The sequence below is a fragment of the Phaseolus vulgaris genome, chromosome 7 (assembly GCF_000499845.2).
Source record: "Phaseolus vulgaris cultivar G19833 chromosome 7, P. vulgaris v2.0, whole genome shotgun sequence".
NCBI classification, from domain to species: Eukaryota; Viridiplantae; Streptophyta; class Magnoliopsida; order Fabales; family Fabaceae; genus Phaseolus; species Phaseolus vulgaris.
The window spans coordinates 24,517,672-24,588,966 of NC_023753.2; the positions used below are offsets into that span (position 1 = coordinate 24,517,672).

At 37.4% G+C, this 71,295-nt stretch overlaps 7 protein-coding genes and 3 non-coding genes across 18 annotated transcripts; 4 read left to right on the forward strand and 6 right to left on the reverse strand.

Annotated features, from left to right (window-relative positions):
* Positions 1-28,125: 28,125 nt before the first annotated feature.
* Positions 28,126-29,427, reverse strand: LOC137829292 (uncharacterized). The gene is made up of 2 exons (XM_068636096.1): positions 28,807-29,427; positions 28,126-28,458 (listed from the first exon to the last, which is right to left on the reverse strand). Exons 1-2 carry the CDS (start codon positions 29,425-29,427, stop codon positions 28,126-28,128), a joined length of 954 nt encoding a protein of 317 aa, XP_068492197.1.
* Positions 29,428-29,703: 276 nt separating this feature from the next.
* LOC137829293 (uncharacterized) lies at positions 29,704-30,384 on the reverse strand. The gene has a single exon (XM_068636097.1). The coding sequence runs from the start codon at positions 30,382-30,384 to the stop codon at positions 29,704-29,706; it is 681 nt and encodes a 226-aa protein (XP_068492198.1).
* Positions 30,385-35,777: 5,393 nt separating this feature from the next.
* On the forward strand, positions 35,778-37,881 carry LOC137828988 (S-adenosylmethionine synthase 1). Its single transcript, XM_068635788.1, has 2 exons — positions 35,778-35,959; positions 36,385-37,881. The coding sequence occupies exon 2, from the start codon at positions 36,387-36,389 to the stop codon at positions 37,557-37,559; it is 1,173 nt and encodes a 390-aa protein (XP_068491889.1). The 5' UTR covers positions 35,778-35,959; positions 36,385-36,386; the 3' UTR covers positions 37,560-37,881.
* Positions 37,882-40,398: 2,517 nt separating this feature from the next.
* TRNAS-AGA (transfer RNA serine (anticodon AGA)) lies at positions 40,399-40,480 on the forward strand. The gene has a single exon. It is a non-coding gene; the product is annotated as a tRNA-Ser (tRNA).
* A 797-nt stretch (positions 40,481-41,277) lies between these two features.
* LOC137828791 (transcription termination factor MTERF6, chloroplastic/mitochondrial) lies at positions 41,278-42,889 on the reverse strand. The gene is made up of 2 exons (XM_068635482.1): positions 42,731-42,889; positions 41,278-42,419 (listed from the first exon to the last, which is right to left on the reverse strand). The coding sequence occupies exon 2, from the start codon at positions 42,411-42,413 to the stop codon at positions 41,403-41,405; it is 1,011 nt and encodes a 336-aa protein (XP_068491583.1). The 5' UTR covers positions 42,414-42,419; positions 42,731-42,889; the 3' UTR covers positions 41,278-41,402.
* A 360-nt stretch (positions 42,890-43,249) lies between these two features.
* On the reverse strand, positions 43,250-45,656 carry LOC137828790 (pentatricopeptide repeat-containing protein At2g22410, mitochondrial-like). The gene has a single exon (XM_068635481.1). The coding sequence runs from the start codon at positions 45,214-45,216 to the stop codon at positions 43,339-43,341; it is 1,878 nt and encodes a 625-aa protein (XP_068491582.1). The 5' UTR covers positions 45,217-45,656; the 3' UTR covers positions 43,250-43,338.
* Positions 45,657-45,808: 152 nt separating this feature from the next.
* LOC137830796 (small nucleolar RNA R41) lies at positions 45,809-45,906 on the reverse strand. Its single transcript, XR_011084269.1, has one exon. It is a non-coding gene; the product is annotated as a small nucleolar RNA R41 (small nucleolar RNA).
* Positions 45,907-48,016: 2,110 nt separating this feature from the next.
* LOC137828792 (uncharacterized) lies at positions 48,017-51,308 on the reverse strand. 9 transcript variants are annotated; one of them, XM_068635490.1, is made up of 5 exons: positions 51,275-51,308; positions 50,121-50,260; positions 49,400-49,487; positions 48,332-48,398; positions 48,017-48,242 (listed from the first exon to the last, which is right to left on the reverse strand). In XM_068635490.1, the coding sequence occupies exons 2-5, from the start codon at positions 50,224-50,226 to the stop codon at positions 48,189-48,191; spliced, it is 315 nt and encodes a 104-aa protein (XP_068491591.1). In that variant the 5' UTR covers positions 50,227-50,260; positions 51,275-51,308; the 3' UTR covers positions 48,017-48,188. The 9 variants fall into 9 exon arrangements, with proteins under 9 accessions (XP_068491591.1, XP_068491586.1, XP_068491589.1 ...); XM_068635485.1 differs by having other exon boundaries at positions 48,332-48,431; XM_068635488.1 differs by having other exon boundaries at positions 51,191-51,303.
* A 15,634-nt stretch (positions 51,309-66,942) lies between these two features.
* Positions 66,943-69,450, forward strand: LOC137828794 (probable xyloglucan endotransglucosylase/hydrolase protein 32). The gene is made up of 4 exons (XM_068635495.1): positions 66,943-67,257; positions 67,347-67,447; positions 67,559-67,776; positions 68,448-69,450. Exons 1-4 carry the CDS (start codon positions 66,945-66,947, stop codon positions 68,812-68,814), a joined length of 999 nt encoding a protein of 332 aa, XP_068491596.1. The 5' UTR covers positions 66,943-66,944; the 3' UTR covers positions 68,815-69,450.
* Positions 69,451-70,764: 1,314 nt separating this feature from the next.
* On the forward strand, positions 70,765-70,855 carry TRNAY-GUA (transfer RNA tyrosine (anticodon GUA)). Its single transcript is given in 2 exon segments — positions 70,765-70,801; positions 70,820-70,855. It is a non-coding gene; the product is annotated as a tRNA-Tyr (tRNA).
* Positions 70,856-71,295: the final 440 nt, after the last annotated feature.

Consider the following 71,295-nt stretch of genomic DNA (forward strand, 5'->3'; position numbering starts at 1 on the left):
CTCTTGGAGGATTGAGAAATGATTAGTCTTTAGAAAACCTATGAAGAATTCAATGGTGGAAGAACTTGGGGATCAACTGCTTTTTATTTGTTTTAATCTTTTTTATATTTTCTGCACAACTATCTCAACCCCCTTTTATCTTTATTATTATCATTGCTAACTTTTATTGCTTGTAGATAGATTCTAAACATTGATTTACTAATTTCATTATTGGATTCGTTGCAAGACGACTTGGGGTCATCTGACCACAATTATACTATCATCTCTCTAGATTTAGAGATATGTACGTTGGAATCATTTTAATTTGACAACAAAACGACAATTATCAAATTTGGTGCCTTTGTTGGGAAATCCAATTTGAATTTGTTGATCAATTTTTTTATCTGCATTTTTTATATTATTTGCGTATTTCATTTTTTGCATATTTAACTTTGTTTTGTTCTTATTAGTGTTTATTTTAATCTTATTTCAATTTTCTTTTATTTTATTTCCTTATATCTTTTATTTTAATATGCCTTTATTTTATATATTTTTTTTTAAACTTTTTTTTTCTACCATTTTTTTTATTTATGTTTTCGGTTTTATTTTTATTGTTACTACTTTTATTTTCTATATTTTATTTATTTCTTTATTTACTTTTGCATAATTTTTTCTCTAAGTATATTTTTAAGCATTAAATGTAACATTTGCATTAGTTTATATATATATATATATATATATATATATATATAGGATTTGGCATTTAGGGTAGACGGTTTAGCTGTTACTATTTGATTTTTTTTTAATTTTATTTAAATGGAAAGCAATTCAGGAAACACTCTGACTAGGAAAGACTTGGTTTCTAAGTTTGTCCACTTGTGACTCACCTCTCTTTCCTGGGAGTTGACTTGGTTTTATTCTTAATTAAAAAAAATTAGGGATTTCATTGGTGCAAGGCGAGGTCAAATTCATCACATTCGTACTTTTGTTGAAATACATGTCTAGTGATATAGAGTCTTCTAGTTCATCATCAACTGTAAATCCTAACTCCGAAACTATGGACGAACGAACCTTCAAAGAACTTGTTGTTCCAGATGTTTCCATCCAAATTATATGTATCCAATACCCAAATGTGGATGTGCAATGTGAGCTTAAATCTGGTTTGATACACTTGCTGCCTAAATTTCATGGCCTTGTAGGTGAGGACCCACATAAGCATCTTAAGGAGTTCCATACAGTGTGCACCACCATGAGGCCAGTTGGGATCTCAGAGGAGCACATCAAGCTTAAAGCGTTTCCTTTTTCAGTCCAAGATGCAACTAAAGATTGGCTATACTATTTGTCAACAAGGTCAATGACTAGTTGGGAAGGGTTGGATAGAGTGTTCCTTGAAAAATTCTTCCCGACATATAGAGTCACATCAATAAGAAAGGAAATATGTGAGATCAGGCAATAAGACAGAGAAAGTCTCTATGAATACTGGGAAAGATTCAAGAGATTATGTACAAGTTGTCCATACCATTAGATTAACAAACAACTTCTAATACAATACTTTTACAAAGGTCTGATGGTTGTTGATAGGCAGATGATAGATGCTGCCAGTGGAGGAGCCTTGGTTGATAAGACACTAGTTGTTGTAAGGCAATTGATTGAAATCATGGCTTTTAACAATCAACAATTCCACACACATAACAACTTTGTTGTACTTGAGTTCATGATATGAAAACCAATTATGTAGCAGTTAACCTTATATCAATGATGAAGCAGTTAACTATGCCTCAGACAGTTGCAAAGGTATGTGGAATTTGTACCGCTAACCATGCCACTGATCTTGCCCCACACTTCAAGAAGTTGAATGAGGAAACAATGTTGAATGTCGTCAAGCTTATGCTACAAACATCTTTAATAGTGGTAGACAATCTACTGATTTCCCCTTCATTAATAGACTGTCTAACTGATGAAGACTTGAGAGATAAAGCATTCCCTGAACTAGCCCAACCTTCTCGAAGGATGATCTAAAGCATGACATAGGATCCATAGCTAGGTCAGGACCATCCACTAGCCTGTGCCTCAAAGCCCTTCAATCCTCAAAGGATCACTAGGAGCAGAGCCCATGGGATGGGAGCTGAGCACCAACTAGTTTCTTTTTTTTTTAAATTTCAGTAGATTAGATTTCATATAGCATAAATAGGTGTGTACTTAGTAAATAGGGTTGTGTCAAGCCCAACTTTCATTACATGTGCACCTAGGTTTAGGGTTTCTTTGACTACCTTCTAGAAGGTTTCTCATAAATGAAACCCCTACCCCTCTCACTCTTTGATGGAGATCAAGATCAAGAAGAGGTTGAGGCCGAAGATCAAGATCAAGAGGAGGTAGAGGCCGAAGTTGAAGAGGCTCAAGAAGACATTAGCTTACCTCAAAGGCTTACAAGAAGCAAGTTTAAAGAATTAGGAAGTAGTGGTAGAATGTTTTCTCTTTTTATAGTGTCTTTTGTATAAAAAGTAGAATGTTTAAATATATAGTTTTTAGGAAGGTGCTTAGAGGGGAACATTAAATACCTCTTTTGTAAAGCATCTTTAGGCTTTAGTTTAGAATTTTCTAGAAGGTGACTCTTCATGTTTCACTATAGGCGTTAGAAGTGAGTAACATGAAAGGGGACTTTTGGTTAGCTTGTGGTGCAAGCTTTGTAAGCCTCATGACCGGCCCTTGCTCCTATAAAAGGAGGGCTTAGGTCCTTCAAATAATAGAATTGGAAATTTGATATAGAGAAACTCTACTCATTTGGAGAGAGATTTGTGTGAGATTTGAATCTCCTTGCTTGGTCTCATCTTGTGAGCTATTGGAGAGCTTCAAGTGGCGGCTTCCTTCACTTATCTTGGAACAATACCTCCAAGTGGTGTGATGCAGTTCCAATTCCCCATTCCAGCCGAGCTTCATTCCATAAGTTTTCATTCCTTTCATCTCCAATTTCAATTTCAATCGGTAGTTTAGTTTTCCTTTAGTGTTCTTCATCTTTCCACCGATTGATTTTGTGTTCTTGTGCTTGTTCTTCAATTTCTACCGTTTATTCTTGTTCTAGGTGTTGTTTTAAGTTTCTATTCGGTGCATCTTGTTCCTTTGATGATTTCAATCAGTAGATTCATTTCTTGATTCAATTCTGTCCAGTTTTTCAGTTTACACATTTCAATTGTGCTTCTATTTGTGTTCTTGTTTTATTCTTGCTTTCCTTTCAATTCCGCCAAGTGTTTGTGATAAGGACATGGCACTCATGATGTATATGAGTTTGGCTCTTCATTTGGATGGCATTGTCCTCCATTGATTTGTCCTTAAGCCTCCTTAAAGTGTTGTTTCTTGTTAAGTGTCTATCCAACTCATATCATGTGGTATCTAGAGTTTAGGTTTATTCTTGTTTGTGTTTTGAGTTGTTTGTAGGCTCTTTAATTCAAGAACTTCTATTCTTGTTGTTTTCATTTTTGTTTTTAGGTTATTTTTGAGTTTTGTTGCTGTTTTCTTCTTGATATTACATTGTGTTTGTGTCATTTTAATTTTTGAATCCTTATAAGTTTTGTCATAGTCATGTTTTTCCAAGAATGTTATCAATTCCTTGTGGTCCTTTTGTTGTAATTTTTGTTTCTTGATTTTGTGTAATGCAGTTTTCTGAGTTTGTTTCTTGATCCTTTGATGCATTTTCTTTTTAGTATTGAGTTCATACCTGTATTTTAGACCTATACAAGTTCTTATACATCATTTCTTTTATGTCTTTGCTAGTTCTTAATTCTGTTTTTCATTCCTGTTAGGATTCTTTTGTTTTCCTGAAAACGTGCTAACTGTTTCGATTTATTGCAATTGATTTGCTTACTGGAAATTGTTGAAATTCTGGATTTGAGTTCGTCAAAGTGTTATCAAAAAGTAGAAAAAAGAAGTACTTCAAAATTCAAAGTACAAAAAAAATGATAAATGAAATACAAACAGTGTGTAATTCTGCCGAAAAAAATACGGTAATCTGGCAGTGATTTTATAAAATTTATCGCAATTAATTGGCCTACTGTTTTTGAGTAATTCCAGTGCCATTGTTGAGCTAAGATCTTCAATTTTCTGTGATTACAATTTCATATTCCAGTTTGCTTTATATCATTCCAGATAAATCTGTAAACATCACGCACAGTTTGCACAAAAATATTTTCCAGTAGTTCTGTTTTTGTTTTCTTCATCTTCTCTAGTGCTTTTCTTTAGGTCTCTTTTGTGTGCCTTCTTTTTCATTGAGTTCCTTATTTTCTTGCTTGTCTTTTATTCACTAATCTTTGAGTTTGTCATATATCTTGTATTCCTTTTGTTATAGCCTTTTCTTGTTTATACCTTTTCTAGATTGTCTTTCATTGATTCTTTGATTTTGTGGTGTTTAGCTTTGAGATTGTGTGCTATTGCTTTGACATCTTTCATTTGAGGTTACTAAATGCCTCAAGATCAGATTGGTAAAGGGGAGTATTCTTTCTTTGGAGTGCTTTGAGTGACTCCTACCTTCGGCATTTTGTTCTCTCCAACTCGGGCAGTATGATGGAGATCAAGATCAAGAAGAGGTTGAGGCCGAAGATCAAGATCAAGAGGAGGTAGAGGCCGAAGTTGAAGAGGCTCAAGAAGACATTAGCTTACCTCAAAGGCTTACAAGAAGCTAGTTTAAAGAATTAGGAAGTAGTGGTAGAATGTTTTCTCTTTTTATAGTGTCTTTTGTATAAAAAGTAGAATGTTTAAATATATAGTTTTTAGGAAGGTGCTTAAAGGGGAACATTAGATACCTCTTTTGTAAAGCTTCTTTAGGCTTTAGTTTAGAATTTTCTAGAAGGTGACTCTTCATGTCTCACTATAGGCGTTAAAAGTGAGTAACATGAAATGGGACTTTTGGTTAGCTTGTGGTGCAAGCTTTGTAAGCCTCATGACTGGCCCTTGCTCCTATAAAAGGAGGGCTTAGGTCCTTCAAATAATAGAATTGATTTTTTAAGTAATGAAACTCTCCCAAATTGGTGATTGAGTGAGTGAGAACTTGCCTTCTCCTCTTACTAGTGTCATCTTCAGTGCCTTAGTTCCTCAAGTGGCGGCAATTCACACTTATCTTGGAGCATTCACACTTCAAGTGGCGTGTTCATCAACCAAGTTCTTCAACCGCATAAGTCTTCTCTCTTTTTTCGTCTATTTCTTTCATCTCCATGTCCATATGATATCTTAAAACATGTCTTAGGTTCTTTCTTGCAATTCTATTCGGTGCTTTAGCTTTATTTCATGTTTTGTTCGGTTCATCTTCTTCTTTGCTGAATATAATCGGTTCATCTTCTTATTTGCTGAATTTAATCGGTTCATCTTCTTTCTTCTTGCTTTTGTTCGGTGCAATTTATTTGTTAGGCATTTTAAACGGTTCATTTGAATTTTTATGCCTTTTAACCGATTCAATTGACAAGAAATGGACTTCCATATGAGTTTTGGCTTGGTTACTTAAGTTTTGGTGAGTTCTTGAATGATAGAACATTGATCCAATTCTAGAAAAGTGCCTAATCATATTCCAGCTCAAGTTGATTCCATAAAATGTCAAAGAATCACCTATATCTTGCTATTGGAATCATATCACTCTTGCTCCCCAAGTCACTCTCTCCTATATAAAGGGTGCCTTGCTTCGTGTATTTACACAATTGAAATTTTGAATAGAAAAGAAAGTTTGTCAGAGTGTTTAGTGAGCTGAGTTTCCTAAAGGTTCTTGGGTCTTATCTTGTGAGTGTAGTGCACTTCAAGTGGCGATTCTTCATCACTCATCTTGGAAGCTCCCATCCTTCCAAGTGGCGTGATCCATCTTCCATTCCATAAGCTTTCTCTCATCTTTCTCTTTTTCTTTCTTCCATTACACCTTCCATGATTCCATTTTCATTTGCTTGTTTGTTCTTTATTTTTTATTCGGTCATTATCTTGCTTCCTTCCATCGTATGTTATTTTAATTTTTGCACCTCATCATCATCATCGCCTTATATTTTTTTTTTCTCTTTGTCCTCTAGAAGTGAACCTTTACACTTACTTAACCAGTTGGTTAAGTTTGTGTCCAGTGGGAATCTTCTTTGGGTTTCTTACCATATTCTATTTAAAACAAAATCTCATAAACAAAGTGCCACCATAAAATGTGCAATCCTAAAATCAACTCACATCCCTAACCCACCTTAGCAACCATTCAACCATGATTTGTCCACCAATAAGTATAATCCAGGTTGGAGGAATCATCCGAATCTTAGATGAGGTAACTCACAACAACAACCATCTCCACTACCAGCTGTTGTATCAACAAAAGGTGGATCTTCTTTGGAGGATATAATGAAGCAATTGGCTGAATTTAACATGAAGTTCCATCAGAGAACAAATGAAATAGTACAGAGAATAGATGAAAGAGTATAGAGAACAAAGGCAAGCATTCATAACTTGGAAAATCATATTAGTCAGTTAGTCACTAGCGTGAATGAGATGAAATCAAAAGGGTCTAATTAGCTTCCCTACCAGACGACCATCAATCCACAAAATGTCAGTTCTATTACTTTGAGAAGTGGTACTCAATTGCAAGCATCTGTGCAAAAAACCACCAAAGTAGACGATAAGCTGAAATTGTCTAACAACTCCAACATAACTACTCCAACGAATGATGATCGAAAAGGGCCAACACAAGCAATAATGACATGGACACTCCTACTACACCGTCTCATGAAGTTGATGTACAAGGAAAAATTTTCAGTTTCGATAGAACATCTATACCTCTTCCTTTTCCACAAAGGGTTGTACAGACGAGTAGAAAAATTGAAGATGTTGACAAGGAGATTCTCGAGACATTCAGAAAGGTTGAGGTGAACATTTCTTTAGACGTATTAAACAGATTCCTAGATATGCCAAATTTTTTAAGGATCTGTGCACATATAAAGGCGTCTTAAAGGAAACGAAAAGGTAAACATGAGAAGGAATGTTTCTGCTCTCATTAAAAAGCTTGTGGCAATAATACCTGAGAAATGCAAAGACTCAGACACTTTCACCATTTCTTGCATAATAGGTCGTAACCGAATTGAAAATGCGAGGCTTGACTTGGGAGCATCTATAAATATTATGCCTTTATTATGTTTACTTCTTTGTCTCATGGTTCTCTGAAACCCATAGGCGTAGTCATTCAACTCGCTAATAGGAGCACAATCCAACCTGCAGGACTTCTTGAAGACGTCCTTATTCAAGTAAATAAACTTATTTTTTCTGCAAATTTCTACATATTGGACATGGGTGGAGAAGATTTAAATTATGGTGCAACAACCATCATCTTGGGCAAACCTTTCCTGAAGATAGCCCGCACCAAGATTGATGTTCACGCAGGCACACCGACTATGGAATTTGGAGACAATTTAGTCCAGTTCAATATTCTAGACGCTATGAAACACCCGGTTGAAGATCACTCTGTGTATCATCTTGATATTTTGGGTGATAATGTGGATGATGATGTGTTGGGTTTCCTAGGGGTCTGTAATATTTTGGATTCAATTGATTGGACAGATGTTGAGATAAATAAGTTTATATCTTCTGATGTTCTAAACTATTCTAACTTTTGTGATGCTGGTTTTGCAACTGAAACTTATATTGTTGATGCACACTTAGCAACATTAGACTATTCTAACCCTAATGAATTGCAAGTTGTTGAAGTCTCTCTAGGCACTAGCCGCTCTCCTATGCAGCCACCACCACCTCCTGACATACCTCTCATTTCATCACATACCCTAAGACCATAGACAATTTAGTCGATCCTTTAACCACCATCTCACCCAACCTGAACCATCTTCACTACCACCTGAGTATAACCTTAAATGATCCAACTCCATCAACACCAATCCGCTAGTTCACCTTTTAGGGCACCTTGCAACACCGCCACCCCTAGATGATCCCATATAAGAAAAATCCATTAGATTGTCTACATTCTATAAGTCTCTTTCTTCCATCTATTCATCACCCACCACCACCCATTCATGGAACCATCTCTACCCTTACATTCTCCCCCTGAACCTTTCCAGTCATACCTTACTGCACAGAGGTTCTTAACAACAGATGTCCTTCATGTTTCACTAGCGACACTTAGGTTCTATATGCCTGGGAAAGATTTTCCATTAGACATCGTCTTTATGCTAATTATACGAAGGCCCTTGGCTTATATTGTAGAGGAGATGGTTGAGGAGATTTTTTACAGCTCTTCCTTTCCCTCAAACTTGACGAGGGAGTAATTCTTTTCTTACTTTTATCATACATATGTATTTGTTGATTTTACATTGAGGACAATGTATGATTTAAGTATGGGGGGAGAATTATAGTTTTGGATTTGTTTTGTGTCTTTTGATTTTGATTTTATTTTATTTGTTTGAATTCCTTTTTTCTTATGTTAAAATAAATAAGCTTTTAGGATAGTCTAATGGCTGGTATGTTTCATAATTCTTGCAAATCTTGGTTTCTTGAGCTTTGTTGTTTGAATTTTCTTAAAAGTTGAAAAATAATCCATTTGTTATATTAGCCTACCTTCATGATAATCCATTTGTTAGCCTTTTGAGCCTATAGTCTTTTTCTTATTTTTAACCCTAATTACAAGCCCCAAAACAGAAAAACCATATTTGTCCCTACCTTAGAAGATAAGGTAGTTTTGAATTTTAAATAGGTTCTTGAATAAGTCTGGGGTGTATCTCATTTTCATAGTTTACCTCTTCAAATACAAAAAAAAAGATAGGAAAAAAAGGAATATAACGAGAAAAAGAAAAGCAAATTAGGAAAATAAGAATGAATCCTCTAATACATTGGATTGATTGTCTACTATATGAGAAAAATGATATCTTGAAATAAAAAAAGGAGTTGAATTGTCATGATACTTACACTTGTTTTTAGACCTATCCTTCATTGCTCTTTTGTTTTTCTATGGTTTTTAAGCCTATTTTCCCACTTTTACCCACCTTTACCTTTACTCCATTACATCCCTTATAAAGTTATCTTGATCTTTTATTGCATGTTTTTTCTATTGTTGTGAATATTAAAGTCTTGCTAAACATATGGTAATGTTTGTCTACATGAGTGCTGAGTGTAAATACAAACCCTAAACACATGAGAATTGGAGAGTTTCTAGTGAAGTTCTGTCAATTTTGAGTCAACCTTTGATTTCAATTACTTGCTTGTATATTAAAATATAGGAATTTCCATTCACATTTTTCTTGATTCCTTGATTTCTAGAAATCATATCATGTCTATCATTATGCGTTCTTAGAATTTGTTATTTGTTATTTGCACTTTTTTTTTAATTTTCTTTTTGAGTCCTTAGAAATCATATCATGTTTTTCCTAGGAGTGCAAAAAGATAAGTGTGAGGGTATTGGATGAACATGGTTTTATTCACACTTATTAACTTTAATCACAAATTATTGGAATGTAATAAGAAATAAATCCATTGTTTTAATTAATATTTTTTAACTTGGTTTCTTTGAGACTTAATTATTATTTCTATTAATTTTGTATTTTTAACCTAAGTTGCTTCTTTTGGATCAAAACATGAAACAAAATTTGTAATAAAGAATTAGATTTGCAAATATCCTAGAAAAGGAATTGAATGCAAATTTCTCCAATATCTATCACAACAATCTGGGAATCAATTACAATCAATGCACAAATTTGAAGGAAATTGGAAACAATATATTTGGAAGAGGATCAAGAAGAAAAATTGAGACTATTTGTGAATGAAGATATATGTTTAATAATTTGAAACAGGAAAGGAAACATCTGATAATTGTAAAACAATATCATAAGGAAGATTTTTAATCTGATTTTCTGCAAGGAAAATAAGATTATAAAAGAGACTTCAGAGGAAGGAAGAAATAACTTTTTGGATCGCGTTTCATAGGAGTAAAACACATTCTAGACCTACTTTTCTTTTCTTCTTTGTAATTCTTTTGTTTTTCCTCCGATGGAAGGATAAAGCTTTTTGGTTGATTCCTTTGTAATTTCCCATTGAGTTTTGAGGTTTTGGTCAATAAAAGTTTCAATTTTTAATTCTTTATAGCATTTGTTTTAATATACTAATCTATTGGAAAACTGGTTTTTGTGAGAGGTTGTACTTGAACGCATGATTGAGAGTCTTCCTTATCTTAAACTTTGGTTTCTTAGTTAGTTTGCACTGTTCTAATTAATTTATTAGGCACATGATTCAAGGGAGAGCAAATAAACATTCTCATGGAGTATACGCATGGAACAAAGTGGGTATTGATTAAACCAATAGACACATACTTTACTGGTGAGGTTCAGTTGAATGAGATTGGCGCATGTTCAATCTGGCTTAGCTCTCTTGGAGGATTGAGAAAGGATTAGTCTTTAGAGAACCTGTGAAGAATTCAATGGTGGAAGAACTTGGGGATCAACAACTTTTTATTTGTTGTTTTAATCATTTTTATATTTTTTACACAACTATCTCAACCCCCTTTTATCTTTATTATTATTATTGCTAGCTTTTATTGCTTTAGATATATTCTAAACACTTATTTACTAATTTTAGTATTGGACTCGTTGCGAGAGGACTTAGGGTCATATGACCACAATTATACTATCATCTCTCTAGGTTAGACAAATGTACATTGGAATCATTTTAATTTGACAGCAAAACGACAACTATCAAGAACCTTCAAACTTACTTAACCCTTTGTTAAGTTTGTGCCCAATGACATTCTTCTTTGAGCTTCTCACCATATTCTCCTAATTCAAAAAGCTTTAAAACAAGTGCAACCTCTAAAATTTGCCAATCTAAAATCAACTCACATCATATGGTAATCAGAACATGGTTTTAATTGTGCTTAATTTGTCTGAGCTGATTTTCTGCTTTAAAATTCCAGCACATTTCAATTATGTTTTTATCTTCCAGTAATTTTTCAAATTTGCTTTACAATTCAAAACCTTTTAATCCAGTCTTTAATTTCCTTGTCATTTACAATTCCACTTTTTATTCATTAAGAAATTTAAATTTTGCTTTTGAATAATTTGTGTCAATTTTTTTTACCTTACTTTTTTTGCTTGAGTCTTTTGTGCTTAGTGTTCTAGGAGTCCTGCATCTATTATGCTTATTTTGACTTTAATTGTGAAGAACTAAAAACAATTAGAATTTGTTTAAGTAGTAGTTGATTTAGTTCCAAACAAAGAATTCAAGTGATCATATGAATTGAGTCCCAATCCATTTGCGAAAATTGAAAGTGAATTAAAAATATGCATGCCAAGAATGAGGACATTTTGAATCCATAAAACAAAAACAATTTGTGTGCAATTCACAATTCAAGTTTAAAGTGCTAAAGAAGATTATTTTTGTGGCAAATTGTTTTCAGGAATTTAATCCTTCTTGCTTTTACAATTTCTAAGAAAATTAAACTTCATAGTTAAAAGTTTAAGTAAGTATCTTTGAGTCTTAAAAGTTATTTTCTTGTTTGTCTTGCTTAAATTTTCATCATCAACTTAATTCCATTTTGGTTTAGCTTTCTTTCTTTCAACTTTTGCTTACTTGTCTTAAAACTTTCTTTAATTTTTGTTGGAGTCCTTGTATAAGTAAGTGATAAGAGTTTTGACCTCTTTTACTTGAAGTCTTGCTCCCAAAGTGTGGACCCTCTTTGAGAATTGAAAACCTTTCTTTGAGTGAACTTAACCTTTTCATCCTTGTTTATAAAAAAGTCAAGTGATACACGTGAGTGAGTGCATTAATTGTTGTTTAAACTAATTGTTTGAATTTTCTTGTGCATTATGGCTCATTTATCTTCAGGAAAATCTTTCGAACCCCCCTCTCCTCAAAAGGCACACCTTTTGGTGGAACTTGAAGAGACCAAGAGGATTTTAGTTCAAATGGAAAAGAAAATGCGACAACTAGTAGAAAGGATGATAAGGCTAGAGGATACACAAGAGATGCAAAACCGAGAAAGGAGGTGGGAGCTGATAAGTGCCAAATTTCAATAATATTTCATATTAAAATATAGGAACTTATGGATATTAATTGAGAAAATGACTATAATATAACCCCTAATTTATGAATTTATACCATTTTACATATTTTGTGATTTGAATTTGAATAAGAACGATTTATTCCTAAATTTATGTTACTTTTAGGATTCTAGGAAAGAATGGAGATGAAATGGCAAAAGGATAATGTACAAAGCTAAAAAGGGAAAGTTGAAACGAACCAACATTCAGCCAAGCTCACCTAAACTTGTCCAAGCTAGAAGCCTCCATAGGATCTCGACCAAGCGAGCTCAATCTCGCCTAGACGAGATCACTCCAGTGACGTTGGATTTTTTCTTCGTGCAACTCGCCTAGCCGAGCCCAATAACGCCATGCGAGAAGTCACTTAGCCCAAGCCTAACTAGGTTAAATACGAGACGTTAGACACAATCCTAATCATCATCAAGTGGATTGGAATCCAATTGGGAGAATAAAAGGTGTTAGAAACCCTAAAGGAGACAGCCGTCAAGGAGAAACATATTGGATCTTCTTTTCTTGATCTCCATGCTTGTAATAGCCAACATGAGTGGCTAATGTTGAACAAGGTGCTTTGATGCTTCCAAATATGCTTTGAAGACTTAAAGAATTTGTTGCAGTATTTGTGTGTTGTTTAGTAGATTTTGTATTGTCAATTCACATCTAATATTGATCCAAGCTCACTTGACACTTTATCTCTTTTAAAAAAAGTATTTTATAAAAAGCTGTGAAATTTTAGTCAGTTGTTTTTCAAATCAATCAGTTGAAAAGAAGCTGTTGGTCAAAGTCTTGTGACTACAACAAGTTTTTTATCCAGTTGATTTGTCGAAACAACTGTTTCTTTTATCAGCAAAAAAAGAATAAATAATGGAGATATTTTAGGGATACCTCAACCCTTGTACCAATACCTCAAACCACTCACAGAACCTCAAGAACATCATCAGACTCTTAACTAACCTGATTTTTTAATAACAGACCTCATGCACACTAGTGGTTCGAGACACCAATCAGAATAAGAAAAACATGCTAGTCTAACCTTTGCAGTTACTCATGACCAAACTTTAAGTTGAACCATTGTGAAGATTTCACCATGATCTATTGTACCATTTCTAAAAATCTTCTTGTTCCTTTGTTTCAACAATTCTCCAACGACTGCTATCCATAAACAAAACCATATGTTATTGACTACTTCACTTTCCTTGGTCAATCTGAATTGGGTGAAATGCTTTTTAGGATCATGTACTAGCCAGACCTCAGACATCGGCATCAGAGATCGACATCCGACGTTGACATCAGATCTCGGTGGTCTGGTCGCATTGATGGGCCACATAAGTGGGCCCCATAAATAATAATGAGCTATCATCCATATATAAGAAAGATTTAAATCACGGGAGGGTTCATGCATGAGGTGTGTATAGTACGTTCAGGTATAGCACAAGTAAGTGTTCTCTGGAGGCGCTAAGGCCTATAAGGGTTAGGGTTTCCAGGGAAAGACTGCATGCATGGCACGTGAATAATTAGGGCACCTATAGAACAGATGACCTCGCAGCGTTGGTGCCTGAGTTGGAACCCTGGCGGCCTTCCTGTTAGGATTTTGCACTCCATAAGAGGAAAGTCTTGTGCGGCGGCTGCGTTAAGCTTGTGCAACACGCAACAGGATGCCTTGCTAGTAACCCTAATTCCACTTAAGGAAAGATCCTTGTGGGCCAGGGAAGTTGACCTAGATACAACTTATAAAAAGGGTGGTAAGAACCCTAGAAAGGTACGCCATTTCTAAGACTGAAACTGCTTTACATACTTATTGTTTCTTATCCTAGTACTGACTTGATCGTCGGAGTGCAATCAACAGGTAGGGCCCCCTCTGTTTCAACGGAGCCACTCTCGATCACCCAAGGAGAGAACAAAAACCACCAGAAAATAGAAGGAGTCACCATCTGCCTCTGAAGTCAACGACGACTGAGTCAACCGGCGAGAACATTTGGCGCCTACCTGGGCCCCGATAAAACTAAGTCTCACTCGCAATCGTGTTGAGAGTCATCCAGCAACATGAGGAATACGAGACAAGGTGCACCTGCACTAGAAGGAGAAGACAACGTCTCCATGCAAAAACTCATAGAGACCATTCGCGCTCTCCAGCAAGCCGTAGCAGCGTTCGAAGCTGACCAGGACAAGATTCTGGCTGAGGTTCAAGCCGAATAGGCAACTAGCCAGAACCGATTCCAGGACGATTTAGTTGCATCGCGTGCAAACAATGAGGAATTGAGCCATGCCCGACCTCGAGGAACTGGTCGTCCTCAGCCCATAAGGGTACACGAGGCAACGACAGAGAAGAAAACCCCGGGAAAGCAGCTTCCGTATGACACAAGGAAGCCTCAGACCAGGGCACGGGCAAAGGAAGGCACCCCCACATGACAAAACTTCTGAATGGATCTTAAAGAGTTGATTGTCATCCCTAATGTGGCAGACAGACTGAAGTCTCCACTGAAGACCGACAGGAGGCTAGGGCCCAGCAAAGACACTTGGTGTGAATTCCTCCAAGCCTTTGGCCACAGCCTGCGCAATTGTTTGGCATTGGGGTACCAGTTAGACAAACTAGTAAGGAATGGGTTCTTGAAGAAGTACCTACAAGAGAACCAAAGGGCCCCAACGACAGCGGTCCCCGCGGGAGACGAGGGACATGAAATACCTGTCCATGGAGAGATCAACACAATTTCTAGAGGGTTCTCAGGAGGAGGATGTACTGCCTCCCAGTGAAAGAAATATGTCAGGGAAGTGATGGCGGTAGAAGTGGGAGAGCTTGACCAGTCCCTGGAACCTGACCTCTTCTTCACGAAGGTCGATCTACCAGATGTGGTTCCACATGACAACGGCCCCATGGTGATCTAAGTAGTAACAGTAGGAAGGAAGGTACATCGGGTCCTCATCGATCAGAGGAGTTCGGCATACGTGATGTTCTGGTCGATCGTCAATAAGCTGCAAAGGTCGATCGATCAGTTGAGACCTTGTGACGGTTGCCTATATGACTTCGCTGGGGACCAAGTGGTGGTGCGAGGGCACATAGAGCTAAGGACAACTTTGACGGATGGCACCACATCCCACACAATTAACATAAGGTACCTTGTTGTCAACGCCCCTTCAGCTTACAACATCCTTCTGGGCAGACCTGCCCTAAACAGAACAAGGGCAGTAGCCTCGACGAGACATATGAAGATGAAGTTACCCTCCCTTGAGGAAACAGTGATAACAATCAAGTCTGACCAGAAGGCGACAAAGAAGTGCTATGAGAATAGCCTAAAGACAAAGAGAGGGGTCTACACCGTAACCAACCAACCTCTAGGGGGAGAAGGGGTTACCCGAGTAGAGGTCGTTTGAGAAGATCGACCCGAACAAGCGGAGGAGGTGCTGGAAAGGGAGATTGGGGGAAGGATGTTCAAGCTTGGAAGATCCCTGAGCCAGGAGGCACATAACCAAATTGCTGAGGTGATAGCGCGACACCTGGACGCCTTCGCATGGACTGCCTCAGACATGCCTGGCATCGACCCAGATTTCCTATGTCATCGTCTTACCATGGACCCCCAGGTTCGACCAGTGCGCCAGAGGAGAAGAAAATTTAACGAAAAGAGGCGACTGGTCATTAGGCAGAAGACCAAGAAGTTGTTGGATGCTGGCCACATAAGGGAGATCTAGTATCCCGAATGGCTAGCCAATGTAGTATTGGTCAAGAAGCCCAATGGTAAGTGGAGGATGTGAGTCGACTTCACAGATTTGAACAAAGCTTTCCCGAAGGACTCATACCCATTGCCCAGTATCAACGCCTTGGTGCACAGCGCGTCAGGCTGCAAGCTCCTTAGCTTCCTGGATGCTTTCTCTGGATATAACCAGATCCGGATGCATCCCAAGGACGAGTGTAAGACGACATTCATGACGAAGCTCTCATGTTACTACTACAAGGTGATGCCTTTTGGGCTCAAGAATGCAGGTGCAACCTATCAAAGCTTTATGGATAGAGTGCTCGTGCCCATGATAGGGCAAAATGTCCAAGCGTATGTGGATGACATGGTGGTCACCTCCCAGGTAAAGGATTAACACGTTGCTAATTTGGAGGAGCTATTCACCATGTTAGCCAAGTACAGATTGAAGCTAAACCCCGAAAAATGTGTGTTTGGGATAGAGGCAGGAAAGTTCTCAGGGTTTGAAGGTGCATCCTTATTTTCAGTGTTTGAAGAGGAACAATAGGTTCGTATGGACCAAGGAATGTGAAGAATCATTTCTCAAATTGAAGGAATACCTAGCCAGCCCCCCAGTACTGTGCAAGCCACAGCTAGGTACCCCGCTCCGTTTGTACTTCACCATTACATATTGGGTGATCAGTTCGATCCTCGTCTAGGAATAGGATAATGTGCATAAGCCAATATATTTTGTCAGCAAAGTTTTGCAAGGGCCTGAGGTGAGATACTAGGCCATAGAAAAAGTGGCCCTGGCAGTAGTGTTTTTCAGCGCGAAGACTTCGCCACTACTTCCAGAGTTTCACTGTAATAGTGATGACAGACCTCCCCATTCGCAAGGTCTTACAGAAGCCCGATGTGGCAGGTCGAATGGTGCGTTGGGCAGTTGAGCTATCAGAGTTCGATGTGCGGTACTAACCAAGAGGACCTATGAAAGGCCAGGTTTATGCTAACTTCGTGGTCGAGCTCTCCTCGGCAGTCACACACCAAAAGGAAACAGGTTTCGGATGGGTCCTCTCCGTAGACGGATCCTCCAACCAACAGAATAGTGGGGTTGGCGTCATTCTGGAAGGACCAAATGGGTTGCTGATAGAGTAGGCCCTACGATTTGCCTTCAAGGCTAGTAACAACCAAGCTGTGTATGACGCCTTGATCGCAGGAATGTTACTGGCCAAAGAGATGGGTGCTAACAATTTGTTGGCAAAGAGTGATTCCCTGTTAGTAACGGGGCAGGTTACGGGAGAATACCAGGCCAAGGACCCTCAGATGGCCGCATACCTAAAGTATATGAAGATCCTAAAAGAGACTTTCCCAGTGTTCGAGCTAGTACACGTCCCCAAAGAACAGAATGCCCAAGCTGACTTGCTAGCAAAGCTCGCCAGTTCAAGCAAGGGGGGATGACAGAGGACAGTCATACAGAAGACCTTGAGACACCTCGAACCACCACAACAGAAGTTCAGCAAGTAAGCACCTTGGAAGGCGTTAAGAGAAGTCACTGGTCGCTGACCTAAGAAACGTTGAAAACACCCAGAATAAACGCATACATCATAGCAAGGGAAGAGTCGTTTCACATTTGCCTAGTTGAAGAAGGCGAAACCTGGATGACACCCTACAGGCGCTACTTGGCTGACGGGATACTCCCGCTGGAGCCCACAAAGGCCAAAGTAGTCAAGAAGAATTCGAGCAGGTATACCCTTGTGGATGGGAATTTATTCAGACATGGTTATACTCATCCTATCCTAGCTTGCGTAAGTGGTGAACAATGCACGCGCATCATGACAGAGCTCCACGAATGGATATGTGGGAGTCACATCAGCGCCTGAGTCTCTCATCAAAAGCCATTCGCGCAGGGTACTATTGGCCAATCATGAGGGAAGACTGCACGAGGTATGCACAGGGATGCAAGCAATGCCAACGACATGCTGATTGGCATAGTGCACCCCTAGAGGAGTTACAATCAATCCATAGCCCTTGGCCATTTCATACCTGGGGAATCGACATCCTGGGACCGTTCCCTCTAGCAGTTCGACAGATGAAGTATCTTGTGTTTGCCATTGAGTACTTTACAAAGTGGATAGAGGCCGAGCCAGTTGCGCAAATTACAACCCACAAGGTTCAGCACTTTGTGTGGAAGAACATAGTATGCCATTTTGGAATGCCAAAACGCTTGGTGTCCGATAATGGCTCCCAGTTTGCAAGCCAACAGTTGGGCAAGTTGTGCACAGAACTTGGAATAAAGCAGGTGTTTGCATCAGTCGAACACCCCTAGACGAATGGGCAAGTTGAGTTTGCCAAACGAGTTCTGCTAAGGGGTCTGAAGAGAAGACTGGAAAAAACCAAGGGAACTTGCGCAGAAGAGGTTCCTAGAATTGTGTGGGCCTACCACACCACTCCCCAATCCACCACCAAGGAAACACCTTTTAGTTTGGTGTATGCTTCGGACGCGATGATTCCTGTAGAAATTCAGGAGAGTTCACAACGCTTCCAGAACTTCGTGGCCGAAGAATCCAACGAAGAAAGAAAGGTGGACCTGGATCTACTGGATGAGGTTAGGGAGGAAGCACGCATCAAGGCTGAAGCCTTGAAGAGAAGGGTGGAGTACAGGTACAACTTCAGGTTGAAACCTCGGCAGTTCCAGGTCACCGACCTAGTAATGTGAAAGACTCACCCCTACCAACTAGAGACAAGTTATCTCCCAAGTGGACTGGTCCATTCCGTGTGACAGAGACACTTGAGAACGGGGCGTACAAACTCGAGACCTTAGAAGGTGGGACAATTCCTCGAACTTGGAATGGAGCAAATCTAAAGTTTTATTTCAGTTAATTATATCATTGTACACAATTAAAGGGACACTCTTTTTCCCTTATCAGGGTTTTTTAATGAGGTCACCCAATAAAAATTAGTTGAAAAGATATATTTGCAAGTGTGTTGTACGGTGCAGTTAGTGAACCTCTCCCTTGGGAAGAAACTCCAAGGTCGGGAATAGTAAGGTTCTTAGTTAGCCTCCCTCTTGTGAGAGAATGCCAAGGTCCAGAACAGTATGGTTCCCAGTTAAATATCTCCCTTGCCTTTATATGCCAAGGTTAAGATCAGTGGCGAACCTCTCCCTTGGGAAAAAACACCAAGATCGGGAATAGTAAGGTTCTTAGTGAGCCTCCCTCTTGTGTGAGAACGCCAAGGTCGAGAACAGTATAGTTCCAGTTAAATATCTCCCTTGCCTTTATAGGGAAAGGTCGAGATCAGTAAAGTGAACCTCTCCCTTGTCTTGTAAGTCAAGGTCGAGAACAGTATGGTTCCCAGTTAAATATCTCCCTTGCCTTTATACGACAAGGTCGAGATCAGTAATGTGAACCTCTACCTTGTCTTGTAAGTTAAGGTCGAGAACAACATGGTTCCCAATTAAATATCTTCATTGCCTTTATACGGCAAGGTCGAGATCAGTAAAGTGAACATCTCCCTTGTCTTGTCAGTCAAGGTCGAGAATAGTATGGTTCCCAGTTAAAAACCTCCCTTGCCTCTATACGGCAAGGTCGAGACCAGTAAAGTGAACCTCTCCCTTGTCTTGGTCGAGAACAGTATGGTTCCCAGTTAAATATCTCCCTTGCCTCTATACGGCAAGGTCGAGATCAGTAAGGCGAACCTCTCCCTGGCCTTTACACGCCCAGATCGAGAGTAGCATGGTTCGAAACAAGACATCTCCCTCGTCCTTATACACTAAGGTCGAGGACAGCGAGAAAATCTCTTCCTTATCTTTGTATGCCAAAAATGAGGCCAGTTAGAGCTTGAGCAAACATCACCTCTACCTCAATGCGTTAAAGATCGAAAAAGGGATAAGATCAAGCAGGTTGGTAAAGGAGCGTACTACTTAGGTATGAACAATCATTAAGGCGTTGTTAGTGAGGCTAATACAAGACAAGCAAGATAACAGACAGAGAATACAAAAGAAAAATTGAAAGAAAAAGGACTTCATAAATAAAGATATATATACAGATTCATCGAGTGTTTGTTTGGCTACCAAATAAATACAAATTGAGGTGGCAAAGTGGGGCAGGCCGGTCCGCGGCCCACTGAAAAAAACGCAGGACGGGTTGCTTATTTCAACCCCTTGGCCCGCTTAGGCCCGCCCCGCATAACACGCGGGCCAAGTGCGGGGCGGGGTGGGTTGGCTTGCATAACCTATAACCTGCATAACTTTAAAATGTATACTTTTTTTTACACCCCCATATTTTCTTCATGTAGCCTTATATTTTACATTTTGAAATTTTTAATAACATCTTACTATGCATGTTTCATGAAAATAATATTATGAGATCATTTACTTAATGCATCTAAAGAAAAAGAATTCAAAAATTTTATTTAAGAAATTATTATTTTTAATAAATATTTCTTATGCAGGCTGGCTCGCAGACCCACGGGCTAACCCTTATACGGGGTGGGTCAGAAAAATCAACCCACAGATTCTATGCGGAGCGGGCCTATGCAGAGCGGGCCAGTCCGCATTGCCACCCCTAAATACAAAGGAGAATCATGTTACTCGGCGTCTACTAGTTGTCCATCAGCGATAGTCTTTGTCAGCCTAGTTTGGGAAAGATCCACCCAGGATGCACATAGGCAACCTGGGCCATGTCATCCTCAAACCCTGCTGTGTAGGACTCTGTGGCATCCCGGGTAAGTTCATCCTTGGTCTGTAGGAAGATTTCATCCTTACAGACCAACTCCTACCTCAGCTTGGACATCTCCTCTTCAAGCTTGGCCATCTCCTCTTCAAGATTGGACGATTTTTGCCTCAGTTGGGTCACCTCTTCATCCGTACTGCCAAGCTTCCCCATCAAGTCATCTACCTCAGCCCGAAGATCACCATTCCTAGCATATAGCCTCAAGATTTCTTTAGACTTGTCAAACAAGATCTGGCGAAGCTCATCCACCTCCAGGGCCATACCGGTTGATCAGCATTTGAGCTCCGTGATCTCGAGAATGTCTTCCTCCCTTGCCTTCTGCATATTGGAGAGGAGAAGGTTGGACCCCACGAGGATCTCCCCAAGGTGCCTCGACACATGATCAAGCAAGGGGTCCTCCTCCAAGCTCTCCAACCTCGCTTGAGTTTGGAAAGAGTGTAGTGCTTTTTGGACGAAGGGTGGCAGGTAGGCGTAGGAGTCACCCTGATCACCTCCTGTGGCACTCTCCCCCTTACCTTCTTTTACCACGATGTCACGAGGAGAAGAGGCACTGGGAGGATGCTCTCTGTACGAAGGAGCTTGACCGTTTGAGCCTGATGGTGCGGGAACGACAGCATCAGCCTTGCGCTTCCTCTTGAAGACAATGCCTGAATAGGTATCCTCATCTTCAGAAGCGGCAGCTTCAGCAACCTCGGCCACCCCTTTTAGCCTTTGGTCTATGGGGGCTAGGGAAGAAGGGCCAGCAGCAGAGGGGCCTGGGGCAGCCTTAAGTTGAGCCGCCATAACAGCCAACTGCCTCCTCTTTTCAGCATTGAGCACCATACCTGCATAAGAAGATTAAAGAACATAAGAATTTAAACCAGTAATGCACACAAGAAAAGAGAAACATAAGCATAAACAGGGGAGAGGGGGTACCAATATAGCCCTTAAGGGCCTTAGGGTTGTACTCAAGCTTGAGCAGTTCGATAGTGCTAAACACTGCTCCCAAGTTTGAGAAGAAAGCGCACACCTCTCGTTCTCGCGTGGGTAAGTCCTCGAGGCTTATGGGTTTCTTGAGCCCAGGTTCCTTCACCCAATATAGGGGGAACCCATCCAAAAGGGTGGGGTCTGACATGCTGCACCGTATCTTGAAGAACTTCCCTTTGAAACCCTTATACGACTGTTGGAAGAGGGTAAGCAACACTCTCCCAGCGACCCCATTGAAGCTCACCCACAGCTTCTTCCCCGGGCTCTTGGCTTCAAAAAAGTATAGGAAGACATCCATCGACGATGTATGGCCAAAGTGGTTGTAGAGGATGGAGAAGGCCCTATCGAATGCCCAATTGTTGGGGTGTAGCTGGGAAAGGGCCACATTGACCTCAGTAAGAAGAGCGCACTCGAAGCTAGTGAGGGGTAGGCGAAGGGAAAGTCTATTGAAGACTGTTGAGTAGATGAAACAAAAGGGGCCCTCTAGGTTCGACGACTCATCAGCACAAACAGGCTCACCTATCCTACAGGGCACAACCTTTACGAACCTATCGTGCTCCTTCCCAAAGATGCGGGATATATGGTAGTCCTGGTTCTTCCTATATGTCGCTATGCTCGCAAAGGAGGTGAAACTAGAGGTTTCGTCTAAGAGATCCTCGGATGCCCAGCGGTATAACGTTTTATAGTTGTTCCTACTAGAGAGATGGAACCTAGAGTACTATTGAAGTCTTCGTCTTCCTCCTTCGGTTGGGCAGGTTGCTTGGTGCTTGGTTGGGATCCTTCTCACCTCCGTGTCTCTTCTTTGGCTCTCGGTCTTGGGTGAATATTGAATGGGGGGGGGGGTACCAGTAGAAGGCACTCCGACGCTCAAGTCAGTAAACCGGGTGATCGGCACTCAGGTAGGTGCACAATAATAAATGACGTATCTTTCTCCTTGGAAAGTGTGCTATTTATATTATTTTAATGGGCTTACCTTATTAGGCCTGATTAGTGGAAGGGATCACAATTATGGGTGTATTACCTAATCCTTAATGACATATTAGCTTCACTGACCTTGGTTTTAGCATTAATGGATTTATGTGTCGGTCGGTCGGGCCGTCCGTGGTCGTTTCCCTCGTCTCAGTTAGATTTCCATGGTCTCGAGCAGGTTTCCCTGGTCTCGATCAAGGAGATCGAATCTCGATCTTGCCCATAATAGTACACTTGCCCTCAGACTCGAGGACGCCTGTGTCTGATAAGAGGTGTCGGTCAGTCCCCCTGGATGTGTGGGTGTTTCGTTTCTCGAGGTGTGATATGACCTCAGGCAGCGTGACGTGACCAGCATTAATGAGGAGTTTTTCAGGCGGGAAACGTTGTGGACCGTTGGATCTGGAAGATCTAACGGTTGAGATCGTTTTGACGTTTTGCGTTTCGAGGTCCTTAGGCCCCATAAATAGTGGTCTCAACACTTTCAAGACATTATTCTTTCTTTGTGTGAGTTATTTGATAACCAAAAGAAATCTCACCCAGTGCTCTGATAACCAAGCGATTCTCGCCCTTCGGCTTTCCTTCGGTCTCCTACATAATATAAGGTTAGTCATGTCGACTGTTTCTTGGTCTACATCGTCTTCTGATCGGCCTTCTCATCCTCTTGAACATTCTTCTTCTTCTTCTTCTCCTTCTTCATCCTTTTCCTCATCTACCACCGACTCTGTGCCGGTCGGGGTGGCCGAGGCACCACCCTAGGTAGAGGTGGTCAGGGGAGATGACCCGGCCAATGTTGTTGACCGGTCGGACTCCCCCCCAATGGTCGTTCCTCTGGTGAACCTCAATTGGGTGGACTCTAAGGTAGTGGGGATATCGTCCAACCTTAAGATCGAGGCTTTTGTGTCCAAATTTTTGGACAAGTGCCCAATTTTAAAGGTGGGTGGAAATTCCAACTTTGTTTTTTTTTTTGCAGAAATCATGGCACAAGAATCACCTGCAGGTGCTAATGTCCTCGACGCCTACAGGAAACGGGCGGCCAAGCGCAAGGGGCGTCGGAGCATTGACGCTCTACCAACCACAAAGGGCTCGGATGCCTGAGGTGACAAGGGCTCGGATGCCAGGGATGGTGGTAACATTACCACCACTACTTGTTCCCCTGGGTCCCTGCCGACGCCACCACCAGGTCGGGACACGGTCGAGGTGGACTCACCCTCGCCCAGGTACGTGGAGCAGGCGGCTCTACCTATCAAGGCCAACCACATAATGGAGGTCTCAATGTCACCTCTCACCCTCCTGGAGGGTGACTTGCACTTTAGGAGAAGGGTGCGCGTAGCTCTTCCCGAGGACACTTGGGAGGTGATCCGGGGTGTCCCTTCCTCGGAGTTGCTGAGGGGTGGCCTTGAGATGTTGTGTCACTCGGTCGTGCTAATCCAGTTGGGCATCCAGGAGAGGGAGCGCCATGCCGAGGAGATATCTCGGTTGGACCATCAAGTGGCCGAGAGGACCGACCAACTCTGATCTCTCCAAGAGGTTGGATTCTGAAGTGGCCGAGAGGGAGAAGGCTCGAGAGAAGGCTGCTGTGGCCGAGCGCCTGTTGGGGGAGGCGAGGGCATAGATGGCCAGGTTGGCGGCTGAGAATGCCAAGCTGAAAAGGATGGTCGAGGAGAGAGATGAGAAACTCTCGTCCTCGGCCACTGAGTTGGCCAACCTCAAAGCTGCCAAGGACGGGGCCGAGGAAGAGCTCGATCGCAACTTCGAGCAACTTCAAGGAAGGCCACTGTCCGCCAGGCCCACGTGCTCTATGGGGGGTTACCGACCTCTGGTGCTTTTGACATCGACCACGAGGTATACCAAGGTCATCTGATGCCCAGTGCCGAGGCGAGTGCTCTGGCGACGCAAGAGGTTGGGCCGACCGAAGGAAAATAGGGTGAAGTTCGTGAAGACAATAAAGATTAGATTTGCCTTCGGTCGGGTTGTGACCTTTTTGCTTTGATGTTTCTCTCTCCTCCGAGGCCGGGGTGTGGCCTCCCTCTTTTGCTATCAATGTATCGCCCTTTTCTTTTTTATTGTGCTCTCGGTCACCTTGAATTTGAAGAAGAAAATTTTCAGAAGTTAAAAATATCGGTCTCTATTTGATTGGGTGGTCGACCTTTAATGCGAAACCTGAATTGGAACAAGTTGAATTGGTTGTCGGCCTTTAACTGTGAATGCTTAATCAAATAAGTTATATGGTGGTCGGTCATTAATTGTGATTGTTTAATCGAAAAATTTGAGTAGGCTGTCGGACATTATTGTGATTGCATTAATCGAACAAGTTGAATGGGCAATCGACCCTTAACTCGTTTCTTTTTCTTGGACAGGTTGATTGGTCGATCAGTCTCGGCCATATCTTGATTTTAAGCTTGTTAGTGCCAAGTTAAGAAGTTAACTTGGGTGTGTTGATCGGTCTCGGCAAGGTATGCCGGTTAAGGCTTGATCCAGACCGAGCCGAGAGAGAGGTGTATGCTGAATAAAGCTTCATCCAGACCAAACCTGGTTGATCGGTCTCGGTAGGGTGTGCCGGTTAGGGCTACATCCAGACCGAGCCGAGAGAGAGGTGTTGGCAGGGTATGCCGATTAAGGCTTCATCCAAACCAAACCTGGTTGATCGGTCTCAACAGGGTATGTCGGTTAGGGCTGCATTCAAACCAAGCCGAGTGAGAGGTATTGGCAGGGTATGCCGGTTAAGGCTTCATCCAGATCAAACCTGGTTGATCAGTCTTGGCAGGGTATGCCGGTTACGACTGCATCCAGACCGAGCCAAGGAGTTGCAGGAGAACAGTGCTAGTACTTTGAGGAAAACGCCTCCTCCAAACCTCCCTAGTAGGGTGAGGAAAGAGTGCATGACTTTATTTAATTCAGCTGTAATAAAACTTGAGGTGTGTGGCATTCCATGTCCTCGGTACAATTTTTCCCGAAAGCCATTCCAAGTGATAAGCTCCCCCCTTTGCGACTTCTCGGACTCGGAAAGGTCCCTCCCAGTTGAACGAGAACTTCCCTTCGCTTTTTCTCGCATCGCTGCGCATTCTCCAGACGAGGTCTTCTTTCTGGAAGCTCCTCAGCCGAACTTTTGAGTTGATTCGTCTTGACGCCCGGATCTTGCAGACGGCCTCCTGAATCCTGCTTTTGTCACGAAACCCGCTTACCAAATCGAGGTTGACCGCTAGGCTTTCCTCATTTAGGGTGAGGTCGAACATCTGCCTTCGTATGGTAAGCTCACCCAACTCGACCGAGATCATGGCCTCGACCCCATATGTCAGGTTCTATAGTGTCTCTTGCGTGGTAGTCTGGGGGTGCATATGTACGCCCAGAGTACTTCTATCAGCTCCTCAGTCCATCGGCCTTTTGTCTTGCCCAGACGTTTTTTCAGCTCATTCAGTATGACCTTGTTGGCGGTCTCGGCCTGTCCGTTGGTTTGCAGGTGTTCTATCGAGGTCGTAACTGACTTGATACCCAGTTCTTCATAAAAGGACTGCAAGCCTCGGTCAATGAATTGTCGGCCATTATCAATTATTATTGTGTGCGGGACACCGAATCGGCAAACAATGCTCCTCCATACGAAATTTTGAACATTTTTGGTTGAGATGGATGCAAGGGGTTCGACCTCGATCCATTTGGTGAAGTAGTTGACTCCCACCAGGAGGAACTTGGTTTGCCCTTTTCCTGGCGCAAAGGGACCGATAATGTCCATCTCCCAGATGGCGAACGACCATGGGGAGATAATACTGTGCAACTCTTCCGACCTTGTGTGGTGGAAAGGGTCGAACTCCTGACACTTAGCACATTTCTTTACGTACTCAGCATAGTCGTCCTGGACGGTCGGCCAGTAGTAGCCAGCCCTCAGGACCTTAGCGGCCATCGTCCTCGCCCCTGAGTGATTTCCATAGACCCCCTTGGGGATCTCGGTCAGGATATACTCGGCCCGTTTGTTGGTGATGCACTTCAGTAGAGGGGCCGAGTATCCTCTTTCGGTACAAGACATCGTTGATCATGGTGTACCGAGCACACTGTTGCTTCATTCTTTTTTCTAGTTTTGGCTTGCATGTGCCATCCTCCAGGTACTGGATGATGGGTGTCATCTAGTTATCCATTTCGGCCTTGTCTATTGCTAGGCATTCGGTCTTGGACACATTGGAGTGCCTCAACCATATCTGTATGACTAATTTCTAGTGGCTCTTCTTCTTGGTGATCGACAGCTTGGACAATATGTCAACCCTTTTGATTTCCTCCCTCGGTATGTGCTCCAAGGGTGCTTTGTTGAACCAAGCAATATTATTTTTGGTCGCGTGGTAGTATCGTTGCAGTAGAGACTCCTTCACCTCAAACTCTCCTTTGACCTGGCCGACCATTACTTGGGAGTCGCTTCTCCACAGAACCTCGCGTGCTCTCATGTCGTACGCTAAGTTTAGCCCAGCAAGCAAGGCCTCGTACTCGGCCTAGTTGTTAGTCGCCCTAAACCCGAACTGAAGTGTTTGCTCCAAGAGGAGGTCACCTGGTCCTTCCAGGACGACTCCTACTCCGTAGGCTATTTTTTGTTGTAAACAGAAAGTATATATTGCAAAGAAACAAAAAGTAGATATTGCAAACCCACGGTGCCTGGTCTTGCAGAAGTTGTTGGAGAACGTGGATTGAAGAAAATGTCAAATGGAGTTGTGAACGTGTAACAAAAACAATTTAGTTGCCACAGTAAATTAAAATCAGTTATGGAGATGGAAAAAACATTTGATTCCTCTCCCTATATAAAGAGGGGTTCCATCCTCTTCAAAATCACATCTCTCTCATTCACTCTTTTCATCTTCTTCACCCACCACGGTGAAGCCTTTTTTCTCCTCTCATTTTTCCACTTTCTCTCTTCACACTTACTTTATTTTATTTTAATTTTATATTGGGTTCCATTGGGTATTACTCTTTTAAGAGTAACTTGCTAGTTCTGATCCTCGAAAATCTCCGGGAAGTTCCTGTTGTATCCTGGGGGACTTGCGCAATACATCGCGGATAAGTCCTTATGAACAGTGATTACTCACGCCTCGGGAAACCAATTTTGTTCATTTTAAAGCCAATTATTACTACATTTTTTGGATGAGTCGTCTACGTAGAGCGTCCACCCGCCCAAGAGGGTGGGTAGTGGTGTCAGCTCGGCCAAGAAGTCGGTCAGGCACTGAGACTTGATGGCTCCCCTCGGTTCATAATGAATGTCAAACTCGGACAACTCGACCGACCAGCCTATCATTCTCCCTGCAAGGTCCGACTTAGAAATTTTAAAATTAGGGTAGTCGGTCCTTACAGTTATCGAGTGATTTTGGAAGTAGGGGCGCATCCATCTTGTTGTGAGGACTAAGGAGAGATCCACATTCTCGATCATTTGGTACCTCGTCTCGACCGCGTGGAGGGTTCGGCTGACGAAGTACACCGGTCGTTCCTCGCTCTCGGCCTCCTGCACCAAAGCAGCACTGACTGCTTCCTCCAAGACGGCCAGGTACACCAGGATTGGGTGCTCGGGTCTCGGCTTCTGGATGACGGATGAGGATGTCAGGAATTCCTTGAACTGCTTGAAGATCTCTTCGCATTTGTCGTCCCAGTTGAACTTGGCGGCCTTTCGAAGGAACTGGACCATCGGTCTCGTCTTCTCGGCCAGACGGGGGATGAATCTGGAGAGGGCAGTCAGGCGCCCTAGGAGTTGCTATACCTCCTTGATGTTCTTTGGACTTCTCATGCTAAGTATAACTTGACATTTATCAGGGTTGGCCTCTATCCCCCTGTGGGTGAGCATGAAGCCCAGAAACATCCCTCCCTCAACCCCAAATGTACACTTCTCAGGTTGAGCTTCATATTGGCCCCTCTAATGGCCTTGAACACCTCGTCGAGGTCCTTCACATGTTGTTCGAAGGAGTCGGACTTCACTACTATGTCATCCACATATACCTCTACCGACCGGTTGATCAGACCTATGAAGATCTTGTCCATGAGGCGTAGGTAGGTCGCCCCTGTGTTCTTGAGGTCGAACGGCATGACCTCATAATAGTAGTTGGTGTCGACCATCATGAAGTTCGTCTCCTCCTTGTCTTTGGGGTGCATACTTATCTGGTTATAGACAGAATAAGCATCTAAGAAACTCAAGATTTTATGGTCGGTCGCCCTGTCCACCAGGCGGTCGTTGTTGGGTAGGGGGTAGGAGTCTTTCGGACATGCGTTGTTGAGGTTTCTGTAGTCGACGCACATCCTCTAGTTGTCGTTCGGCTTGGTGACCATGACGACGTTTGCCAGCCAAGTCGTGTACCAGGCCTCCCGTATGAACCCGGTCGACAGAAACTTTTCGGCCTCTGCTTTCGCTGCTAGACGTTTTTTATCGCCCAAGTCTCTCTTATTCTGGGAGATCGGTCGAGCTTCTTTAAATATTGACAATCTATGGGTGATGATGTCCGGGCTCACCCCCGGCATGTCGGCCGGTATCCACGCGAACATGTCTATATTCTTTTTTAGCGCGGCGTGCATGATCTTGGCCTCGGCAGCTGCCATGGTCGTCCCTACAGTAGTGTTGTGTTCTTCATCTAGGAGGGGTACCCTCCTCAGCTCTTCCCTTGCCTCCAGTCTGTCCTCGATCGCCCAGGGGTCAAAGTCTACCAACACGACGATTGGCTCAATTGACATCGGTCGGGCCTCCCTGGGTGAGCGAACCTTTCGGGAGGACTTTTTCTTGGGAGAGATGTCGTTCCTTAAGGGCTCCACCCGGAGGCTTTCGGCATAGCACTCTCGTGCCTCTTTCTGGTCCACGTGGACAGTGAGAATGTCCCACGTCTTCGAAGGGAACTTCATTACCAGGTGAGGGGTCGATACGATGGCCATCATCCGGTTGATGGATGGTCGGCCGAGGAGGATGTTGTAGGAAGTATTGGCATCGATGACCATATACCGGATCCTTATGATTTTGGTATTCTTCTCCTGGACGAAGGTGGTGTAGAGCTCAATGTAGCCCTTGGTACCCACCCTTTCACCCGAGAACCCGACAACATGGTCGTCATAGGGCATCATCTCGGCTTTGGGTATCCTCATGGATTTGAACGTTTTCCAGTAGAGGATGTCTACTGAACTCCCTTGGTCGACAAGGGTCTTCCTGGTGGTGAATCAGTCTATATCGATCGATATCACCATAGGGTCGTCCTGGCGATAATCCACGCCCTTGAAGTCTTCATCCGTGAAGGTGATGGGTGGCATCCTCGATCGAAATGTTACCACATTCACCTGGTGCACCGCCCGAAGGTATTTCTTCCAGGCGTTGTTGGTGCTCCCTCCTCCGGCGAAGCCGCCGGCTATAGTGTTGATAACCTCTCAGTTACCTCCTCTATCGGCCTCCCTCGGAGGGTCGTCCCTGCGGGGAGGGTCGTCTCTATAAGACCGGCGGTCGTCCCTATGGTCTTGGTCGTCTCGGCCTTGGGGAGGTGATCTCGTTCTCTTAGAGGGCTCCTCTCTGCGAGGTGAGCGTCTTGTGTCTCGGCCATTCCTGACGAATCGGCGCAGGTGCCCGACCTGGATGAGCTCCTCAATCGTTTCTTTCAAGGCCTGACATTCCTCAGTGGAGTGTCCACTGTTCTGGTGGTACCGGCATTGTTTCCTTCGGTCGGCATTGTTTGGACTGGCCACTTTTCTGGGAGGAGGGATCAACTTGGCGTTGAGTGCCTCGTCCAGAATTCTTCTCCTCTCGGTCGTCAAGGGTGTGTACCTCGAGAATCGGATTGATCGCTCTTTATTATCTCTGCGCCTATCACCCCGCTGGCCTGACCGGCCTTGGCGGTATTTCTCTTCCTTGTTCTTCTCTCCAGTAGCCTCGACTCGGTCTTGGTTACGGAACTCCCTGAGTTCCTCCAACTGCATATACTTAGCAGCTCTCTTCCTCAACTCATTCAGGCTGTCGACCGGCTGCATGCACAGGTTATCAGCAAAAGATCCTGGGCATAGGGTCGTCAGCATGTGATGCATGGCAATGTCCGGGCTGAGGTTCCGGATGCTCATTGCCACTTTGCTGAACCTATCAACAAAAGTTCTCAGTGACTCTCCCTTCTCCTCGCGGATGCCTACCAGGGCGATAGAGGTCAAGTGATGTGGCCTGCTGGTGGCGAACTAAGTTTCGAACTTTGTCACGAGCGTGGCAAAGCTATCAATGGGGTTGGGTGAGAGCTTGGTGAACCAGCTGAGGGTTGCCCCCTTCAGCGACGTGGGCAACACTCGGCACAAAATTGCATCGTCTGAGGTGTAGAGACTCATATGGGTGGTATATGCATCAATATGCTTGTCCGGGTCGGTAGACCCGTCATATCGATCTCGGTAGAAACCCTTTCACTTGTATGGTAGTGGGACTTCAATGATAGTGTTGGTGAACGGGTGTCGACGGGCCGAGTCCGTGGTGATGGTCGTCTTGGCCGACCTGTTCAGAAAGGATTCTCCCTCATCTCGTGGGTGAGAATCTTGTCTTTTGTCTCCTCCACCGGTCTCGGGCGGGAAGGAGAAGCGAAGGACCTGTCGACCACATTGGTCGGTTCAGTGGATGGTCCTCCCTCCATCAGCTTCTTCTTCATCTCGTCATTCTCCCTTCGGAGGTCTTGCATCTTTTGTTCATTCTTCTGGATAGCTTCCTCTGTCCTCCTCTTCATCTCGGTCATCTCTCTCTGGAGAGAAATCAGCAGCATTTCCTGGTCGGCATCAATAATCCTTTCCACGGTGGACGCCAATTGTTCCTGCTAGGGAGATGGGACCTAGAGAAATATTGAAGTCTTCGTCTTCCTCCTTCGGTCGGGCAGGTTGCTAGGTGCTTGGCTGGGATCCTTCTCGCCTCCGTGTCTCTTCTTTGGCTCTTGGTCTCGGGTGAATACCGAATGGGGGGGTACCTGCAGAAGGCACTCTAACGCTCAAGTCAGTAAAGCGGGTGATCGGCACTCAGGTAGGTGCACAGTAATAAATGGCATATCTTTCTCCTTGGAAAGTGTTATTTATATTATTTTAACAGGCTTACCTTATTGGGCCTAATTAGTGGAATGGATCACACTTATGGGTGTATTACCTATTCCTTAATGACATATTAGCTTCACTAACCTTGGTTTTAGCGTTAATGGATTTATGTGTCAGTCGGTCGGGCCATCCGTGGTGGTTTCCCTCGTCTCGGCCAGATGTCCATGGTCTCAGGCAGGTTTCCCTGGTCTCGGTCAGGAAGACCGAATCTTGATCAGGGAGATCGAATCTCGGTCTCGCCCATACCAGTACACTTGCCCCCCAGGCTCGAGGACGCCTATGTCTGTGGGTTTGGAATAGGGTTTGATCGAGCCATCACAAAAAATGAGAAGGAAAAAGGAGAAAAAACACAAAGTTCAAAGATGGAAATGTGTGCACTTTAAAACATTTGAAAAGCAGATAAGCATGAAAACGAAGAACAGTAATCATAAAATGCGGAAAACCTAAATAGTCCCAGAATAGTTAAAGCATACCAAGAGCATCGGAATGATAAAACAAAGGCGATAATGAAATAAAAAGCATACCTTGGAGTGATTGTGCTTCAAGGAGTTGAGGTGAGTAAGGAAGGAAGACAAAGCGTTCTGAGAAAGGAAAGGTTTCGAAGAAATGCCTAACAAAAGTAATGGAACAGTGAAAGGAGCGTAAGGGTTGAGGGGTTTAAGGTATACGAGAAGCGCAAGCGACAACAAGCCTCGGCCGTTGAACTTGCCACGTGTACGCTGGTGAAATGTCACCTTATCGCATTGTGCACGGCCTGTCACTCATTCGCCACATAGGTCGCCGCGGGCGATCACTTAGTCTCTTCGCTGAAATAAGTTACAGCTCGAGCCTGGGAGCTTGTGTACTGGCCAAACCTCAGACATCGACATCAGACGTTGACATCGGACCTTGGTGGTCTGGTCGCGTTGATGGGCCATGTAAGTGGGCCCCATAAATAATAATGAGCTATCATCCATATAGAAGAAAGATCTAAATCACGATAGGGCTCATGCATAAGGTGTGTATAGTACGTTTAGGTATAACACAAGTAAGTGTTCTCTGGAGGCGTTAAGGCGCATAAGGGTTAGGGTTTCCAGGGAAGACTGCATGCATGGCACGTGAATAATTAGGGCATCTATAGAACAGATGGCCCCGCAACGTTGGTGCATGAATTGGTATTCTAGCGACCATCCTGTTAGGATTTTGCACTCCATAAGAGGAAAGTCATGTGCAGTGGTTGCGCTAAGCTGGTTAGTAACCCTAATTCCACTTAAGGAAAGATCCTCATGGGACAGGGAAGTTGACCTAGATACAGCCTATAAAAAGGGTGGTAAGAACCCTAGAAAGGTACGTCGTTTCTAAGACTGAAACTGTTTTACATACTTATTGTTTCGTAGCCCAATACTGACTTGATCGTCGGAATGCAATCAACAGGTAGGGTCCCCTCTGTTTCAACGGAGCCACTCTCGATCACCCAAGGAGAGAACAGAAACCACCAAAAATAGGAGTCACCATCTGCCTCTGAAGTCAACGACAACTGAGTCAACTGGCGAGAACAGATCATAATGAATGATCGAGGTCACCCCACCCATTCATAGCATTTCGGTCACACCAGCCAAGCTATCTTACAATCATTGTATAAATAAGGGAAGAATTGTAGCCTCCTTCATTTTTGTATTCTTTTAGTGGTTTTTGTTGTCAAAGCCACACTCACAAGAACCAGGATAAAAATTCGTTTTGCCGAGCTCTGTAAGTTTTACATGTGTTACTTGATGACTTACTACGTTTTCAAGTTGGCACGAAAGAGTTGAGAGCAATTGAAGCGAAATATCAAGTTATTGTTTGAAAAAAGGTTATGGAGGGAAGGTCGTATTTACATGGACTTCTTAGTTCTTATCACTAAAACCTCATGTGCACAATTATATACGTAACACCCCTTCATAAGCATAACATAATTTAGAACAGAATGCGATAATGAAAGATATATTTAATTGTGTTCAAATATAAATTTGGCCAGGTTTCAGGAAAACTAACTACAATTTCTATAGAATTTAAATCTTCAACCTTTCCAGGATTGTCTGATTCTTCCTCACTTTGCAATTTCTCTTTGGATATATAGGAAAGAAAAAGGTAGGCCATATGGTAGATTGAAATAAAGAAACTAGAAATAAGTAAAAAAAAACTATAGTGAGATAATGAAAAGTGACACTAACTATTTTAGATATTATAATAATACAACTTAAATCATCTATAGTACATATACAAAAATCAACTTAGGAGGAATAAGAATATTGTAAACGATGGTGAATAATAACTTGGTCCACAGCGACCCTGGCCATAATTTCAGGACATTATTCGGCTACACTCTCGGAGATGGCAAGACCATATCAGTAATAATAACATGCCACATTCCAAATTTTTAATGCTTTTTGTCTAGGAAATAAATTTGTGTATTGTCATTATTTATATCCTTAATTAAAATATATTCAATTACAACCAGCCTGAATTTTTTAAATTTAGGTGCTGCGCGTGGGGAATTTGCACCTATGTACTATACTAACTACACTAAATTAGACGATTAGTGTGGTATAAAAGTCAACACAATAACAATTTTTTTTCATATTAATTGCCTAATAGTGTTGATTTTGTGTCCAAAACATAGTGGCATTGGTTAAATTAGCGTTAAGGAAAATTTAGTTTAATATTAATTCAATCTAATGTCCATTTAAATTCACTCCAAATATTTTAAATTTAAATATTTATTAAAAACTAGTATCAGAACTAACCAACACTAATAAGATATTTATAATTCGTTTAAAATAGCATATCCTTTAACCTATACTTACAAATATTATTTTAACTTTTTATTTTGCATATAAACAAAATATAAGGTTTTTTGACCATGATGGGGTTATTTTTTTTTTGTTTTTACCAAAATGGGGTCTGTTTAAAAAAAATTACAAATTTAGGCAAGTCGTGCCTAATTGGAACGACTTCATATGCAGAAGTCGTCCCAATTAGGCACGACTTCTGCCATGTCATACTAAAGTCATGCCAACTTGGTACGACTTCTGCCCTGTCATACTGAAGTCGTGCCAACTTGGCACGACTTCTGCCCTGTCATATTGAAGTGGTGCCAACTTGGCACGACTTCTGCCACGTCATAACTTTTTTTATTTTATTTTTAATTTTATTGTTTATATATTGGGTAGTAAGTTATGTAATGTTACAAATTAATTTCTTCTCATCATTACGTGTTCTGTAAAATCATTACTTCTCAAACTATTTATTTTGCAAATTCACAACAATAATTCTCTATTTATTTTCCAAATATAATAATTTTTCATTTATCTATTTATTTCCAAATTCAATAACAATTTTCTTCATTTTTTAATTAATCAAATAATCAAGTTATTGTATTACATTACCGTCAAACATGATCCATACACGATTATCCAATTTTTTGTTCCTTAAAACTAACACTCTTAGAAAATTATGTATCAAATTAATTTTTAACATTACATAACTTACTATCCAATATATAAACAATAAAATTTTAAAAAAATGACGTGGCAGAAGTCGTGCCAAGTTGGCACGATTTCAATATGACGGGGCAGAAGTCGTGCCAAGTTGGCACGACTTCAGTATGACAGGGCAGAAGTCGTGCCAAGTTGGCAGGCACGACTTCAGTATGACAGGGCAGAAGTCGTGCCAAGTTGGCACGACTTCATTATGACATGGCAGAAGTCGTGCCTAATTGGAACGATTTCTACATATGAAGTCGTGCCGAATTGGCACGACTTGCCTAAATTTGTAATTTTTTTTAAACGGACCCATTTTAGTAAAAACCAAAAAAAAATAACCCCATCATGGTCAAAAAACCAAAATATAAATTATATCATATTAATTAAGCAAATTTGTTGATGATGACTATTATTTGATAAGTCTAGTAGAATAATAGAGTTTATATTTATATAAATTATTAACACAATAACAAGGTCTCCTATGTAACAACTCCCTATTAAGTATGAACATTTCTATGTTTTTCATCCATTAAGGAAGATAGATTATAGAATAGAATAGAGAGTGAAATTTTGTGTCCCATTTATCTAGTGAAATCTCTAGAACACTAAGTAACATTCTTTAATGGAGAAAGGTAAAAAAAAACACTCTTTCCTTAATGATCAGTGAGAATAGCGTATTTTTTATGATCGTGTTTTAGTTTTCTATATTATATAGTCTATTTATGTGTTTTAAATATTTGAATGAATTAAAAAGTAGGTAAGTGAATAAAGTGAGGCTAGAAGTTAAAGTAATGTGAGAATGCCATTTTAGGAGTATGAAAATGTAAACAACAGTTGCAGAATTAAAAAGAAAAATAGACATGTGTTATAAATGGAAAGAATAATTAGATTAGACACAAAATAAGAGAGATAGGGAGAAGATGGAACGAGTCTTTCGTATACGTAATCTCTCTCTCTGTCTCTTCTCCCAATATATGTTCATATAACACAATCCATCTCAACTCTTCCTCTTCCTCTTCCTCCTCCTCCTCAATTTCGCATCTCATTTTCCTTCTCTATTCAACACCAAAATAAACACGGTATGTATTTCTCTCCCTAATCTCAATTCAATGCATGCTCTTTATCCTTATTCTGTCTCTTTTCCCATTTTATAAATTCGCACTTAGATCTCACATTTTGTTTCGTTTATGTCATAACTGAATATTCATATTCATTATTGTTAATTATTTTCTAATGCCAATGCGAAATGATTGTAAATTACGACGTCTTTGATCCTCGTTGGATCTGACATTTGCGAATCCCCGATGTGATTCTCTTTTATGCTTGCGAACTGCGATTGTAGGTCGTTAAGATAGCAGAATTTGAAAAACATAATAAACTCCAACCTTTTCGTTGAAATGTATGCAGTAGAAGTTGCCTTTACAATTTGAAGTTAATTTGTTTGATCTAAGTCAATTAACATGAACGTAATGCACCACACTGTTTTATTTGAATTGAACAACAGAAATGGAAACCTTCCTCTTCACCTCAGAATCTGTAAACGAGGGACACCCCGACAAGATCTGTGACCAGGTTTCTGATGCCATCCTCGATGCTTGTCTGGAGCAAGACCCAGAGAGCAAGGTTGCCTGCGAAACCTGCACAAAAACCAACATGGTGATGGTGTTTGGTGAGATCACAACCAAGGCCAAGGTGAACTACGAGAAAATAGTTCGCGACACTTGCCGAGGCATTGGGTTCGTGTCTGCTGATGTTGGTCTGGATGCTGATAAGTGCAACGTTCTTGTCAACATTGAGCAACAGAGCCCTGACATTGCCCAGGGAGTTCACGGTCACTTGTCCAAAAAGCCGGAGGAAATTGGAGCGGGTGACCAAGGGCACATGTTTGGGTATGCCACAGACGAAACAGCTGAACTAATGCCACTCACTCATGTGCTTGCTACCAAACTTGGTGCCAAGCTGACGGAAGTGAGAAAGAACAAGACATGCGCGTGGCTTAGGCCTGATGGTAAAACCCAAGTGACTGTTGAGTACAGGAATGATGGTGGGGCCATGGTCCCTATCCGTGTGCACACAGTCCTCATCTCGACCCAACATGATGAAACCGTCACAAATGAACAAATTGCAAAGGATTTGAAAGAGCATGTGATAAAGCCTGTGATCCCAGCTGAATACCTGGATGACAAGACCATCTTCCACCTCAACCCTTCAGGTAGGTTTGTGATTGGAGGACCCCATGGAGACGCAGGACTCACTGGGAGGAAGATCATCATTGATACCTATGGTGGGTGGGGTGCTCATGGTGGAGGTGCGTTCTCAGGCAAGGATCCAACCAAGGTTGATAGGAGCGGTGCATACATTATGAGGCAAGCCGCAAAGAGTGTGGTAGCTTCTGGTCTTGCACGTCGCTGCATTGTGCAGGTTTCCTACGCAATCGGAGTGCCTGAGCCATTATCTGTGTTTGTGGATACCTATAAAACAGGGAAGATTTCTGACAGTGATATTCTGGCTCTGATTAAGGAGAATTTTGACTTTAGGCCTGGAATGATTTCCATCAATCTTGACCTCATGAGGGGAGGCAACTTCAGGTACCAGAAGACTGCTGCTTATGGCCATTTTGGACGAGATGATCCTGATTTCACATGGGAGACCGTCAAGATGCTCAAGCCCACTGCCTAATTGATTGGGGTTGGTGGTGTTTCTTAAGATGTCATCGTAATCATCTTTCTGATCTTGTCTTAGGAAAATAATAAAGGAGCTTCCGTGAGTACATACTTCATTTAAGATGTATTTTTCGGCTTGGATGAGAAATTAGGAGCAGAAACGTGCTGTCCTAACTGGAGGCGTTCGCACAACAGGAGCATTCAGCTTTAGCTATCTACCGCTTTCCATTTTTGTTTAAATTTCTAATTGTTGCTTTGTTTTTCTCTCCTTTCGGATATTGATTGTTCTGCAACCAATTTTGTCTGGGTGGAATAAACGTAGAATCACATTTATTTTATTCTTTTGTCACTTTTGTTTTATCATATTGTTCGAAATCGCAAAGACTTCAGCAAACTTTTTCTAATTTCTACTGGTATAATGGTTAGGTTTTCATTCTGGCATTAGTAGAAATTGTTGGATGGTTGATAAATGTCACATACAGAGAAAAGGTGCAAGCATTATATTTTCCAAGATTGTTCATTACCAAGTATAGGTGGTGTTCCTTGCCAAGTCAGTGTTATTCTCAACACTAATCTAAATATTATATAAGTAGTTATATTATTTAGTTTACCTAAACACTTAATACATGTATGTAACTGTAGAATAATTTCTCCTCGAGCGTCCCATGATGATGATCCCAACCTTCTTCCACGGCAAAATGATAAAATGTACACCTCAACGATGGCGTCCACTCAAACCAAACCTTACATGGATTCTCACTAACACGCTTATTTTCTTTGTCTTACAAAGGAGATTTTTTTGTTGATAAAATAATAACACATGAATAATTAAATTTATATAACATTAAATTTATTATGCATTAATGTTTTCAAATCAACTTTACAAAAGCTATAACAAATAAGGATTGAATTGTGTATTTAAAAACTTTGACAAATACAACTTTTTTTAGTTGATTGAGTCAATCTTTTTTTTTAAATTTAGTCTAGTAAAATCTCCTTCCTTATTTAGTTCAAGATTTATAATATATAATATAAAGGATATTAAAGATAAGAAGAATTCATCCAAAGAATTTTATTGATTCATCTATAAATGTAGATTACATCTAGTTCTTGATCAACTTGCTAAAGTTTCAACAAGCAAACTAATGTTGCAAAGATACAACAAAATATTATTTGCTAAAACAATCAAAGTATTATTTGAACACTCAATTCCTTGCTAGACAAAGCAAAGTATTCTTTGGAACTTAGTCACTCGAACCTAAACACGAGCATTATTTAGAAAGCAATCACTCCTAACTAATGATTTGGTGAATAAAGTGATTTAAGATATCACAAGGTTTTGCTCACTAAATAGAGAAGACACGTCTTTTGACAAATACAACATTTAAACACTCTAGTCAATTGTTATACGAACATAAACATTGTTTATGAAGTTATGGGTACAAATTTGATAACGTTTTGGCAATTCTTAGTGACTTCTCTTCTTAGTCTTCAACTTGAAATATTTCTTTGAATAACAAGTTGAGAAACATAGTCATCGTAAATCTTTTTCTACACTTGTTGAGATACTTCACTTAAAAAATTTCATCTTCAAGGCTTTGTCTGTTCGTGCATGAACATAGACATGCATTAGATGCATTTCATGTAACATTAAATACTTAACTCTTGTTTAAGTAACATTTTGATAGCTTACATGACTTATCAAACCAGTTAGAGAGTTGTCAACCAAAATGGAGTAAAACATAGGATTGTGATAACACTTCTACTGTTGACATGGGATGCGTCAGAATGTGTGTTGGTGTGAAACAACTTTATAGTGTGTCATTTAAGAAATCTTTGACATTAACATGTGTTTTATAAGATCTTCTTGGTAGACGTGAAGATGAAAACATTATCTACAACACAAAACAAGCTCATAAAGATTTTTGTTAGGTAAAATATTTGCTTAAACTATTGTGTGCATGCATATCATTCGATGACAACTTCGCTTATTAGACGAAGCAAAAGAGAACACATATTTTGTATCGTCTATTGGACGGACCACACTACGTCTCACATGATTTGTCTTTTTAGAAAACTTGCGATTTACAAAACAAAGTGTTTTTATGATTTATTCTTTATTTATACAACACTTAATAAAAAAAATCCAAATGTGTTGAAGCATGTCCTAACAATCTCTCCTCTTTTGATGATGCTTTAAAACAATAAAATTTAAAACATGAGATTTTCATAAAATAACATAACATATCAAGTTTTCAAAATATTTTCAAAACAATATGCAAACTTATAAAAAATAGCATATTATAGCTTAAGTTTGATGGAATTTCAAACTTTGTCACTAAAAAGGACTTTTCATTATATTTGATTGATATAATCTTGTTTGAGTTTATACATCTTACAATGACAACATTTTATTTCATTACAATAATTTTACGATAAAAGAAAAAATAAACTTGTGTTCACTATTATGCTCCCCTTAACATAAGTTTCCCCTTATCTAACATCTTTTTCTTCTCCTCTTTTTATTTAAAATTTAATTATTTTACTCCTTAAGGAACATCAAAAGACGACCTAAGTCCATCTCTTCATCCTCTGAGTTAGAGAGAACAAGTGAAACACTTGAAGATGTTAACGAATGTAGCTTAGGTAGAAGACCAAGAAGATAGCTGCACATGTCTTTCCACTTTTGGGCTTCCTTGATGGTAAGATCTCTAGCTCATAAAGGGAACCGAAGGCATTCAAAGTAGCCTTGAGACAAAGTTCGTGTTAATCGGTGGTTAGGTTGCAATGTGATATCACGTGTAGCTCTATTATATTTACTACTTATAAATAAATATTGTGAAAATAAACAAAAGGTGGGCGTGCCGGAGTGGTTATCGGGCATGACTAGAAATCATGTGGGCTTTGCCCGCGCAGGTTCGAATCCTGCCGCTCACGAAATTTTTATCAAACCTTTTATATATGCATTTTTGGTTTTCTCTTTTTATATATTTATAAAACTATCCCATTACTTAAATTATTATATATATTTTTTTTTTTTATTTTTAATATCACTCATTCATAATTTTTCATATATTTATAAAAAACTATTATATGTCCTATATTTACCTATTAAATTATAATTAATAAAATAACTTGAAGCACCATTTCTTGAAATTTTGAAGCACTCTCTCTCCTTTCTTACCTTCTATCAAGATAGTCTTATACACTTAAGAAAATGGTCAAGAAAAAGGCCATTCACTTAAGACATTCTTAAGATACTCGAGAAAAAAAGTGAATGTTGTACTTAGGGTGCAACCTACTTTTATAAGAAAAATGAATTATGAAGCTATACCAATTCTGAAAATAATCTAGAAATATCTATTTTGGATTATAGAATTCTTAAGGTATTTTCCAAAATATGGTAAAAGTAGCTAGGCCAACCTTGGTAACAAAATAGGGCAGATATGTAATAAATACAGCAAAAATATGGTAAAAGGAGCTAGCCAACCTGTAAACCTTTTCTCCACTTTCATAATCCAATTCATGCGATGCAATTCAATGATATGCCGGTGTCCTAGTGGAAAACTGAAAAGCATGTTCCCTTGCAGCTATGAAAAAGCTGGTTCATCTAGTGACTCACATGCATATGATGGCAGAGGAACAATCGGTACCCATTCCAGGCAAACATATCTCAATCATTGATCTAAAGGATAACCTTTCATCTTAGATATAATGTATGAAGAGATTATGAATTTGAGCAAAAGAACAAACTTATATGGAATCACAAATCCTTGGAAGTTACAGGACACCACATCAGAAGAAAAATGTCAATAAACTATTTAACTAATTATGAAAATCAATAAAATAGGGATTAGACCTAGTTACACAAGGCATGTCCTTCTAACAAGCCAAATTTCATGAAGAACTTCTTCTTATTGCAATCCAACATTTCACTCAAGCTACAATTTAAATTCCTCTCCTTTAGAAGTTTGTACCGTGGCTCTATTCTTCTCTTGAGGCCATGATGAAAGAAACAAGGATAATCAACAACTTCATCAACTTGTCTTCCCATCACATCTACTAAAAATTTGAACCTTGGTTCTAATGAATTCTGGATGCTCTTGATCAAGATAGGAGGAAAACCAACCACCAAAGCAACTATCTGTCTGTCCTGAAATTCACGCCTCTTTAGATACGTATAATTGGGTACCAAAAGCTTGTTCACATCTCTACTCAAGATTGCTGGAAAGTTCACAGCCACTGCTTGAAGATCCTGCTCACTCAGACCTATTGACTTGAGGAACTGTGAAGTAGGGCGGAGTCTTTTCTCAATACTATAACCCATAATATAGGGGTCCTTAACTATAACTTTTCCGATCATTCCATCTTTATTGAGACCAAGGCTAGCAAGAAAGTTCACAATTTCAGTCAACTTTGTTTCAATGCTGTAGCTTATAAGCCTAGGGTTGAGCAGTATCATTTTCCCAATATGCTTTTCAGGGATACCCAAAGCCTGAAAAAAGGCCAAAAGGGGACAAAGCTTCTCTTCCACACTGTTTGAGAGTATGTGAGGGAACTTGGCTATGGCAGTAGCAACCTCACGTGGTTTTGTTCCCAGGGTCCTGAGACACTCAACCGTGGGCATAATCTTGTCATAAAGATCCAGCGCAAGAATCTTGGGGCATTTTGAAACAATTGTGGGCAACTTTCTTTCTTCAATGCCAATGCTTCTCAAATACTCCCAATTTTCACTTGCTCTGTCCTGATGCACATCCTCAAGGCGCCTACACCGTCGGAAAATTCCTTGCACACTGTTCTCATCAAACCCTTTATCTTTGAAAAACCACATCATGCTGCTGCAGCTGTTATTGCTGCTCGTGATCTCCATTTTACACTAAAAATAATTTATTTTGAGAATAAAGAAATAAAATTTAGCTTACATACGCAAACACCAATAGAACCAGAAGAGTAACATGAAGCTCTCAACTTAGCACATTCCAATTCAAATTCAAAGGTTAGATCACACTTTGTTCAACACAAACAGATATGTGAAACCGATTATTCACACTCACAATTTTGCAAGGGACAAAAAAAAGGGTTTGGAAAATTTTTGCATTGGAAGATTAAAAATTGTTTGAAAAAGGAAAAGGAAAAATGAAATGGTATAACTAAGAAATGGATATGGTGGAATGAAGAGTCAGTTACCGAAGGGTTGAGCCGAATGCATGCGTGGGAGGAGAAGAGGCTTCAACACTGACAGTGAGGACGAGCGTAGGAGAAAAATTAAAATGACCCGACTGAAAGATAAGGTCTGTAGCTTCCCCTGTTTCATATTTCGACCGTTCGATTGATTAAATGTTCCAGATTTTGACACGTGCTTTAACAAAATCTTTTATTACCATTCTTAATACTATTATTTTAATTTTTTTATTTTTTATATTAATTTTTTTTATTATATATATTTATTTTCAAACTCAAAATTGTATTTAATTTCATAATAAAGCATATTTTTTAATATGATATCTGTATTTCCACACTTCCTTCCTATCAAACCTAGACCTGAATTTCACTCTAATTAAGCCTTAAACATGTTATGAAAACATTGATTTTAATCATTTCTTGTTATTTATAATTTAAAATTATGTTTGAGACGATAAATAAAATATTTGTCAAAATTATTATTTTTTAACTTATTTCACAAAATTTCACATTAAGCTTAAGATATGCTCTCATTTGATAACTTTATTAGATAAAGAATTAATTAAAGTATTTACCTAAACAAAAATTCTTAATCTATATCAAAACACCATCTTTTATGCACTGATAACATGCCCAATAGTTTTAAGTCCCATATGAATGTTCCTGAGCATCAGCTGAGTTGCTTTGGCCTCGGGGTGAGAGGTGTGACCAGCCAGAAACTTGTGAAGGACTCCATTAATTTCCACATAGCTCCAACCAGGTGGCTTCTGGATGCCAACATCATCAACAGCCTTTCTCACACTTGCAGCTTCATCGTGCTTATCCATGAGAGTTAGCATGTTAGATAGCAGCACATTACGGGCTCCATGATCATGCTCCATCGCAAGAAGCTCATGGCTGGCAAGTCTAGCCAATGTCACATCCCCATGTACTTTGCAAGCACTCAACAGTGATCTCCATATCACAGCATTGGCCTTGAATGGCATATTCTGAATCAAATAATATGCTTCATCCAATCCGCCAGCCCTACCAAGAAGGTCAACCATACAACCGTAATGCTCCATTTGAGGACTAACACCATACACACTCAACATGGATTCAAAGAGCCTCTTGCCATCATTAACCAAACCAGTATGCCCACAAGCACATAAAAGGGCCACAAATGTAACCTCATCCGGTTCTAATCCTAGCAACCTCATCTCTTCAAACACGGCCATAGCATGTTCACCAAGACCATGATGAGCAAGGCCAGACAAAATGGAGTTATAGAGAAAAGTAGTTCTCATATCATCTCTTGTTCTGCTGAACACATCCAAAGCAGTGTCTATGCTTCCACACTTGGCATACATATCCACAACAGCACAAGTGAACCCCCTGTGGGTTCCACAGTGCCAACTCGCACCATCATACTTCTGGTGAATCCTTCTTCCCAACTCAAGGCCACCTAGCCGCGCACACGCCGCAAGAGCGGCAACCACTGCAACCTCGTCCGGTTCCAACCCCAAACTTTCCAACTCCACAAACAGCTCCAATGCTTCCTGAAAACACCCAGAGTGACAGTAACCACTAATCATAGCCGTCCAAGAAACCACATCTCTCTCACCCATTTGATCAAACAACCTTCTAGCAACCTCAACTTCTCCGCGCAAAGCATATGCACTCACCAAAGAAGTCCAAGCCGCAACACCACTCTTTCCATTCCCACAACTCACAACTCTCTCAGCCACCTCCAAGCACCCACATTTCGCGTACATATCAACAAGTGCATTCATCAACAACTCATTCTCATTTACACAACCCAATTTCCTATACACCAAGCCATGCACCACTCTCCCAGTCCCACGATCCTCCAAGAACGAACAAGCGGACAACAAGGCAACGAGGGTATACTCATCAACCTCAACACGATTCCCTCTCATCTCTCCAAAAACCTTCAGAGAGCAATCAGCACGACCCGCACGCACAAGCCCATTAATCATCGTGTTATACGAAACGCAGTCCCTCACAGGACTTTCATGGAACACCTTGCACGCAGTGTGGGCATCCCTGAAAGCAAAATAAAAATGTAAAACAGCGTTGAGAACAAAGACATTTGAGTCAAACCCAGTTTTTATAACGTGGGAGTAAAGCTGTTGAGCGAGTTTGGAAAGCGATAGTTTGGCACAGGACTTGAAAAGGAATGGGAAGGTGAAAGAGTCTGGGGAGATGGGTGGGGAGGAAGAGAGCATTGACCTGAAGAGAGAGAGGGAATGGTGGGGGGTTTGGGACAGAGAGAAGGCTCTGATAAGGAAGTTGAAGAGGAAGAGGTCAGGGTTGGGGATTTGGGAGAAGAGAAGGTGAGAATGGTGGAGGTGGTTGGTGGCGAAGAAGGAGATGAATGGGGCCATGAGGAAAGGGTCGTGGTGGCGCCCTGTTACCACCGCTTGGGCCTGGATTTGGAGGGCTTGGTGAATGGTTTTGCATGATGCTAACACTGCTTTCAAACTCCTCATCTTTTGCTCTTACTTATGCTGCTAATAAACACGCTTCCTCCAACACAGTCGCAGACCAATCAATAAAATCCATGGTAATATCTTCTCATACTTGATCTGGAATAGGAAGGGGCTACAATAACCTCCGAGAGGCTACAATATTATATTTGTTACGTTGCTAATATCTTATCATACTTCATCTAACAAGTTTTGTATCATAAGCGGAACCTGTGGTTGATCCTTCACTATGGTGACACAATTGTAGCATAGAAAAATGGACTTCCAAAGATTTAAGCAAATGCTGGTTCTTAGCAGTTTTCACATTTGTGTTGAAACCCTTCTCAAAAATGTTTCATGCCATACACTTGAAATTCTATTGTTAAAATTCCAAGTGACCCAAACTCTCAAAACTAAGTCGCTACAACCTAAAGGAATTAGAAAGACATTCCAAGTAAATGTCGTTTGTTGGATTTTCCAAGAGAAATTCTTTACCATAGAATAAATACTAATCTTGTTACCATCTGCAACTATAACCATTAGTGGCTCACGTTCCTCAATTCTGCTGCCAAACTTCACCATTTGGATATCTAAGAATTTTTTATTTTTTTATAGTTAAAGGCTCGGAAGGATCCATTGGTAGTTTTCTAATCACGAAGGAACAATTTTCCATTAGCTCGTAAAATAGGTAGTTTTCAACATCATAGCCTTCAAAATCAAAACACAACAAAGAAGAAAATAGTTAGATACCGGCGCGAATAGGCAGGGCCATGAAGACACACCAAAGCCAAGAGTTCAATCCGAGGCGAGGATATCCAAGAATTTATGAGTGATTTTCATTGTCTAACAAAATATGAAGGGGAGGTTTGTTAAAAATAACATATGACCTGCATTGTTCTAAAATTCGCAACTCCTGTTAAAGCACTGATCCAAATCTGAAGGTCATGGTAATAATCCAAATTAGTTCTTGTTGGTGTTAATTTGTGGTCTCTAAAACATTAACCTATAATTTCTTGTGTCAAACTATATTCTACAGCATAGGGTTCATTACAGAAGTAACAGAGACTTGACTATTTTCATTCATAAAAGTTAGTGTCAATGTTCTTGTTGATTGAAACTGAGACTTAAGGGGTTCAGACTTTTTAGTCACACCTGACTTTTTCTGCAACACTGGTTTAAGGCCAAATATGCCCTATTCTTGTTGAGTTACCGGGAGGGTTCTGCCAAGTTGATGTATTAGTCACTTCAAACATTCTAGCTACACCAATGCTTTTTTAATTGTAGTGGGTTGAAACATAAACATTAACATTTGTATATTTTCCTTTAAATTCCAAGAAAACAAGTCAACCTGTACTGTTCTAAAATATGTAAGCCATTAATATTTGATTGTATCGAAAGCTTCATGATATTCATCTATTGATGCAGTTTTTGTAGGAGATTCATCAAGTCTAGCATAGGATCCAGACAAAGATCACCAAATCTTTCTCTTATTAATGTACTATAAGCCTTTCAAGGTACTAAACAACAAATGGTAAATTTTGCCGATGTCGTGTGCATTGTAAGGCACAACCTTTCAAATGAACTACTGACATGAATTTTCTCAGGTGTGTGGTCAATTGGAAAAAAACTTTCTCACTGATATAGCGATTGGGCGACATTCTTCCCGTGCAAGAATAAGTTGTGGAACAATTAACACCTCAGCTATTATTGGAAGAATTCAAATCATCTGAAGAAGAGAAGTTGGTTAATCATTGAACAGTTGAAGAATTCGTAAGTGTATGTTATAGAGATCCCACTAGTTATGCTAAATGTGCACCCAATCAAGTAGAGAGGTGTTCCATTAGTTCCTTCATCACCATGACATTGCCTATAGAATCAGCTATGACACTCCAAAATAGATCAAGTCAAGCTGGTACCAATTTGATAGGGTTCAAGCAAAATAAAAGGGAAGAGAGAAAAGATCTAGGTATACAAAACTAAAAGAGGTATATATATTGAATATTTTTTTTCTCAATTTCAATAAAAAACTTATACAGCTATTATATACTATAGTAATAATACATAAAATAACTTAACTTAGCTTTAGTTTATACGTGCATGAAAACATGCTTAACCAAAATTAAATCCAATATTTTAAAAAAAAAAATCAAGATTTAGTTAATACAGATTTCTAAGATAATTTTTTTAATCTAATTATATATAAAGACCAAATATTTGTTTTAAAATAAATATAACTTTCTAAAATAAAAAATAAGTCCAACTTAGATATAGCCCAACATAAAGCAATTCTTTAATTGTTTTGTTTCCAAACACATTTGTCAGAACATCTTTAAGCATCCATGTCCAATATTTTAAATGTTAAAACTATTATATATATATATATATATAAAGAAAAAGATAAAATAATAATCAAAATAGACTACAGGTCATCAAAACAATTACTTTTTTTTCTCCTCATAATATAATTACTTTTTTTTCTCCTCTTTTATGTAAATATAAAAATCTATATTATCATTAATTTATTTCAAATTATAAATTACATGTTAAATCTAAAAATAATAGTGTATATTTTTATTTAAATAGATATGTAAAATTATTATAAATACTAAAATAAGATAGTATAATAAAAAAATATGAAGAGTTTGTATAATTTGAATAAATATTTTTCAAAGAAGTGAAGGATCACACATTGAGATTGTCCACAAAATAATAAAAAAAACATTCTACAAAGGATCCACTATACTGGAAGATATTTTTGCACGAGAAGCCACGACAATGATAACAAATCTAAAGGTATTTCAGATTTAAATTGCGAACAGGCTAGTTTTTAGTTTTTCTTACTAAGAGAATTAACTTTAATATCATATAGTAATCAATCCAATGGTATAGGGATCATCCACCAAACTTGTCCAAAAAGTATTTGTTTCAGCAACAATCAACACAATTACAAACAAAACTGTGCAAGATTCTTACTGAAGCTTACAATGATATGAAATTTAATCATAGAGACCTTCTTCATGCCAAAAATCCACTAAAAAATCAACCATCTCCTGCACAAAGATGTGAACATCATTTTATCATTTTTTTTTACTGAAGTTATCCCCAAATTTGATAACAAAAACTATGTATAAGAACTTACAGTTAATGATATTGGCTGTTGAAAAGGTTCCTTGGATAAAAGGAGATCCTCATAACTTGTTGTTAAGCTGCAAGAGATATCCAGGTTACTGTTGACATGTCTACATAGGATACATAGGATTTCACAAACACAAGAAGGCAAAAACTACAAAAATGCATCTAAGACCTTAACCTTATAAAAACCAGAAACTAGAAAGACTGACCACAAGACCAATGGATTATTGATTAAATTTATAAAAATGAAATAGACATTACAGGTATACATAGATTATAAAATAAAAGTTCTCACTCTGACATTCACAGTTGAAGACAATATTTTCACCTGTGTTTGTATATTCAGAGAGATGGTAACAAAACTCAAGTTTCATTTGTCAAAACATGTAATCAAGATAACAAAAAGGTCAATTAATTTGCTGCAAAAATTCATCTTGACAATATCTTTCCATACATGTCTATATTTCTGTTGCATAATAAAACTCAACAGATAAGAGAAGGTTGCTGTCACTCTCCCTCAAATTACAATAATTATCTATCTAACTATTATGAGTTCAAAAGTGTCTGGCTGACAATCCATTCCCTGTGTTTTAGCCCAATGATTAAGTTGTTTCCCAATAATCCAATTGATAATTCAATTTTGGATTCATCATTAAGAAACAAAAAACCTCATCAACATGCATGATACGATCTTTTCCACCTAAAATACAAATAAAAAAAAGAATCATCTAATGCATCAGTGCATGACCCTACACAATTAGTAAACATAGTGTCATATTATTAGATTAAATAGAACACTTATCTTTCAGTAAATGTTTCCCATAAGTTTTAAACATGTAAAGTCAAAGGGACATCAAATGGTATTGACAGTGTAAAACTCTTTATACTGTGAATCCAACTTAAATCCTAAAAGACATTATTATACCATTAAAAAACTAGCATTCCTCTCCCTTTTTTTATAACAATTTTACACCGTGGTTGCAATTTAAGTCCTAACAAACATTATTATATCATTTATATAGCCTTTCTCTCCTCTCCTTTTTTATAAGGTATGAAATCAGAAATATGCATATACCTCATAATTGAATCTCTAGGTGGTCTTTCCAATTTTTTAGATCGATTACCAACCCATTCTTTTCTCATTTGATGCCAAGCTATTTCGGCTGCAAGAAAACATAAAATATACTTTGAGAACTTTGAAGTTTTAAAGTGAAAAAATTCAGTGTCCAATAAATCAATGACTAAACAGAGTCTCACAAGTCATAAAAGTCAACATTCAAGAACAATCTGAAGATTTAAAACCTGGCATAATACGCAACAGGTTGCCAAGATCTTTGGTTGCATATGTCAATTATATATAAACTTTACATGCATATATTACCTAGTTTGTAATTTTGAATTATACTCTATACAAGTAAATTAAACACACGAGCAATTATTTACCTCAATGAATTTTCACATTTTGTACTTTAAACTACATGGAGAAAATAAAACCAAACCTCAAAAAAATAATGTCATGCTAAGAAAGTATAACATTGATAAAACTCAGGGTAAACAAAGCAGCACTTGGAAACTCACTAAAATTATTCTAATAAAACAGTCATGCTATGTTATAAGTGAATTTAAAGTTAAAAATTTCAATACTAATTATGAATATTACTAATAAAACCAGTATAATATATAAACTTACAATACACTTGAATAGCTGAAACCACATGACAGATTTTAGGCATTAACACATATAAACTCTTCTTTTGTCTTCTAAATTATAAAAGTAATGTAATAAAATAGCATACCATGGTTAACAAATAATTCTTTCTCAGTGGACTTTTTGTCAGCATCTTGTGATCCCTCCGAAGAACATTTCTGGTGGGTGTTTGAACTACTACCATTGAGTTCCATCTTCTATGGGACAATCAACATGCCTTCTAAGCTACTAATTCACAGGCAAAGAGATCAAGTAGAAGGCATGCTGTCAGATAAATCCTTTCACTATTAAAAAATGTTGGCTCAATATTTGGGAACTGAAAAAACATGTCAGTTGAAGCCAGTAATTCAAAAAAAATGGCAGAATGTTCCACATTCAAGACAAAGAATTAATTTTTCCAATTTCAAGTTTATATTTATATGTTGGTCACTTTTCAAGCACTAAAAAACTCACCACTAGAAAGTTATTTTCAAAAGATTGCTGTGTGAGGTTCAGACAACTAAACAATTAGCAAATTCAATAAATTAGACCAAAACAGTTGTTTAGATTATTTAGGGTTCATAGGAGAAGTCACTTCTCTCTAAGATAAAAAGCATAACTAATCCAAAGAGGAAAATAAAACACTATTTAGAATAATGCATTACTGAGGAACAACTATTCTTACATCTTTTATATTACACAACATCAGTTTGACTAACACACAGACTTAAACAAACAAAAAATTAACAAAGAGACGGATAATAACCAGCTTCTCTCTGCTTTCACAAATTTCAGTTTCCAACTCATATTCACACAGATGCCACACACAGCACAAACACTCCCAAAACCTATTTATTAAATTAAAAAAACATACTGCCATTGATTCATTGCATCAATTTTCAGATACAAGCAATCTATTACTCTTTTCAGTAAGCACACACAGTTCTAGTAAAACAAAATCGAATTCATACTCAATTTCCTCCATCTGAGTAATGCAGTGAACAAAAGTAACAACAAAAAAGAATAGTAATTAACAGTCAATTGAACAGCAAGCTTAAGCATAAGTGCCTTAACAGAAAAAACAAAAACTGGCCACAAAAAAAATAAACAACGGAATTGGATTTAGGATTCAAAGCAGTGCAATTTGATCTTCAAATTTTTACAGCGTTTGGTGTTTACCTACGATGAACGAAGATCCTTCTGAAATTCCTGTATTAGGGGAGAAAAGAAGAGGAAAATAAATAGGAAAAAAAAAAAACCTACCGTGTCTCGCCTTTCAAATGTTTGCTCCTATTTCTAAGTAAAGTTTACTTTTATTTATTTCTTCTAAGAGTTAATATAATTATTTTAAGCAAAGTTTCCTTTAATTTTATTTTTTTTAAGATTAATGTATAATTTAACAATAGTAAATGACTTAATTCTTCAAAGGGATAAAGTTGTTTGTTAATTTAATTTTCAATATAGTTACAAATTTAATCAAACTTTATTGATAAAGCTATTTTTCTAGGGCTCATTCAATTAAAATCAATAGTAAGAAAATTAGGTGACTGAATCAAATAATAAATTTCACCATATACCTGAAATTATATTTGATTTGGTGTTAGCGGCAGGAATAGAGAGAAAATATTTCAATATTTAATATATATTATCAAAAAGATGTAGTCACATAATCGAACGTCATATCCAATTTATTATAGTAGATCATTAATTTAGAATTTTAAATTTGGTAACTACCGAAATTAATCAATTAAACCTTAAATAGATTCTGAATTTTTTTTTCTTTATAAAAAATTATTTTTATATAGATGGTAATCAAATTTAAAATTGTGAATATTTTTTAATTTTGGTAACTTTTGTTTAGTGATAAATTAAACTTTTATATTGTCTACAATATTAACGTAATTAATAATTAATAACTTCAAAATAATAATAATAATAATAAGCATAAAAATATATGATCACATAATATTTAATTGTAATAATATACAATCTATTCAAATCAATCAATTTAATGGAGGATGATTTTATATAATATGATAATCAATTCTAAATTTTGTGGATATTTTATAATGTGTAAATGATTTTAATAATAATTTTTTGTATTTCCTTGAATATTAAAGTCATGAATAGTAATAATAATAATAGTAAAATTTGTGATCATATTTTATAGAAATTGTAAGGCATTTAAATTCCACTACTAAACACATTTAAATCTCATAATAAAAAATTATAAATAAATATTAATGTATATATTATTTTATCCTGGTTCATGCTCTTCTAATGCATGCTTCTAGTTCTAACCTCCACTAATACAATAATTCTTGTTTTCCAAATGACACCATCATAAGCATACAACCAAAATTATTCAATAACAATAGAAAGATATTATAGCAATTGGTACATAGAATAAAACAAAAGGTAGTATTTATGAATTTATCTCATATCACACCTTTCATCTGAGATAAATTAAGGGAAATTTCTAACAAATAGGTAAGTAACTTTCCTATAATAATTAAGTTTTAAAATTAAGCTGTGTTTTTTAAATTAAATTAATTATAATATTTAAGAGTAATTATAATTATCATATATCATTGATTCTCTAATAATTCTTCTTAAGCTTAAAATCTAGGACGATACATGAGTTTGTAAAATATCACAAAATGTGAAGTTAGAATAAAAGTATTTGTAAAGACACGTTCAAATTGTTAATTAGATAAGGCACTTTTTGTTTTTGTCCCTATTGAGATTTATCTTGAACAAAATGACAATCAATTTCAACATATTTTTTTCATTCATAAAAATTTGAGTTATTTGTTATATGAATAATAGTTGGATTATCACAATATAAAATGGTAGGATGTGATGGAACACACAATTCATGGAGAAGCGTATACAACATGAGAGTTCACTAATGATATTAGTCATGGCACGATACTCAATTTTAGCAAATGTGTTTATTGTTTCTTGGTTCACCATGACAAGAGACTTAAACCTAAAAAATACAATAATAAATAATGGATTTTCTAGTTGTGAGGTAAGAAACTCATATTGAACCACAATATGCTTGTAAGTGGAGAGAAAAGTTGAATGAAAGTAGTATGTCATGGTCTGGGGAAGATTTGACGTATTACACCTTTTTTAGTGAAGCCTGTCAATGTGAGGACAAGGAGAAGACATACAATGTTATAATAGGTTCACAACACAAGTGATGTCTAGGAAGGTGACTTAAGGTAATAGTCTCCCCACTAATCTTTTACACGTAGTAGGATTATATAAGACTTAATGTGTTAGCTTCATTCCCAAAAAGTATTTTAAATGACCCAAATATTTGATGTTGAATTAATGCCAAAGGTTCCCCTAAGGAGTGAAATAACCAATCCATCATCTCCTATAGTTATAATATTATCAACATAACACAAGTAAAATAGTGATTGTTAGATCGAGCAATTATCACTAGGCCAAATGCTAAATTGATAGTTAGGGTGCAACTATTTCTACTTAAGAGTGTAGTAGTCCAAGCTCCATGATTTCATTATGACTTAACTCACTTGACAAAGTCACAATAAGCATTGAATTGCTCAGAGTTAGATACAACACTAAGCAACTTTATTTTTAGGTATGATAAAAATTGTGATGCTTAAACAATATGAACCCAATCTTAAACTAATATAGTACGTCACATACATCTTTATGTTTATTATGTGCTCCAGATCATTATTTTGTCTTATGTCTAACCAAGGAGATCCAAAAAAGCTCACATAACATCAAAAATCTCTTGGAACATGAGCTAAAACTAGTTTGTTTCAACAACTCCCAAGTGTTTGCTTTGTCAACCTAGAAAAATTTATTTGCTTCATAAGACTATGTGTTTTTCACAAGCTCAAGCAAAGGCACATTGTCCAATAAGAGATAAGTACATCCAACTACCGAGATGTTGCTTAAAGAAGAGAAAATCATTTAATACATGCATCGAGTGCATTTCATGCATCTTGCACATCCAAGTTCATTAGACACAAGAAATACGTTCAAGTGAATGTGAAGTCGTTCAATAGTTAAAAAATGATTTGTAACGACTCTAGTGACAACAACAATTAGAAACACTAATAGAACACTCTAGCAAAACAATAAGAATGACTTTTCCAATCTTATTCACAACAAAAGCATATACAATATTCAACAACACTGCCTTTAATAATCAAATCTTGAAAGCTCAAATTAGTGAAATAAATTTTTTGAAAAACTCATTATATTGTTTCTAATTGTATATCAATCCTTCTAGAGTGTATATTAAAACATCGATGCAAATACTCTATTTATAGAGTTTCGAAATCACATATATAAAACTAAATCTCACTCTTTTAATCAATTATATTAGTAATTAATCAATTATATTCTGAAAACTTGTTAAAAACCTAATTGGTTAAAAGGTGTGATAATCGATTAAATCATTGAGACAATCTTCTCCTACTTTATGCTTATATCTATTAAAAGAATGATAATAGATTATAATGTTTTTAAAACATTTTTGAAAATATTTTTCATATTTCAAAACTCATTTTAAGATGATTTTGTTCTTGTTTTTGTAAATACCTTTATGTGAAGACTCAAACAACTTAATAATGAAAGTTAAAACATCCTAAACACATTTACAACATTTTAATCTTCATTCTTCATCATCAAAACATCATCACTTTGAGGCTTAGGCTTCTTTAAGTCCAACAATATTGCATGTTGTGATGGTTGTGCCAACTTAAGAATGATAAATTTTCGAATTCAGTTTGTGAAAATCTTTGTCAGTTTGTGTGACCAATAAAATCCTATCTTCTAACTGCACACTTTTATATGATAGTTGCGAAAATCTACCAAAAGTTTTTAAAACACATTTCAACCCACCTTTTTTTTGCATTTTTCATAATTTTCCTTGTCACGTTTCTTGTATTTATTCCTCTTGTTTATTCTTCCTTATTTTCAACAAGTTTTTCCTCGTCCTTATGTATATCAGGCTAGGTTTCAAACAATACTCAGATTTAGCCATGAATGGATATGCTCCAAACAATACTCAAGTTTTTAGTCAAGGGTGATTATATGTTCAAATAATACCTAGGTTGTTTTAGTTAGAAGTGGTTCAAATCCAAATAATACTCATTTGTATCTTTGCAACATTAGTTGCTTAATGGAACTCAAGCAGTTGATCCAAAACTAGAGGTAGTCTAATGTAAAACTTTATTATCCCTTATCTCTTTAGATTGCACATTATTAATCTTCATCTAACTTAAGAGGGGGAGCTTTGAAAAAAGCAAGTTTTGAAAATAGATTTTTAGGCAATATGTTTGTCAAACAAAAATGTGCAAATGATTATTCATCAATTAAAACCCTTAAGAAACTACTTCCTAAATTGTTTGTCAAATATTAACTTTGTTTGTTAACATCAATCAAATGAAGGAAATTTACGTTAATGGTGCAATTCGCTTTTGTTATTACGGATATGGACCATTTTTTTTTATTATGTATATATGTAAGTCGTGGGGGGTAGGGAACAACTTTATTCAGCGAGATAGAATTCGTCAGAGAGAATGACAACTTTGATTATTATTTTAAAGTCATGTAGGAAAAACATGTATTTTTAAAATCACGAGTCGTTTATCAACCCCACAACTTTTAAACTTAACACAGTTGTGGAGGTGCTCCACAACTTTAAAATAATAATTAAAGTTGTCATTCTCTCTAACGACTTTTATCTCATGGATATGAAGTCGTGTTGGTCGAAACGGTCTCGGTTAATAAAGTTTTTCCTTACCCTCACGATTTACATATATATGTAATAGAAAAAAAAATATGTATATCTATGTTATCCAGAACTGGTAGACCGAGTAGCCGATAAGGTACACAACCACATGACCTTTCGGTCAAAGTCACAAAGTGCAAAACCATGCTGATTAAATAGGATAATCTTAACTAAGGGTTGCAAAACATCATTAAAAATTTATTGGGCTTGGACCAATGTCATTAAGAAGGAAGGCCCAATAGAAAGTTATAAATGAAGAAGACCCTTATGGTAAAAGGTAACTTTTGGTTAAACTCATTGGATAACTAAGACACCTCATCTGACTTGACCGTCGAATTATCTTTGCAGGTACCCCACCCCCTTAGACTTACAAGGAGGACAGTTGAAGCCGGAGAGAAGAGGAAGCAAACTCGATAAGGGATATTCGATCTCACATTGTAAGAACATTTTGGCACCCACTGTGGGATCGAAAGAAAAATTTATTGAGAAACCACATGGTAGCAACGCGAAGCATGATGGGAAACGACAAGCAGAATGAAGAGATACCATCAACGAATCCAATAACTATGATGTTAGATATGAAAAGGGAACTCGAGAACATGAAATGAAAAAATGGTGAAAAGATAGAGGCCTTGAAGGTCGAAAACGAAACATTTAGAAAAATAAAAGAGTTAGGCCACACACCGACAACCCAAGAGAATATGAAAAATCACAGTCAGTTTGAGAACCGCACCGTGACACGAATGGAGGGAGAGAACAACTCGCACCTTCATTGGACAGGGCATACAAATGCGGAGTTATGGGATCATCGTTGTGCTGGCATCCCTTTACCGAAGCGATCATGGAGGTATCATTGCCACACAATTGGAAAAGCTTGTCGTACAACCTAACGTATGGAACAGACGCAAAGCCAAGGTCTTTCCTTCCTGGAGACTTAGTATAGCGGGTGAAAGATGATGCCCGGAAGGACAAGATCGAGGGAAAATTTACGTCAAACTGGGAATGACCATTCCGGGTAACAAAAGACTTACATAACGGAGCATACCGGCTAGAAAGCCCCAGTGGACAACCGATACCGAGAATGTGGAACTCTAGCCATCTTAAATTTTATTCTAGTTAAGAAAAATGTAAGTGTACTCTTTCCTACCAGCGGCACACCGTTCTGGAAAGGAAAGGCTCAATCGGGGAGGTTTTAACGAGGCACGAGAATGAAATGCACGTTTTCAATGGTGTTAACTTCGTTGGGAAGAAAAATCTATTGGCCAAGGAAGAATCCTAAAAATGGATCTTTGCCGACAAGATAAAAAACCAAGGAAGAATTTGAAAAATGGATCTCTAGTAAAAGCAAGTCGAAACGTCGAATACAATTTCACAATATGGCTAAACGAACAAGCTCAAACAAATAAACAAGCGAATAAAGAAAAGTAAAATGCAAGTAAAGAGAGCCAAATAAATAAATAAGTCATGAATATGAGAATAAAAATCATAACCAATCATACAAAAGGTCATTACAATAACGTCTAAAAACAACAAACCGCTAAGCGGTGACCAATCATAAAAAAAACGAATCGCTCACATTAGCGACATCAGAAAGGGCACGAGCACATTTTGGCTAAACAAAATATTCAAAGTCTTCAAAGTCTTCATGCCTTGTTGCCCACATCATCAGGGCTTGGAGTGACGGGTTGCCTAGACTCCTTTTCACCATCTTCGTCATGGATTTCAGTAATAAGCATCAGCTCCCCCTTATAGAAATCCTAATTAACATTAATTTTTCCTTCATTAAGGGGAATACTGTAAAAGAACGATGCCTGCTCCAACTCTTTGTTAAAATTGAGTTCATGTTGGTGAAATACAAAGTCTTGGGTGCGTTGAAGATCTTCACCCACCTTGTGTAAGGCCACTTGCAACTGCTCGACTCTCTCTGCTCATCCAAAGAAGAAATAGTCCTCTCCGTCACACTCTGCTTAAGAGTATCGTTCTCGACCAACATGGCCTTCTTCTTCTCCTTACTGGATAGACAACGAGCCTACAATGCATCATTGTCCAACTTTAGTCAGACCAACTCGATTGCAAGATCTTTGTTTTGGCCAAGTACCACGTTGTTGGAGTCCAAAGCATATTATAGGGAAGAGGTAGACTTGGTCAGTTGAGCCTTTAGATCTTCAACATTTGCACCATCTAGATCACTTGACTGTTCATGAGCTGACAAGACGCGTTAGTCTTACGTCAGTCAGGAACAGTGCTGGAGGCCCATCCCACTTAAGAAAAATAAAATATACTTATAATGTGCGCGCTGGACCAAGTTGTTCAGCAAAACCTGTCGCCATCTCGTCTATTAGACTTTTCGTTTTATAGAAAGCTTAAGACTAGGGGGCCTATGTCCTACCCAAAACCGAGAGACCAAGTAGCCGATAAGGTACATGGCCACACAACCTCTTGGCCAAAGTCACAAAGTGTAAAACCCTGTTGATTAAATAGGCTAATCTTAATTAAGGGTTGCAAAGCATCGTTAAAGACTTATTGGGTTTGGGCCAATGTCATTAAGAAGGAAGGCTCAATAGAAAGCTATAAATAAAGGAAGGCCCTCATAGTAAGAGGTAACTTTCGGTTAAACTCTGAATTAGATAACTAAGACACGTCATCTAATTTGAACGTCAAAGTATCTTTGCAGGTACCCACCCCCTCAGACTTACAAGGAGGATAGCCGGAGTCAGAGAGAAGAGGAAGCAGACTCGATAGGAAATATTCGGTCTCATATTGTAGTAAGAACAATATTCATTATAACAAAAACAAATTACACAAAATTTCCATCAAATCAAACTTTAATAAAAGATTTTAAAAAAAAATCAACCTTTTGTTTTAACATGTTTTCACATGCTTTCTTATTCTTTACCAACATTAAATAAAACTTGTTTTTTTTATACACATTAAACACACCTAGGGAGTTTTTCTATCAATATGAATATGTGTATATAGTTTATATAGCTTTTCAAAATATACTCATCACGTACACACGTGACTATAGTTAAATTAGTATGGGGATTACCTAATTTATAATTTTTAAGCATTTTCAACTCAAAATGTCAAATATAATATTTGAATTTAAATTTAAACAATACACAATAATTAATTTAGCAATAAAAAATTAAGTTTAGAAATAAAGAGAAAATAACACATTTTTATAACTTATAAAGAAAATAAAAATACCATTGTATTTTTTCTATTCAAAATATATATTGTTCTTAAAAAATTAGTTTTTGCTGACCTTCTATGAACCTTCTTTTTAATCACTTCATCGATATTTATATTGATTCAACTGAAAAAACAAATTTGTTGTTTAAATGGACCAAATATTATTTAAGTTCATCGATCCAATTTTCAAAATAGAGGTTAATGGTGTACGTTTATTTGTTTAAAATTTTAAAAATGTTATTTTAATAATGTATTAAAAGTTATTTAAATTTAGATAAGGGATATATGTATTTTATAATTTCATGAGTATAAATTATTTTTTGTAAAATAGAGTATGAAATAATAAATAATAATTATTACTATTATTATTTAATTATGTATTTTTTTATATATTATTATAATTTTTTAATTTTTAAAATATAATTAGATAAAATAAGAATATTGTATCGTCGATATCGACTGAGTCAATCTCGGTACTACACCGACCGTTCCATTCAAAGAACATAATAAATACACTAAATAGCAACACTTACAAGTAGCATTGAATGAGTCAATAAATATCTCGAAATATGCAGGAATAACTTATTAACTGAAAAATACAAATTCCTGATATTAAGGAACTATTGTGCATAAGTTAACAACGGATGTGGCATCAACATCAAGGCCCACAAGCCAATACAAAAAATAAAGGGCAGTTTCTTCCTGCACCCCACATTTTTCTTCTTGCACCCCACACTCTTATGCAAAGACTAAATTGCCCCTATTAATTTTAAAATTCGAAAAATACTTTAATCTAATAAAAACCCTATAAAGCACATACCAGTTTTCTTCTTGCACAATCGTCTTTGTCTTCTTCTTGTGCAACAACGACACCTCCAAACTGCAAAACTGCATTCTCCTTTCAATCTCACACATCTCTTGATGATTTAGAGTACTCTTGGCAAAGGTAAGTAATTTTTTTTTTATTTCGGATCTGCACATCCATTTTTTTCTATGGATTAGTGTTTTTTCGCATTCCAGATTATAGAATCCGGTGGAATTTCGAATTATAGAATACAGATGAATTTCGGCTTATGAAATTCAGTAAAATTATGCTTCCGGTAAAATCCTGAATTTGTGGTTCCAGGAATGTTTCGGATTTGTGGTTTCAGGATTCTTCCAGATTGATGTTTCCGAAATACTAATTTGTTGTTTCGTGTTTGTGTTGGCTTAAATTAGTAAAGCATAATTGTATTGGGTTGAACTAGAGGAGTTGTGGGGTTGGGTTAGTATGCACTCATTCATTAGTTGGTAATTTGGTTAACTTGAATGATGTAATTGAACAGAAATGGTGAAGACTAGGAAAGGAGGTTCACAAGGTGATCGTCTATGTCCCACAACCTCTCTTAAAAGAAAAAGAAGACATGTTAATGAAAATGAAGAACATGAAGATGCAGAACATGTTGAACTTGAAGAAGTTGAACCCCAAATGGAGGTGGAGGATGAAGGCACACCTGAAGTAGAAGGTGAAGGTTATCCTAGAGGTCCACTAGATGGGACACTGTTGACAAGTTATGAAGACCATGTCGCCATATAATTATGGAATGGTGTGGTAAGTAAATATGTTGTAATATGATACCTTTTCATTGTTAATTTGATACGATTTTGGTTGATTAAATTGTATATTTTATATGATTTTGGTTGGTTAAATTAGGATTGAAGGGAGTTAAAATTGGTGTCTCATGGCTGAAAAATGAATAAGATGGGTACTCCTCGTCTTGGGATACTACCTGCAGTGTAGTTGTCAAGTTTAAATGGGCTTGTTGGGGCAAGCTATGACACGATAGACAAAGAATTGTTGTGTGCCTAAGTAGAAAGGTGGCACACAGAGACAAATTCCTTTCATCTGCCTATAGGTGAGTTGACCATCACATTAGATGATGTGTCGAATTTGTTGCACCTCCCTATTATCGGAAAATTTTACACATACCCGAGCTTAGATGCAGTTGCGGAGACCGATTTGCTTGTTCAGACTCGTCATTGTCAGGGCGGGCATGTGCGCCTAAGCTGGTTGAGGGAGGTGTATGAGGGCGCATGTATCAGGAGACAGTGGACCGTGGCTGCACGGGCATATTTGCCACACCTAGTAGGTTGCACCATCTTTGCAGATAAGAGTGCTAAATCAATTAATGTATCCTACCTGAGATTATTTGTAGATTTGAGGCGCACCGGGGAATAACTGTTTTGACCCACATGTAAACCCTAAACCTTTTAGCTTTTCAAGGGCCCATACAAAGTTATGATGACGTTCTGATGCGAGTAACATAAATGCAACACTGAAGGTCAATCCCGTTGAGGTAACACCAACAACTTCAAACAAGGGCATCTTATACCTATTAATTTTGTACATACTGTCCATCATCAATACAATGTTAAAGGCATTCAATAGCTTCACTGAATCAAGGTGTGTCCAAAATAAATCTTACACAACATTCGTCCCTTCTTTAAACCTAAACCAATGGACATACATATCTCGCTCAAGTAATATCATCAATTGTTGCATTTCAGTTCTATCACCTCGTATTGGTTTTTTTGTACAAATATCGTGCATTATAAACTTGCTTTATTGTAGTCACATTTTTCTCATTATGCTCTTTCATTGTTAGCAAAATATTTTTGGGCTTCACCGAATTGTTTGTTATGTCCATAAATATTGACTTCTCACTACATGTGAACCTACCAACATATGGATGATCAACCAATATATTTGCCAACTCATGATTATGAGACCTACAAATTAATTTCAATATTCATCATTCACCACTCTTTACTGGATACCCTCGTAATCTGAAAGGACAACCGCATTTCCTAGTTCCACTCTCAGTAACCAGTAATTCCTTCTTATATTGTTTATATTTACCTCCTCTCTCACAACCTAATAATACAAATGTCTCCCTTCCTCGTTGGCCAGTTGAAGTATCCAATCTCAATATTACAATAACAAAACCAAAGTGAAACACAACTTTTCTAACCCTCATGAAGAGCTCATCCCGAGTACGAAATACCTACAAAAGTTATCATAACAAATTATTTCATTTACCAATTAACAAACAACCTAACACATACTTTACAAACTTAACTTTACCTCATTTGTAGTAAACACACATGTACATTCATATCCCTTCGGTATATTGTCTATTGCTTTATTACATAATGACTTCTCAATATCATCATGTAGACTGTCCCACGCATCAACCTCATCATATAGTTCTTGTTCATATTATTCACTATTATCATTGCTTCTACAAATAAAAATATGAAACTAAATCATTGCATTCTGAATCCATGAATCCATAAGTCAAACAATTCATTCTTAATCCAACAATCCATAATTAAAAAAAAAGCCATTCCAGATCCAGAAATCCATAACTCAAAATTGCATTATGGATCCAGAAATATCTAATTCAAATTACACATTCCGGATTCAGAAATCCATAATACAAAAAAAGCATTCCAGATCCACCAATGCATAACATAAATTAGGCTTCCAGATTTAGCAATCCGGAAATCAATAATTTATGAAAACTTAGCTTCTGAAACACCCCCTTATCCAGAAAACAAAATTTAATCAATTACGGATTTATGAATTCGTAGCACATTATCGGATCCCGATTTCCGGTAACCACGAAATCTCCATAACCACTAATGTTCCTATAAAAAAACTTAATTCTTACCTCTATAAACCAAGCAACACTTCCGCAACGTAGCCTACTCCTCCACCTTGCTCTGAACAACTATAAAGACCCTCCACCAACGGTTGACATTCAATGATGAAGATAAACAGTGGCAAAGAAAGTTCAGCATGATGCCCCTTTTCAAATAATAGGTCAAGGTCTTGGGATATTGAAAATTGTGAGGGTTCAGGAAGAGAAACATCGGGGTGTAGGAAGAAAAAGCCTAAATAAAGAATAAGGTACTTTTTTACATTCTACTAAAATACACCTAAATTAGAGCACTGAATTGTGTCAAAGTGTAACTGCAGGTACCCCAACCGAGCATCAACATTATAGAAAGAAGACTTAAAGAATTTTAAGATCAGTAACACGTCTATAATATTTGGACCCTCAACCTATACATGTACTAATATAAAATATGTACATAAAAAAGAAATATTCTAAAATTATCTTTAATAGATTTTGGTTTATTGACAGTAGATGGATAATACATTCTTATTTAGTAAACAATCTGCTTTCTTTTCTAATTCTGAGTTTTCATAAATTTAAATCAATGAACAGGTTAAAAGATTTTATAAGAGTCTTTTTCGAAATAAAAGTGACCTTTCACTAAAGCAACTAAGACAAATGTTAAATAAATAATATCAAAATGTTATTATTATTATTATTATTATTTACTTCAATATATTTACTAGTTAGTTTTTTAGTAACTTAAAATTTAGTCATTTCTAATATAAAACATTTAATATTTTAAATTAACTCATTGAAATTGATATCTCCAAAAAAAATATTGTTTTTTATACCCTACCTTTAATAGGTATTGTGTTACTTTTAAATTGACTTAATTCTATCTGATATACCTCCAAATATATCTTAATAAAATATGATTATGTTAATTCAAAAGTAATAAAGTAACTGTGAATATCAGATTATCATATTTATTAAATATTGGATATTAAAATCACTGCAAAATATAAAGGTATCAATTTAAGTTTTAGAAATACCAAAAACAATTTTTTTTTTAAAATATTGACTTGGAAAGATTATGTCTTAGTAAGTATTTATAAACTATTTTTTGTTATCACGATTTTGAAATATTAATTTTAGTTAAAATTTAAATTAAATAAAATGATTATGTGGCCAAAAGCTTTTCTTTCCAAAAGAAATTCCTAATAAATTTAATATAAAGTCCTCCTCCAAACTCAAAGGTTTCCTTTTGATTCTTTGCTTTTAATCAAACTCCTTTTTGAATCATGTTTGATACAAAACGATCAAATATGATATTGTTTTCTTCCATTGCAAAACTAAGTTTCTTCATTCTGTGTTTACTTCTATGTTTAGTTTGAATAAGATGGAACACGATCTATGATCCATATTGGAGACTCCAATAGTTTTTTTACCTTAACAAAGAGGTAATTAGTAAATGCTACAGTCACAATCAGTGTTCATTACACAATCTTTTGGAGGTGACAAAGTCAAAGGACGGTGGAATCAATTTCACCAAATCAAGTAAAGAACAATCTCAAAAGCAAGATACATCAACTATTATACTACTTTCCAACAAAAAGAACTAGGTGTATCTTTCATGGCAAGTTAGCAACCAAATTGGGATTAGGACCATATTCTCAATAACGTAAAATAAAAAAACGTTTACCGTAACAAAGTTTATGCATCCCTTAGGTCTTATTAATATCATAGTAACAATTTTACTAAAAATCTTACATTAGAGATATTGACATTTCATACTATATAATTAATGTAAATTTTACTTGATTTTATAAGATTGAGTTTGACTTAAGTACACTAGAATCGTTTATAATTTATGTTAATGAGAATTTATTAGATTTATCAGATCATTTTCGGATAATCCATAAATAGGATAATCCATAAATATATAATATGTCGTATGAGTTGACAATTTTCAGTGTAAAAATATTGATACAGATAAATGCAAAACCTAATTTTACGAACCTATTTTATAAAGTTTATTTTTAATAATGATACGGTAAGAAAGCAGTTTTTAGGAGAAGAAACAAATAAAGTGTGGCATCATATCATATAGATATGAGCTTTATGACTAGTGTCGGCTAAGACAAGGTGCCCCTACTGCCATCCTCATCACGCCCTTTCTCCGTGTTACCGACAGAGTAGTGTGTGTTTCCAATCGTGTGAATTTGTCTGCATGTATAGGTCAAGAAAAGAAGCCCTTGCAAGTTGTAAATGAAAATCCACTGCACACAAATCCCCATTATACATTTCTTTTTCCTGTCATGTCATGTTTTCTGTATATATAATTTGGGGTTCTATTATTGTTGTACATGTATTCCTTGCAACTCTATTTTTTTGTGGTTATTAATTTTATACATTGTGTTATGATGCAGCGGTGGTTATAGTTGGAAACTTGGTAGTGCCTTCTACTCTATAATGCATATGTCTTCTGATTTTCTGGTTTGCAAATGGGAAACCATGTTTTAATTTTCAGTACTCTTTGGTACCCAAGACTCTAAATTTTGTTAGATTCGTGGGACATTGGTTAGGGTCCACAATACCAAATACTTGAAGGAGGCACTCATCTTTCTGTTTCTGTATTTTTTTGTCTCTAAACATTTCAGAATCATTCATAAAATTTAGTTAATTCTTTATTTGGGGGTTATACCACTTTTGACTTGGAGAGTACGTATCATTAACTGTAGCCAAATATGGTAAACACACATCTTCATAGAAAGAAACTCTCATAAACTAATCCACTGTGATTGTTGCATCTGATTTTAATGAATTGGTACTATCTGATGGAAATTGAGTTGTTACCCTCTACCTAATTTTTTCAATTGATTCAGTGATAGAGTCCTCATCTTCCTGATAGCACCACAAAAAAAGGATAACATTAAACATTTAATTATGAAGGTTCACTTCCAAAGATTCAACTCCATAATTTGGCTATGTCAAGGAATCAATGAACTAAACAATTTAGTTTGCTCCAACCAAATAAACTACAGAAACATGAAGCAGTATTTTCTAGCAAATTGTGTCTACTCATCTTTCATCTTACAATTGATTTTGGCTAATTGATACTGGGTAAAACATTTGATGGTCTGTTGTTCGAATATGTAATTTGGTGTTTCAATCTATATGGATTCCTTTTCTTTATTGTTCATCTCAATTCTTGAGGCTAAGCTTATGAATCATCCGTCAGAGGGTTATTTCTGCGAGTCAATATTCAATTATGCTTTTGGTCGTGTGCCTCCTGATACCAAGATTTGGGACCATTATTGATCCTCACCCACCTCATTCATGAATTTTTCATAGGTTAAAACGCACCATTATTCACTTGGCCCACACCTCTTTCGCCTTAACTTATTATTTGTGCATTCATTTATTTGTTTAATTTTGGCCTCCACTTACAATTATGCTTCACTGAATAGTGACAGACACAATGAAGAGGGAAATGGTATGGTGAAAAGTGCAAAAAAATTGGGTTAATCCAGCGATTGCTTTCAGAGTTCTGACACATCTATCAGAAAGGCTTGTGCCATTTGTGCACCAAATTTCAGACCCCAAATTTGACAATTTCTCCGTTTGGAGAAATAAAGATAAAGTGTGTGTATTAAGACATGTATTTTTCTTCTTTTATTAAGAAGCCAAGTTGAATCCTCCTCCAAATAATGGTCACCGAACTGTAAGAAATACCAAAGATTTTTCAATGCTAAGTTACTAAGAACAAGATAAATTTAAAAATATGAATATGTAAGTAAAAGAAGGAGTGAGTATCAAGTTCTGGCTATTTAACCTATTTTTCTATTGGTATTACAGAGTAATATTAAAATAGTGCAAGGAATATTGTGAGTAAATAACATCATTGCATTGTATTTAGAACTATTTATTTAGAGATCCATGCAAACAGACTATTTAAGGCACCCCATCTACCCTCTCCTGCATACCATCAGCTTTTCTATGCTCTCCTACCACACTAAAAAGTTATCTGACATTAATAGTGAGAAGGAAAGTAGTTGCATTTGGGAAAAAGAGAATGACATAATTTAAGTGAACCAGCAAAGTGTAATTGAATGTAATCCAACAATTAAAGACCATCCATTTTGTCTGTAATGATCTATACTTAATTGTTGTTATGCTTAATTTTCTAATCCCTCCCAATTCTCCTCAGTGTCACAGTTAATTCTCATGGAGGGACCCACTGATTTTCTTATTTTTATCAAATTGTACTGCCATGCTCTCATTTCATATGCACTTTCTTCGAACAGTCCCTCTCCTTTTCACTCTCTCACCCTGCATTTATAATAGCAGCATCATTCTTCTTTCTGCTTACACTTTACCTTACTTACTCGCCTTTTCCTTCATGGCTCTGATACCTCTGTTTGCTATTTTATTCTTTATGGCCTCCCCAAGCAATGCTTACTGGCCACCTTCACCTAGTTACAGGCCAAGTTCCAAATTCAGGCCTGTGAACTTCTACAAAGGGTTCAGAAATCTTTGGGGTCCTCAGCACCAAAGCATTGACCAAAATGCATTAACATTATGGCTTGATAGAACCTCAGGTCTGAGTCTTTAGCTAAAATTCACTTTCAATTCATAATCATCAAATAAATATTTGTGATTCAAACGTGACACATCTTCTTGTTAACAGGAAGTGGCTTCAAGTCAGTTCGTCCATTTCGATCCGGGTACTTTGGTGCTTCCATTAAGCTCCATCCTGGCTATACTGCAGGAGTTATCACAGCTTTCTATGTAAGTTATGATCAAAGGATTTTTTACAAAAGTATAAGTTGATTGATGGAAGTTTGTAGTTTTTCACATTCATTTTTAGTTCAAGTTTACAAATGATCTGATAAATGACAGCTTTCTAACAACGAGGCACATCCGGGCTTCCATGATGAAGTGGACATTGAGTTTCTTGGGACGACATTTGGAAAGCCTTACACTTTACAGACCAATGTTTATATAAGAGGAAGTGGGGATGGCACAATTATTGGCAGAGAAATGAAGTTCCACCTTTGGTTTGATCCTACACAAAACTTTCATCACTATGCTATACTTTGGAGTCCTAAGGAAATAATGTAAGTTACTTTACATTTTACAATGCATCTGTATGGTAGTGTTTGAAATGCCTGTATTTCTTAGTTAGAGAAGATAGGGTAGGAAAAAATTCATTTTCCACTGAAGCAGATAGAGAGAGGAAAAAAGGAATCAACACTATAACTTGGGCTACATTTGTGTCATGGATTTGACTGGCTCATAAAAAGGTACCACAGTATAGGCACGACTGAGTGAGAGTGATATTTTGGATGATGAAAAGGGAGAGAATTTTGTTTTCTCTTAAATTGAGGAAAGGAAAAGGGACACTTTATGACAGGGTTATTCATATAAAATCAAGATCACATCATGAACAACACCACATAGTATAAAAGTGGAACTATTAAAGTGTGGAATAAAGTATAAATCTATCCACTCTGATATACTTTGTGGCCTCTGAAGTTATTATAAAATTACTTCCACACTTTCCCCATAACATTAAAGTTTACTTTTCATGCATTAACACAGTAATATGAAAACTAATCAGAACTAACTGACATCAAATTCAATTTACATACAATAATCAGAAACCGTGTTGGATATCACATTATACAAAATTGTGTATGATATCATACAGCCACTGCCATATTATACATATGTGTGTATATATGTATTAATTAATTGCTTCTACTGACATTATGAATTTACATATCAGATTCCTTGTGGATGATATTCCCATAAGGAGGTACCCAAGAAAGAGTGCTGAAACATTTCCACTACGACCAATGTGGCTTTATGGTTCAATATGGGATGCCTCATCATGGGCAACAGAAGATGGAAAGTACAAAGCTGATTACAGATACCAACCTTTTGTTGCAAGGTACACTAACTTCAAGGTTGGTGGTTGCTCAGCCTATGCCTCTCGTTGGTGCCGTTTAGCCTCAGCCTCACCATATCGCTCTGGTGGCTTGACCAGACGCCAATACTGGACCATGAGAGGGGTGCAAAAATACCACATGGTCTATAACTATTGCCAAGATCCCAAAAGAGACCACAGACTAACACCTGAGTGTTGGGGGTAACACTTTCAAAACTCAATAATTGACTCTTCTATAATAAAATTTTGCAATGGTTGGTGGGTTAAATCATTGAATGATTCCTATAAATAAAATAATATTACGTGTTTATTGGTATGCAACACTATGTTACACCAAATCGGAATAATTGTGGAGTTTGATGTGGTAAAGGAAATTTGCAGTAAGTTCCTATTTGGTGTAGCAGGTGCATAATATTTTTTACTGATATGAAAGTAAGTCATTTTGCATAATTTTACTGTTCAAGAACCAAACTTTCTTCAATCACTACTCTCTGTGTGTGATTTGTTAATTATATGTGTTGTGGTGTCTCTTGGAAAGTTAGTTTTTAAATGGGAATGACATGAGATGGGGCCATTCCTTGACAACAACATTGATGCAAGTGTACGGATCCAAAGTTCAAGGGCCCTACTTGACAGAAGAAAAATTTGTAAAATATTTGTATTTTTCGTTTTTGTAGTATTTCTCTTTGGGGTTAGAACAATGAAAATAATGTCAGAAAAGTGTGTTCTTGTGTTACATTGTCATTTAATCTAAGAAATTAAAATATCTGTAGTTCTGAAACTCCAATGGGCCCTTTAATTTATTGCAAGGAAACTTCTACAGTTTTCAGGAGATTTTCTTCACTGGTTTTGCATGATTTGCTAGAATCTACTAACAATATTAATTTCAGATTGTTTCCTGGATCTAATTATCAAGTACCCATAAATGTGTGGCAAATTATTATTTTTTTCATTCTTTATATTTTGTGCATATTTACACATTTTTAATTGCAAAAGAAGTTATATATATAATTATTTCATTTTTAATGCAATTTTAATATATATATATATTCAATTTAAAACAATTATGCAAATCTTCATGAGAATTTAAAGTTTCACTTATCACACAGAACGGACGACTTATAACAATACATAAAATTTCTCATTTTTTTTTTCATTTCAAGCATTCATAAGTCATGTCAATCCCTAATTCCCATTTAACATTTCAAACATAAAAACTATATATATTTTATAATAATTAAGCTGAAACAATTTAACATCTACATATTATTATAATACTTTAGAATAAATATGATTAATTGACAAATTAGTTACATATAAATATATATTTTGTTAGGAAAACTTCAGAATATTAAGTGTAAAATAAAAATAGTTAAAATAATAAATTGGAAAAGTTTTATTGTTATTTTTAAAATCCTAAACTACTTTATTATATAATAATATATCTTTAGTTAACTATAAGGGTTATGGATACTTTTCATGCAAGATGACATAGTTATTTTCAAAATGTAAACTGAATTTAATCTAAGATAAAATTATCGTTTTATTTACATCAACTATCAATTATTTTAAGTTTTTCTCTCAACTGCTAGTGATCTAAGTAAATAATAAAATATTAATGGTATGCAATTATAAATTGTATGACCTAATTAGTTAGTGATCCAATTATGTTAACTTCAAAGATTTTAGTTATAGATATTATCCAAACTAGGGACATATTAATGATAATAATAAAAGAATTTTATTTCCACACAATTTTTCCATCCCAAAAAGATTATGCTAGTTTTTTTTTCTTAAAAAAACTACTAGTTTTAGTCAATAGAATATTTTCCAATACTTTTATTGTATAATCAACATAATATTAACAACACATAATCACCATCCTTTTGACTTTTTTTAATATAAAAATTTTGAGAGTTGAACTTGACTTATAAATTTAGACCATGAGGGTGTCAACAATGGTTTATTAGTGAAGGCTAAGAGTCAAATCAGGTATTTTTTTAAGGACTATTTGATACAAATTAAGCTAATTCTTACTATTAATTCCCTACATTTTTTTTTTAGAGAAGAAAATTCTTTTGAAATGAAAGAAATAATTAAATGTGGTGGTGCAGTAAAAACATAATTAAATTAAATAGATGTGAATATTAACAAACCGACCTTAGCTCAGTTGGTAGAGCGGAGGACTGTAGTGGGAATTCCATCAGATAATCCTTAGGTCGCTGGTTCGAATCCGGCAGGTCGGAATTTTTAATCACACACATTTGAACCTTTTAAATTTTAATTTTTCTATCACACTTTATACTTACTGAAAAATCTAATTTTATTTAGTTAATAATTTACAAAATTAACTGAGAAATTAACTTGTAGTTAAAAAGTTAGTAACTAACAACTAGAATTTGTTAAATTAATTTATTGAGTTGAAATAAATTGGTCAATATAAAAATGATTGAAATCAAAATATTTAAACATAATTTCATATTTAATTTATTTTAATTGAAAATAATATACCAGAAGTATTTATAATTTAGTTTTTTTAATTAGTTTTAATCCCACATTCTATTTAGTTTAAACAAGTATTTTGATTTTTATTTATTTTTAATTCTTATATTTTAGTAGTCTGTTGTTAATCTTATCATATAATATTTTTACAAAATTAATATCATATTCTGTAAATTAATATTAA

Bases quoted from the DNA above. Each gene is read 5' to 3' on its own strand.
- LOC137828988 (XM_068635788.1), top strand. From the start codon at position 36,387: ATGGAAACCTTCCTCTTCACCTCAGAATCTGTAAACGAGGGACACCCC.
- LOC137828794 (XM_068635495.1), top strand. From the start codon at position 66,945: ATGCACTTTCTTCGAACAGTCCCTCTCCTTTTCACTCTCTCACCCTGC. The intron at 67,448-67,558 runs GTAAGTTATGAT...GATAAATGACAG, and splicing joins GAGTTATCACAGCTTTCTAT to CTTTCTAACAACGAGGCACA. The intron at 67,777-68,447 runs GTAAGTTACTTT...TTTACATATCAG, and splicing joins TGGAGTCCTAAGGAAATAAT to ATTCCTTGTGGATGATATTC.
- LOC137829292 (XM_068636096.1), bottom strand. From the start codon at position 29,427: ATGAGGATACCCAAAGCCGAGATGATGCCCTATGACGACCATGTTGTC. The intron at 28,459-28,806 runs GTGAGCCCGGAC...GTCTATAACCAG, and splicing joins TACCGGCCGACATGCCGGGG to ATAAGTATGCACCCCAAAGA.
- LOC137829293 (XM_068636097.1), bottom strand. From the start codon at position 30,384: ATGAGCATCCGGAACCTCAGCCCGGACATTGCCATGCATCACATGCTG.
- LOC137828792 (XM_068635485.1), bottom strand. From the start codon at position 50,226: ATGGAACTCAATGGTAGTAGTTCAAACACCCACCAGAAATGTTCTTCG. The intron at 49,488-50,120 runs GTATGCTATTTT...GTTTTCTTGCAG, and splicing joins AGAATTATTTGTTAACCATG to CCGAAATAGCTTGGCATCAA. The intron at 48,243-48,331 runs GTAAGTTCTTAT...ATCTTTGTGCAG, and splicing joins AACAGCCAATATCATTAACT to GAGATGGTTGATTTTTTAGT.
- LOC137828790 (XM_068635481.1), bottom strand. From the start codon at position 45,216: ATGAGGAGTTTGAAAGCAGTGTTAGCATCATGCAAAACCATTCACCAA.
- LOC137828791 (XM_068635482.1), bottom strand. From the start codon at position 42,413: ATGGAGATCACGAGCAGCAATAACAGCTGCAGCAGCATGATGTGGTTT.